Raw genomic sequence first — 72,089 nt, 5'->3', positions numbered from 1 at the left:
GTTTTTGTTCAGTGGTCTTTTAATATAAAATCAATAAGGGGCACTTTAAGAATTGCAACTATTTACAATGGCAAGTTCCTTGGTTGTTCAGTGTCCATAACCTGATAGTCCTTTTAAATGGGTAACAATAAAACTTCAAAGGCACAAAATTTAACTTTTCAAACTGGCAGGGTTGTACCCTTCCAGGTAACTATAGACAGTTTCTTTAAATTAAATAGTTTAACAGGGTTGTTCCCTCCGGGGGAACTCCTGGTTCCTGCAGGCTGACCCAGCAGGGTCTTCAGCCTCGCACTGCAGGGGCATGTCTCTCCTCTTCATCACTCGGTATACCTGGAGGGCATACCACCTGCGCTCACCCTGGTGGCGGGTAAATTTGACATAGTAACCGGGATAAAGGTCTCGGCTGGGGTGCCCCTTTTGGAGGTGGGGTTCAACATCCCGCCGGTTGACGAATACGTCTCAATCGGTGTGCGGCTCCCTCACAAAGCCCCACCCGGCGTCTAGGTCGAATTTGACTACTATCCCCTCCAGACGGGAACTTGGGGTGGCAGCTCTCACCTTGCAGGCCCGGGTTTTAGCCGCCATGTTCCGGGCCTCCATCTGTTCCCAACGCACCTGCCGGTCGAGACGCTCCCTCTCCAACTGCAGGAGCTCCCTCCTGCAGTGCTCTTCCCTTCAGAGGGCCTGGGCCTGCGTCTCCCATGGGAACCCGATGAGGTCCTCTTCCGGTTGTCCCACTGGAACTCCACTCCTCCTGGGCAGGTAACCGGGGGTGCAGGTGCAGGTGTTACAGGGGGTCCTTGCTGGTCCTCATATCTGGCGGACCAGTCGTAGGTGGTGCTTCCGTAGACCCACTCGGGTGCGGGGGCAGGTGGCACTGGTAGGGGGCCCAGGAGCTGGTCAGCGGAGCAAGCACCCGGGATCGGGGTTTCCACCAGGGGGTCTAGGAGCCGGTCAGCGAAGCAGGTGCCGAGGACGGGAGATTCCGCCTGGAGACCGGGGAGTGGATCGGCAGAGCATGCGCCCAGGATCGGAGGTTCCACCAGGGGGCCCAGGAGCAGGTCCGCACTCTTAGTGCCCGGGACAGGGAGTCTCTCCTTACCTGCTCCCGCGGCCGCGCTTGTGCTGCCCTCTGCCTCCTGGCTCCGTTCAGGCTCCTCCGGGGCTGGGACGCTGCTGGTGGAGTGCAGTGCTGGTTGCTGCTGGATCAACAGCTTCTCCAGCAGCTCCTTTTTCCAGCCGGCAATGGCGTCCTGCTGGGCCATCTCCATTCTCCGGCCCAGCTCCTGGATTTCAGCCTGGAGGAATTCGGTATCCTCCAGGGATAGCTCAAACATGGCCTCCTCCAAGGTGAGAGGCCTTGCCGCTTGCTGCACACCACTGATGGGAGCTGGCTCCTGACTCTCCATCTTGCTCGCCGGGTGCGGTCTGTCTGGACTACTGGAGATTCCGCCCTGTCTCCCAGGTTTCTTCTCCCCACTCCCCTTTCGGGGGCGGTTCCATGGCAACTTGCTGTCGGCCACACCCTGGGGCGGCCCCCCCAGCTTGATGGACACATCCACACACATGGTCACTGTTGCTTGGGGCGGGCTTCACTTTTGGCGCCATTCAGGAACCCGGCCAACAATGGGAGGCGGATTCTTGTTGACTTTTGTCTCGCCCATAATGGCGCCCGTTCTTCTGGGGCGGGCGCCACATTCAGTATAGAACACAGTCTCTAGGCACACAATACCCGGTGATAACGGGTGGGTTCATATCCTGTTCATGACGCCAAAGATGTCGCGCCCCCTGGGCCGTGGGGTACTCGGAGCTGAGCCGGTCGTTGCTAGGGGAGATGTCACAGTGGCGGCGACTCGGTCCGTGACCCAGGGCGGTCAATCCAAAGGGGAATATTTACAGGGGAATTAATGAATTTTTATATATATAGTTCGTGATGCCACCTGTGGTATGCGGCTATGTGGAGCCGCCGCTGCTGTGCAGAACCTCTGGTGCTGATGTTAGTGCAGCAGGGTTGGTTCAGCTCTCCACAGGCAGAGCTTAGCTCCATGGCAGTGTAGATGTTGTAGGTGAAGATGATATTGGGCGTTGTAGTGCAGGGGTGATGGCGCAGATAATAATCACAGAGACAGTGGGGTGCAGTCTTCAGGGTCTTTACTCACGGTTGTTGCAGTCCAAGTTAAAGGTACCGGCGTAACTTTCCTCGTCGTGCTGCGCTTACTCAGGGAGGGGTTCAGTCAACCCTCAGAAATCTCCAGAGTACTTAGCGGGACCCCATTCTGTGTGTTCTCTCTCTGGCTGTCTACCTGCACATCATACCTAGTGTCCCAATTCAGTACCCGCGGGCCTTGTCTGGCGACGTCTGTTCCGTCCCCTGGGTCCTCTATAGCTACCTTCTTGGTGAGACTGGTATGGACTTTTGGCTGCAGGACTTGAAATACTGCAGCCTCTGGTTTCTAGTTGAGACATACAGTCTTCCGCTAGTTGAGGGACCGGTCCCCTTTGTGTGGCCTGACCCCTCCACCTCCTGGTAGCTACGGGCGTATGGGTGGCCTCCAGCCCTGCCCGTACCCCTGGGGTCACTTTTCGTTCCTGGAGCCCTTCCTGCTCATCTCTCCTTCAGTCCTGGGCCTCTCCTCATGCCCTCCTCCTGAGCAGAGCTCCTACAGAGCTACTGCTCTCAACTCCTCTCACTGTAGACTGAACTGACTAAATAAGATGGCTTCTCTATATATACCTTCCTTCACAAGTGCTCCCCTAAGCTACTTCCTCCACCCTCACCCACTACATAGTTCCACCCCTCAGCTAGGGACCAGGGACTGTGCTCTCCCTTAGGAGCAATCTCACCCTGCCCCCAGTGGTGTGGAATGTGTTGGATGCAGGTGTTAGGGTCCTGAGCTGTACTCCTTCCTTACCTGAAAGTGAGATACCACACCTCTGGGTGAGATGCAGTACCTCCGTGGCGACCGAACCCTCAGGGGCCCCACAGAAGCGCAAGTATGCAGCCAGCCACCCACCAGCACACAGGCTGCAATACTATACTGCCAAATTTTTGACAGCTGCTTTCACTTGAAATGTGGCCTTTCAGGCCCGTGGAGGAGGAAGCTTTTCAAAACCTCATGCCGGCGGTGGCTGGGTGTCCATACTCGGTCCCCAGCCGCCACTGTTTCTCCTGGGGTCGTCTCCGCCTTCTACAAGCATGGGTCCCACAACATTGCCCGTGCCCTCCCCAGTGCACTTACTGGGAAGGACCGCCTAACCACAAACTAGTGGACAGGTGAATGTGGCCAGGGACGGTACGGAGCCAGTCCATTACTTTTTTTGCTGAGTTGTATTTCACCACAGCCAAATTCTTTAGCTTGGTGAAAGGACTTGGGAAACCATATCTACCCAGCTGTCATTTCTCCCAGGAAGTCCTCTAAAGCTGCTTTCACTTGAAATGTGGCCTTTTAGGCTCGTAGAGGCGGAAGCTTTTCATAGCCTCATGCCGGGGACGGTACGGAGCCAGTCCACAGCTTTTTTTTTGCTGAGAGTCGTATTTCACCACAGCCATATTCTTTAGCTCGGTGAAAGGACTGGCACAGAGGGAAACAGTATCTACTCTGGGTGTCATTTCTCCCAGAAAGTGATCTAAAACAGCTTTTGCAGAAGCAATGGCAGCCCGTCCAACATCAACTCGCACTTCTCGGTGGTGCTTTGACACACAAACATCTTTCTTTGTGCATTTAATTTCATGACTACAGAGTTGGGCAATGGCCTGATCTGCAATCGGGTTTGAAAATAACATGCATGAGCACGTCCGATCCACATTACAAAAACAGCCATAGAGTGTCCAGGAACCTTCCCCCCACACTTTTCTTAGCCAGGGCTGCTTCTCGGCAGGGTTGGACGGACCCACCAGAAAACCGGAGACTCCGCCGGTGGGCCCAGGCTTCTCCTTCAGGAGAGTTCATAGTGCCGAGGTGAGGCCATGATGATGACAGAGGCCACCATCTGCTTAGTTTTCTGTTACTTGGAATGCAAGCGCGAGTATGCAGCCAGCCACCCACCCACAGGCTGCAATACTAAACTGTCAGATTTCTGGGCAGCTGCTTGCACTTAAAATGTTTACTTTTAGGCTCGTGGAGGCGGAAGCTTTTCACAACCTCATTCCTCATTCCTCGTGTCCATACTCGGTCCCCAGCCGTCACTATTTCTCCCAGTGCTGTCTCTGCCTTCTACAAGTGCGGGTCCCTGAACTTTACTGCTGGTACTTTTCTGTGGGAATATGCTTGCTTCCTACCAGCCTGGAATATTTCCAGAAAACTATGGTGCGACGCCATGGTATTAGCACTGCCCCCAGTAACAGTAGCGAAGTCATCCCCAATTTCCTTCTCAGGAATTTTATTTGGTAGACTGAGTGGCTGCCCAATTACATTACTTTCTCACAAAGGAGCTGAAGATAGAGTGGCAGTAGGTGCAAGTTTCTCCAGCCTGTTAGATATTAGAGGGTGAACGGCAGCACATTGGATCAGTGGTTAGCACTGAAGCCTTGCAGTGCTGGGATCCTGGGTTCAAATCCCAGCAAGGACAACATCTGCAAGGACTTTGTATGTTCTCCCCATGTTTGCATGGGCTTCCACCTCAGTAAAAAAGCAGCCATAGAGTGTTCGGGAACCTTCCCACACACTTTTCTTAGCCAGGACTGCTTCTCGGCAGGGTTGGACGGTCCCACCAGAGACTCCTTTGGAGTGCCCTGGCTTCTACATCAGGAGAGTTCATGATAGTGCTAACTTCGCAGCTGCTATGGGGTTCTTGAGCGGGGGAGAAAGGTGAGCCCTCAGAATCAAATCCTCTGGTGAGCACAATGTTTTTCAATCTGAAACAGCCTCTCAGTGGGAGTTGTATTTCACCACAGCCATATTCTTTAGCTCAGTGAAAGGACTGGCATATAGGGAAACCTTATCTACTCCGGCTGTCAGTTCTCCGTCACCAGGTTCTGCCCATTGTCACTTACGACCATGCCTGGCGGTATGTTCAGTGGTGAGAGCCACAGATCAAGCTGCTGTGTTACAGCTTTCAACATCTCTGCAGCGCTGGGCGGTTTGTCACCTAAGCATTAAGCATGTTATATCAGCACTGCTTGTTGCCGCTTGGCCAAGGCAGTGCTGCAGTGCTTTCAGCTTGTGACTGATGTGGTCATTTCGGAGATGTAGGAGGAGGTGCAGGAGCTGAACAATGTGATTACATTGAGGTTACATTGGCGACTCTGTTTTTATACTAAAGAAAGATCCTACTGTTTTGTTTTTATTTTACGTTATTTTTTAAGGCAAATGCATTCACCGGGAAATGTCATTTTAACATTTTACAACCTTATCTGGCAATGTGGTGTGTGAAACATCATCAGACACATCCTGTTTCATTGATGATGGAGGGACTCTGAAAGATACATAGAGCAGGGCCACAGTATCGAATACGACATGTTCCCATTAGAAAGGAGAGAGTCTGCTATACAGTTATAGGGTATGCAGTGAGTCCAACGGCTGACCAAATTTAGGAAAACCCCACTATGAAATTAAAGGCACATAGAGCAGGGCAATAGTAACGACAAATTCCCATTAGAAAGGAGAGAGTCTGCTATACAGTTATAGGGTATGCAGTGAGTCCACCGGCTGACCAAATTTAGGAAAAACCCAACTAAAAAATTAAAGACACATAGAGCACGGCCACAGTAACGACAAATTCCCATTAGAAAGGAGAGAGTCTGCTATACAGTTATAGGGTATGCAGTGAGTCCACCGGCTGACCAAATTTAGGAAAAACCCCACTAAGAAATTAAAGACACATAGAGCAGGGCCACAGTAACGACAAATTCCCATTAGAAAGGAGAGAGTCAGCTATACAGTTATAGGGTATGCAGTGAGTCTAACGGCTGACCAAATTTAGGAAAAACCCCACTAAGAATTTAAAGACACACACAGCAGGGCCACAGTAACAAGTACAACATGTTACCATTAGAAAGGAGAGGGTCTGCTATACAGTTATAGGGTATGCAGTGAGTCCAACGGCTGTCCAAATTTAGGAAAAACCCCACTAACAATTTAAAGATACATAGAGCAGGGCCACAGTAACGGCAAATTCCCATTAAAAAGGAGAGAGTCTCCCATAGTGTTGGCCTATGCAGTGAATGCAAGGGCTGCCAAAAATTTGGAGGCACTTCAATGCCCCTTGGAAGAGACATGGAGGAGGGCCTCATAAAAAAATGTTCCCATTAGAAAGGAGCAGGCCTCCTATATTTGTAATGCCCATGCACTAAGTGTATGGGCTGACAAACATTTACACCTGGGGGGTATATATGAACATACTGTATAATTTTTTTATTTTTTGCGGGCATCATAAGCACCCTTAAAAAAAATTATGTGGGTGTTGCATCACGGACCACGGTCACCCTGGTGATATGGTGGTGGAGGATGAGGAGAAGGAGGAGGACAAGAGCAAATAGCCAAAATTAGGAAGCGTATACCCTTGTCTGGGTATGAAAAGGTGCATGGGAAAGTACTGTACCTCCCAAGAAAAGACACTGGAATTGAGTTTATGTTACGCTGCTATCATTCGAGGGTTGGTCCAATCCAGCCCTTGTTCATTTTAATAAGAGTCAGCCTGTCAGCATTTTCAGTTGACAGGCGGATGTGCTTATCAGTTATAATTCCACCAGCAGCACTAAAAACCAGCTCTGATAAAATGCTGGCGGCAGAACAGGCCAGGACCTCCAAGGCATAGAGAACCAGTTCACTTCATGTATCCAGCTTGGATACCCAATAATTATAAGGCACAGAGGAATAACGGAGGACGTTGGTACGGACGGCAAGGTACTCCCTCAGCATCTTCCCAAACTTTGCACTCCTTGTGAGAGTACCCCGCGCCTCAGGGCCCGTGTGATGGGAGGGGCTGAGAAACCTCTCCCAGAACTTTGATAGTGCTCCCCTGCCTCTGCTGGATTGAAGTTGTGTCTCTCTCGCCTGTACTCCTTGGTTGTCCAATGAAGTGTGCCCTCTGCAGCCAGCATTTTCAGATGGGAATTTTTTTAATAGTTACGCAACAAGGGCCTTCTGGTACAGCCCCATTTTTGTAGACCTGTCCGCCTAAGGAATAAGAGATATAAAGTTCTCCTTGTAGGGTGGGTCTAGAAGTGTCACCAACCAGTAATGACTGTCACCCAAAATTTTGAGAACGCGAGGGTCATGGGAAAGGCAGCGTAACATAAACTCAGCCATGCGTGCAAGACTACTAACAGGCAAGACTTCCGTGTCCTCACCAAGAGGATGACTGACCATACTCTCCTCCTCCTCCTCCTCCTCCTTGTCCTCTGGCCATCCACGCTGAACAGACGGTTTGACAACTGTGCAGGTAGTACCGTCTATAATGCATGAAACTAACTCTTGCCCTTTCTCCTCCTCCTCTTCCTCACTGTCACCCAATCCACATTGGGATGAGATGAGGCTGGGCGGTGTGTAATCACCCTGTATGGTTCCTTGCTCCATCTCATCGTGCTCCGCCTGCAATGCATCCTCTTTGATTGTGAGCAGAGAGCATTTCAGAAGACAGAGAAGCGGGATGGTGATGCTAATTATGGCGTGATCGCCGCTCACCATCTTGGTGGAGTCCTCAAAGTTTTGAAGGATGGTACATATGTCTGACATCCATGTCCACTTCTGAGGTCTTATGTGTGGAGTCCGAACTGAATACTGACGGCCTTGTTGATGCTGGTACTCAAAAACTGCCCTCTTCTGCTAACAAATCCTTCCCAACACCTGCAGTGCAGAGTTCCAACGTGTGGGGACATCACACACCAGTCTGTGAACCGGAAGCTGCAAACACTGCTGAAGCACGGCAAGGGCGGCAGAAGCTGTAGCTGACTTTCTAAAATGGGCACACAGGTGGCGTACTTTAACAAGCAGATCCCGTAGCTCCGGGAAGAATTTGAGAAACCGCTGAACCACGAGGTTAAGCACATGGGCCAGGCATGGTACGTGTGTGAGATTGCCTTGCCTCAGAGACACCACCAGGTTCCGGCCATTGTCACACACGACCATGCTTGGCTGTAGGTTCAGCGGTGTGAGCTACAGATCTGCCTGCTCTTTTAGAGCTGTCCACAACTCTTCAGCATTGTGCGGTTTGTCACCTAAGCATATTAGCTACAGCACAGCCTGTTGCCGCTTGGCCGAGGCAGTGCTGCATTGCTTCCAGCTTGTGACTGATGTGGTCATTTCGGAGATGGAGGCTGAAGAGGAGGAGGAGGCTGATGAGGATGAGGTACAGGAGGTGAAGACCGTGAGGGCAACCCTGATTGACCTAGGGTCCGCAATCCTTGGCGTCGAGGTGATGTGTTCCGTCCCAAGGTCCGACTGGGTCCCGACTTCCACTATGTTAACCCAGTTTGCCGTCAGCGAGATGTACCGTCCCTGCCCACATGCACTTGTCCACGTGTCCGTGGTTAGGTGGACTTTCCCTGTAACTGCGTTGTTGAGCGCACGGCTAATGTTTTGGGACACATGCTTGTGAAATGCGGGGACAGCACACCAGGAGAAAAAGTGGCGGCTGGGGACCGAGTACAGAGGGACGGCCGTCGCCATCAGGTTGTGGAATGCTTCCGTCTCCACGAGCCTAAAAGGCAACATTTCGAGTGCAAGCAGTCGTGAAATGTGAGAATTTAGTAGTGTGGCCTGTGGGGCGTTGGCAACTGATCGCGGCGCTGGGACCAGGATATGGAGTTGCTTCCTGATGCTGCTACTTAAGAGTATGCAATGACAGGAGCAGGGAAGGAGGCATCTTCGCATGCACCCTGAACAGGGATTGGCTTGCATGCACAACAGCGGAAGAAGCAATGGTGCCACCTGCAGACTCTGTTCCTGGACCATGGGGTTCGGCCCACTTAGTCGGGTGCTTTGCTGCCATGTGCCTGATCATGCTGGTGATGGTCAGGCTGGTCGTTTTGCCACCCCTGCTGATGCTGGCCTGGCAGGTGGTGCAAATGGCCTTTAGGGGGTTATCGGCAGAGTCTTTAAAAAACAACCAGACTCGGGAAGACCTAACAGTTGTACTGGCAACTTCCTTTGTGTTGGTGTTACGGGGAACGGTTGCCTGCCTTCTGTCTGTGGCCACCACACTGCTTCTTCCTGCCTGTTGGGGTGCCCTGCCTCCCTCCCTCTGTCTGCTGCTGTCCTCGCTCTGCATGTCCTCCTGCAAGGTTGGGTCAGTTGCTATTTCATCCACCACCTCGTCTTCCACTTCCGCACCCTGGTCCTCCTCCTGACTTTCTGGCAATTTTGTCTCATCATTGTCCACCTCTTGTGACACTTTCCCACTGTCGCCTTCATGTGACCGTGGCTGCTCAAATATTTGGGCATCGCTACATGCGATCTCCTCTTGCCCCGCTTCAAGTGGACCGGGCTAGAGGCCCGAATCTATAAATTGAAAAGTGAAAGGCTCAACAGAGTGTCCAAGTGTGGGATCAGTTGTCTCTGGGCACTTGGCATGGTGGGAGGAAGGAGGATCAGGGTGAGGAAAATGCGGTCCAGACTCACGGCTACTGATACTTAACCGTGTGGAATACAGGGTGGTGGTGGCGGTGATGGCTAAGTGACTGGAAGCATTATCCGCTATCCAGCCAACAACCTTTTGACACTGCTCTGGGTTCAATAGTGGTGTGCTGCGGTCCCCTAGGAATTGGGACAGGAAGGTCGGGCGAGAAGATGTGGGTGTTTGTTGTGGCACAATTTCAGCTTGCGCACTGCATGCACCATTACCATCACGTCCAGTTCCCCGTCGCTTGCCACGTGCCTTGCCCATTTTAAATGGAGGACAGTATCTTCCATGATCACTACAAATGACTGAGTTTGGAGCGAACTTATTTGTGATCCGTGTGATGGTGAAAACAGAGTTTTAAATACCTGGCCTGTAGGTAAGTAGTTTGAACAGCAAACTGCTGTGAATTGCTTCACTGACACACTGAAAGAAATTTTTAATGGAGGCCACAAATGGCAGTATTTTCAGACAACGTATATGTGATCCGTGTGACGGAGAAATCACTGTTTTAAATAGCTGGATTTTTAGCGCTGTAATATGAAAAGCACCAGGCATGCTTGCGCTCTGCAGTGTCTCTGAAGGATGACAAGCTGGATGGCAGCGCTCAGCTGTGATCCAGCCTGTCATCTCAATGCCATCCCAGCTTAGGAGAATTCTCCTGCTCAAGTGCTTAGCGCTGAGAATTTTCCCACGCTGTCAGTGACGTGCATGAGGTGAGCCAAGTTCATTGGACATGAGCTCACCTCATGCACGTCACTGACAGCGTGGGAAAATTCTCCTGCACTCACCGCATGCGCAGGAGAATTTTCCCACGCTGTCAGTGACGTGCATGAGGCGAGCTGAGTTCATTGGACATGATCTCGGCTCATCTGGATGCCGTCACAGCGAGACACTGGGGAGCGTAAGCATGCCTGCGCTTCTCAGTCTCTGCGGCATGGCAAGCTGGATGGCAGCGTTCTACTGCGGTCCAGCCTGTCATGTGAATGTAGCAGAGCTGAAGCTGTCGTGGGAACCATGGAAAGGTAAGGATGATGTTGCTTTATTATTTTACTTTTATTGCAGGAGATCGTTGGCTTCAGCTGGAATGGGCGTGACGGTAAGTAGGGTTTAATTTAGAACAATAAAGAATTGTGTCTTTATTTCAATTAAAGGACTTTATTCTGGGTGTTTGTGTTATTTTGTAACTTTGACTATGAGGTTTGTAATGGGGGTGTCTTATAGACGACTCTCCATTACTAACCTGGGCTTGATGTCAGCTGGCATTATAAGCCGACATCAACCCCAACCCTATTACCCCACTGCCACCGCTACAGGGCAGTGGGAAGAGCGAGGCTTAGTGCCAGAATTGGCGCATCCTATGGATGCACCATTTCTGGGGCGGCTGACGGCTGGTGTTTCTAGCCTGGGAGGGGGCCAATATTCATGGCACCCTTTGTGGGCTTATAATATCTGCCCCCAGCTGTCTGCCTAGCCTTTGCTAGCTATCAAAATAGGGGGGACCCCACGTCATATTTTTGGGGTCCCCCATTTTAATAGCTAGTCAAGGCTAGGTATTCAGCTGGGGGCTGATATTAGTAGCCTGGGAAGCTCCATGGGTATTACCCCCTTCCCAGGCTTCAAACATCTGCCCCAGCCATCTGCTTAACCTCTGCTAGAGACTAAAATTAAGGGGAACCCCACGCCAATTTTTTTTTTAATAAATCCTTTATTTTAACACTAAATGACAAGTACAGTAATCAACACTATCACTGTACTTCTTATATATGTGACTGACATGTTTCTATCTATCTAATCTATGTGTGATGCTCTATTCTTTCTGTTATAAATTGTCGGTTACCGATGCTGAATTGCCGGCCGGCTTTTTTAAAGAGACGGTGCATGAAAACACTAATATTTTTTTTAATAAATCCTTTAACACTAAATGACAAGTACAGTAACCAACACTGTCACTGTACTTCTTATATATGTGACTGACATGTTTCTATCTATCTAATCTATGTGTGATGCTCTATTCCTTCATGTCTAAATTGTGGGTGCCGGTGTAAGCCGCTGCTGAATTGCCGGCCGGCTTTTTTAAGGAGTGTGTCTTCTGAGCAGTTTGTCAGCTTTTGGACACCTTTGAAGGTGTTTTCTATGTGTTTCTATGTGTTTTTGTTTGCCTGCCATTGATTTTAACGGTGTTCGACGGTGTTCTAAGGTGTTCGACGAACAGTTCCATGAACATCCCGGTGTTCGACGAACCGAACCGAACCCGAACACTACGGGGGTGGCTCAACACTAGTAGCGAGCATGCTCGCTCATCATTAGTCGAAAGGCATCACGGTGCTGAGGGGTCCGTGGAGACAATACATTCCATACTGGGTTAAAAAAGTGGTCGCACATCCAAAATTCAAGGGGGCGACAGAGGTCATGTCAAAACCCTCATCGGGGGATGTAATTTGCTGGAGATGTCATGGTCCAGATCATATAGCAGCCTATTGTCCCCTGACCACCGAGCAAATGGATTGTAGCATTGGAAGCGATGTTCCTTCTACGCATATCCAGCTTGCAGTGTGGACAGACCACCCAGCAAGGAGCCCCAAGCTTGTCCTGTAACAGTGAATGGCCTGCAAATGACTGGACCACTGGACTCTGGAAGTTTGGTGACCCTCGTAAGGGACACACTCCCTTTCCAATTGATCCCTGGGAAGAAGGTTGGCGTCCGCTGTATTAATGGGGATGCTAAAAGCTATCCGGTGGCCAGAGTGGTCATTGAGACTGCCCGATATACTGAGTCACATGAGGTCGGCATGGTCCCGGATTTGTTGCACCCAATCATCATAGGTAGGGACTTTGTGTTGTTTTGGGACTTGTGGGGGAGGGGCAGAGACCTGGATTACTCGGGTAAGAAATGGGTTGGCCCTAAAAAAAATCTCACCAACCCCAGAGTATGATGGGTTTCCCTTCTGTGTAGTGGGAAATGAGGAGAAAGTAGTATTCCCTGAGGCAGACATTCCTGAGATAGGGGTGACCAGACAAAAATTGGGACTCACCCAAAATAGAGACCTTTCACTAAAAGAAGCATTCAATAAGGTAACTGTCATAAATGGCATAGCACAGGAGTCAGGGGCTGACACCAGGTTTCCCTATTTATGTTGAGGGGGGACTTATTGTATCGAGTTACTAAGGTGAGGGACAAGATAGTGGAGTAATTATTGGTACCAGCACCCTATAGATAAAGGGTGTTGGACAGATCCCATTCACATGTTTTGGATGGTCATCTGGGGGTGGACAAAGCTCAACAAAGAGTCATGCAGAGGTATTATTGGCCCAGATGTAATCGTGAAATCCTAAAATATTGCAAGTCCTGTCCCACCTGCCAGTTAACCGCAACCACTTCTCTATTCCAAAATCCTCTCATGCCGCTATCCATCAAGGCAGGGCAACAGAGAAACCAATTTGAAACTCCATGTGGGCTGAAAAGACCAGAAGGTGACATTAATGGCATCCCTGTGGCAGAAACACTGTCACCAGCCCAGAAACAACAGCGCCGAGAACTTCTTCAGCGGAACCGGGACCTGCTTTCGGAGCTACCAAGACGTACGCAGGTTAGTGAACAAAGAATGCTGATGGAGCCACATGTGCAGGTGAACCAAGAGTCATATAGAACTCCAGAAGACCGCCGCAAGGTGAGTTAGAAGAAAGGGGCTAAAATTTACGCATATCCGATACCCCGCGACAATGAATTCTGATCGAAGCTAGGTTCAGCCGGATACATCACCTCCCTGGACCTGGTGAAGGGTTGCTGGCAAATGTTCTATCAAAGTGCCAAGAAGAAGATGACCTCCTTTTCACTTGATAGTAGTTTCAAGTATACCAGAAGCCCAGTGGGCCTGAAAATAGACCCAACTACCTTCCGGAGGGCCATAGACCGGATCTTAGTCCCTCACAAAAAGTATGCCGCAGCTTACCTCAATGATATTGTAATATTCAGCCCAGATTGGGGAAGTCATCTGCAGAAGGTCCAGGCCATGCTGGATGCGCTGAGGAAAGTGGGGTTTACCATAAACTCAAAGAAGAGCACCTTAGGGAAAATTTCATCTTTCATGTGAACATAGGCCTGGGAAGCTGCATAGTAACACAGATGCCAGTTTAGACTCCCTTGTTTGGTGACTGAAGGTGCCAAAACCAACGGCTTTGGGAAGAGGGGGGGGAATATGTGACAGAGTCACTGGCGGGTTACTGGGGAGAGAGATATGTAGCACTGATATTGATAGCTGCAGTGATTGTGCATAGTGAAAAGTTTCCAGCACACAAGTATGTTAAACCACCATCTTGGTCCTAGGGTGATTAAAGCACATTTTTAAAGGAAGATAAATAGACACATATAAAATCAATATAGTTTATTTCAATAGTTTTAAAATATTTTTTTTATATAAAAAACAGGTGCCTTCAAATATTACAACAACCAAACCTCCAACATAGCTATATTAGTACATTTGATATGCATTGGCCTGATGCCTTTATACCTTGTACTTATCTGCTGACTTACTTATAGCATATAGGGGCTATATGCTCCAATATTTGAACTTCTGTTTGTAAAATATTCTTGTGTTGTACTGCTACTTTGATGCTAATCTTTCCACATACTTAAAACAACCCCCCCCCCTTTTTTGCACTTGCACTTTACCTTGTTTTAGGGGAGTTCTATATGCATTTTTCATTCACGGATTAATTGGCAACAGCACTTTATAATAGGGTTAGTGCAATATTGGACCTATGAATCAAAATTGCCATGGATGGGCTAATTTTCATGTACTAATATAGCTATGTTGGAGGTTTGGTTGTTGTAATATTTGAAGGCACCTGTTTTTTATATAAAAAAAATATTTTAAAACTATTGAAATAAACTATATTGATTTTATATGTGTCTATTTATCTTCCTTTAAACTTGGCCTATACAGCTTGAGTTTTTTTGTTTGTTTAAAATTACTCTGGGAGTGATAACCTTGACCTTGTTGAGCTATACTGATTAAAGCACATGTAGAAAGGGAGTAACAGGGTGGATAGAAAAACACAGTCTTGCAGAGTTTTGAGTGTGTGGTGGGCTGGAGGTGAGCTCTCTGAGTAGTTTGTGGCACACATGCTGGAAATATGGAGATTTCAGGTCTCCTGGTGTGAATTCCTTTGCTAAAGGATATGGACGCTGAACTCTAAGCAAGGTGGGCTAAACAGCACTATTGTATGGACTTGTTATTTTTTGTTTTACCTTCTGACGGACAAAGGCTGAATTTACTTTTTCTGGTGATGTGATTTATGAAGACTGCAATAAATCAGCCATAGTTTAAACAAAAGCAGTTCCTGTGACTGCCTCTTTAAGAAGCTGAGTGAGTCGATCTACTACACCATATATCTATTAACTATCTATCTATCTATCGATGTATTATTTATATATATATATATGTGTGTATGTATCAATATTGGCCCCCTCCGAGGATAGAAACAGGAGCCCTCAGTTGCCCCAGAAATTGCGCATCCATAGGATGCGCCAGTTCTGGCACTTAGCCTCGCTCTGCCCTCTGCCCTGTAGCGGTGGCAGTGGGGTTATAGGGTTGGGGTTGAAGTCAGCTTATAATGCCAGCTGACATCAAGCCCAGGTTAGTAATGGAGAGGCGTCTATAATACACCCCCATTACTAATCACAGAGTTATTATTATTATTATTTATTATTATAGCGTCATTTATTCCATGGCGCTTTACATGTGAAAAGGGGGGTATACATAGCAAAAACTATTTCTATAATCTAGAACAAAAACGCAACTGCAAACTGGTACATAAGGAGAGGACCCTGCATGCGAGGGCTCACAATCTACAAGGGATGGGTGAGGATACAGTAGGTGAGGGTAGAGCTGGTCATGCAGCGGTGTGGTGGAGCAATGGTTACTGAAGGATTTAGGCTTGTCGGAAGAGGTGGGTCTTCAGGTTCCTTTTGAAGGTTTCCAAGGTAGGAGAGTCTGATGCTTTCGGGTAGAGAGTTCCAGAGTAGAGGAGATGCACAGGAGAACTCTTGTATGCGATTGTGGGAAGAGGAGATAAGATGAGAGTAGAGAAGGAGATCTTGTGAGGATGTACCGGGAGACTAGGTCACAAATGTATGGTGAGACAGGTTGTTGATGGCTTTCTATGCCATGGTTAGGGTTTTGAACTGGAGTCTCTGGGCAATGGGGAGCTAGTGAAGCGTTTGACAGAGAAGAGAGGCTGGAGAATAGCAGGGGGACAGGTTGATTAGTTGGGAAGCAGAGTTTAGGATAGATTGGAGGGGTGCAAGAGTGTTGGAAGGGAGGCCACAGAGGAGGAGGGTGCAGTAGTTGAGGCGGGAGATGATGAGGGCATGCACTAGTGTTTTTGCAGAATCGTGGTTGAGGAATATGCGGATCCGGGAGATGTTTTCGAGTTGGAGTCAGCAGGAAGTGGAAAGGGCTTGGATATGTGGTTTGAAGGAGAGGTTAGAGTCCAGGGTTATGCCAAGGCAGCAAACTTGTGGGACTGGGGAAAGTGGACAGCCATTGATTTTGATGGACAGGTCAGATGGGGGGCTGAGTGAGATGAGGGAAATGTGATGAATTCAGTTTTATCCATATTAAGTTTTAGAAATGTAGCAGAGAAGAAGGATGAGATAGCGGACAGACTGTCATGGCTGTATCAGAGGTGACGGACAGTCGCCCTGCAGTTGGTTGCAGGAGATCTCTAAGTTTGGTATTGCAGACATCTTTTTAGATGAGAGGCTGTCTTTAGGGCCCAGCGGCTACCTCCCTCTGGCTAATCATCTCTCTTGCCTAAGTGTATAAATACCTGGTGTGTCTTAGAGGGAGGTGTCGGCTATATTCATTTCTAATTGTGAGGCTTAGCAAGAGCAGTACTTCTTCCTCTCTGGAGCTTGAGGCTGTGTGCGCAATTGGAGTCGTATATAGCTAAGTAATTTCCCCCTATTTGTCTACCCTTATTGTCTATAGAGTTTAGTGGAGATCGACTAGTGCTCATCTCCTCCCATCCATAGCCTTATGCCAGGGAAAGTCAGGGAGAGGCACTTGTGCGGCGATTGCTGAAGAGGCAATATAGGGGCAATAGTTGACCCAGCGGCTACCTCCCTCCGGCTAATCAGCTCTCTGGCCTTGGTGTATAAATACCTGGTGTGTCTGGGAGACCGACTAGTGCTCATCTCCTCCCATCTCTAGCCTTAACCTTATGTCAAGGAAAGTCAGGGTGAGGCATGCCTGTGGCGATTCCTGAAGAGGCAATATAGGGGCAATAGTTGAGACAGGGTGACACTAGATAAGACTAGGAGGTCTTAACGTCCCCCTTTCCCTAGTGTCTGGGCTCCCTTTCCCTCTTCCCTCTGTGTCGCACTTAGTCTCTCTCACACCTGACATGATATTATAGCCGGCCGAGCACGTTTTGAAAAGGGGGGGTGCACAGCAGAGCAGTTCTGCCGTCTGTCGTATGGAAGTGAATGGAAGTGAATGACCTCCACTGTGAGGGTCAACAGCAGCATCATCGGCTACAGGTCGCCAATAGGGGGGTCTCTGCAGGTAGGCCTGCCAAGCCTGAACCCAAGATTGCCCTCCCAGACAGGTTTTCTGTAGGTAGGGACAAGTTTTTTGTATTTAAGGAGGCATGAAGATTGTATTTGAGACTTCGTCTTTACTCCTCGGGTAATGAGGAAGCAACGGATTGGTATTGTGATCTCTCTATTGCAAGGAGATCCTCAGTCATGGGCGTTTTTGTTACCGCAGGACTCGTCTTGTCTCCAGTCTTTGGAGGGGTTTTTCGGCGCTCTAACCCTCATCTATGATGACTCTGATCGAGTCGCCTTGGCTGAGTCTAGGCTACGTCGCCTTAAGCAGGGGAATCGGTCATTAGAAACTTACAGTTCAGAATTGCGTAGATGGGCAACGGATTCCAAATGGAATGACTCAACCCTTAGAAGTCAATTTTGTGAAGGACTTACTGAAAGGCTGAAAGATGTCTTAGCAGTATATGAAACCCCTCAGTCCTTGGAGGCTGCCATGTCATTGGCCATATGTCTTGATAGACGCCTTCGGGATAGACAGGTAAGACCACCTTCTCCGGGGCCTTCTTATTGGGGTTGTGTACCGTGGGAGCGGTCTGGGGTTGAGCCAGTACTGGGGGAGGTGGAGGAACCCAAGCAGTTAGGGGAGTTTGTACATCATACATCTCCCCAGAGATTTGCAAGAAAAAAGACGTATTTTTTTTGTGGGAAAAAGGGACATTTTGTTGGGACCTGCCCTTCAATTCCTAAACAAAAGGAGACTGGATTAACTCTTGGTAGTCTGGAGTTGGATAAACAAGTGGTGCATTTGTGGCCAAACTGCAGTTACTTGTCTTGTCAGCAGAGGTAGCGCTAGAGAGCAAAACTGAGAAAATCTCTGTTTGTTGACAGAGGAGCCAGAGTCAGCATGGTTGATGCTGAGTTTGTGAAAACTCATGGTCTTGCTTGCTGTGCTTTAGCTGGACCTATTTCCATCTTTGCCATTGACTCGGCGCCACTTGCACAGAAAGAATTTACTCAGATTGTACATATTGTAAAACTGAGGGTGGGGTCAGTTCACTGTGAAATAATCCCTTGCTATGTTGTGGACTATCTTCCCACACCGATTGTCTTGGGTATACCTTGGCTATTGGCAAGCCGGGGAGATTATTGAATGGGGAGATTACTGCCATGAGAACAGTTTAGATATTTCCATTGCTACTGCCTATATGGAAGTATTACCTACTTTTCTGTTTGGTTTTGAGGACGTTTTTTCTGAGAAGGGGTGTCAGGATTTGCCTTCCCATCGTGCCTATTAACCTGACTCCCTGAGCTAAACTACCGAATTCCAGACTGTATAATCTTTCTGGCCCTGAGAGACAAGCCATGAAGGATTTCATTGCGGAAAGCCTGGAGAAGGGACATATCAAACCCTCATCTTCGCCTGTGGTGGCAGGGTTCTTCTTTGTGAAGAAAAAAGATGGCAGTCTACGTCTCTGCTTCGATTTCCGTGAATTAACCATCCGTGATCCATATCCTCTTCCTCTGATTCCTGATTTGTTCAGCCAGGTTGTGGGAGCTAAGGTATTCTCCAAGTTGGATTTAAGGGGAGCCTACAACCTGGTAAGAATCAGAGAAGGGGGCGAATGGAAAACAGCGTTCAATACCCCGGAAGGACATTTCGAGGGTCTGGTTATGCCTTTTGGTTTGACCAATGCACCTGCAGTATTTCAGCATTTCATAAATGATATTTTCCATCATTTGGTGGGGAGGTTTGTGGTGGTCTATCTGGACGATATTTTGGTTTACTTACGTTATTTTGAGACTCATCAGGGGCATGTTAAGCTGGTGCTCCAGATATTAAGGGATAACAAACCTTATGGCAAACTAGAAAAATGTGTTTTCACTGTTCAGGAGGTGCAGTTTTTAGGATACTTGTTGTCATCTTCAGGTTTTGCAATGGATCCGGTTTAGATCCATGCAGTCCTTGACTGGAAATGTCCTGAGAACCTGAAGGTTCTAAAACGTTTTCTGGGCTTTACTAATTTTTACAGGAAATTCATCCAAAATTACTCTATTATAGTGAAACCCTTACTGACATGACTAAGAAGGGGTCTGATTTTTCCAAATGGTCGGATGCTTCACTCCAGTCTTTTTCTTCCTTAAAGAATCATTTTACCACTGCAACTATGGTCAACCCGATGTTTCTTAACTATTTATTGTGGAGGTCGATGCATTGGATGTTGGGTTGGGCCTTTGTTTTCTCTGGGTTTGTCAACTGGTAAATGGCGTCCATGCGCTTTCTTTTCTTAAAAAATTGTCTTCAGCAGAGAGAAATTATGACGTGGGTAATAGGGAACATTGGCGATCAAATTGACTTTCGAGGAATGGCGACATTGGTTGGAGGGGGCTATCCATCCTATTACTATTATTGCTGACCATTAGAACCTGTCATATCTCCAGTCAGCTAAACGTCTCAACCCTAGGCAAGCCAGATGGTCCCTGTTTTTTACTAGGTTCAATTTCGTTGTTACTTTTTGCCCAGGGGTCAAAAATGTCAAGGCTGTTGCTTGTCCCAGAGCTTCCCTGGTGGTGGTGACCATGAGAACCCTGCCCCGATATTATGGAAAGGGGTAGTCATTTTGGCACTTTATCCTGAACTGGATGATGAGGTGTTGGTAGCACAGGGGGACGCCCCAGCCTCCTGCCCTTCAGGAAAGTTATTTGTACCATCTGATCTGCACCACAAAGTAATTAAGGAACATCATAACGCTGTGCTTGCTGGGCATCCAGGTGGTAAAACAACCGCGAACCTCCTCTCTCGTCGTCTTTGGTAGCCGGGATTGCATCGGGATGTAATTGAACACGGAGCTGCTTGTAGTATTTGCGTGCGTTATAAGGTTTTGCATACCCGTCCGTCTAGTACTCTTCTTCCACTACCTATCCCTAGTATGCCATGGACACACTTGTCCATGGATTTTATTACTGACCTTCTGCAGGCAAAACGGTGGTTTTGGTGGTAGTAGATAGGTTCAGTAAAATGGTTCATTTTGTCTCATGGCCTGCACTTCCAAATGCCAAGACACTTGCTCAGGTGTTAATAAATGAGATTGTGAAGCATCACAGGGTTCCCTCCGATGTGGTGTCAGGTTGGGGGACCCAGTTTGTTTCCAAGTTCTGGAAGGCATTCTGTTCTCGACTTGGGGTGCAGCTGTCCTTTTCCTCTGCCTTCCACTCTCAGTTGAATGGGCAGACCGAGCGTGTTAATCAGAATGTGGAGACGTACCCCAGGTGCTTTGTTTCCAAAAATCAAGAGGATTGGACATCCTACCTACCGCTGGCAGAATTTGCCATTAATAATCATCGTCAAGAATCCACTGGCAGGTCACCGTTCTTTGGTGCATATGGTCATCACCCACAGGTTGTTACCTTTAGTGGGGAAGGAGCTTCAGGAGTTCCTGAGGAGAAACGGTTTGCTTTGTTGCTCTCCTCGGTATGGCAGGCTGTACTGAGTAATTTAAAGATCATGGGAGACAGGTATAAATGCCTGGCTGACAGAAAACGCTAGCCAGGTTCAGACCTGAATGTGAATGCATTTGTCTACCAAGAATATAAGATTGAAAGTTGCTTCTTGGAAGCTGGGACCTAGGTTTATATATCCCTATAAAATAACCGCCGTCATTAGTCCAGCAGCGTTTTGTATTGAACTTCCTCATGCCCTTAAGGTCCACAATGTGTTCCACAGGTCCTTACTCAAAAAGTATGTGGAACCTCTTCAGCCCTCACCTCTTCCACCGCCCCCAGTAATGGTTGATGGTAATCTGGAGTTCCAAATTAAGAGGATTGTAGATTCTTGTCTCCAATGTCATTCTCTACAATACTTGGTGCACTGGAAAGGCTATGGTGCAGAGGAGAGGATGTAGGTTTCAGCATCAGAGGTGAAGGCTCCCAGATTGGTTCGCTCATTCCACACCTCTTTTCCTGAGAAACCCTGTCTGAGTGTCCGGAGGCCACGCGTAGAGGGGGGGTACTGTTATGGGTGTGTCAGAGGTGACAGACAGTCGTCCTGCAGTTGGTTGTGGAGATCTCTATGTTTGGCATTGCAGACATCTTCTTAGATGAGAGGCTGTCTTTAGGACCCAGCGGCTACCTCCCTCTGGCTAATCAGCTCTCTGGCCTTGGTGTATAAATACCTGGTGTGTCTGGGAGACCGACTAGTGCTCATCTCCTCCCATCTCTAGCCTTAACCTTATGCCAAGGAAAGTCAGGGTGAGGCACGCATGTGGCGATTCCTGAAGAGGCAATATAGGGGCAATAGTTGAGACAGGGTGACATTAGACCAGACTAGGAGGTCTCCACTCCCCCCCTTTCCCTAGTGTCTGGGCTCCCTTTCCCTGTTCCTTCTGTGTTGCACTTAGTCTTTCCCACACCTGGCATGACACAGACATTGTGGGAATCTGGTTAGTAAGGAGGTGATATCAGGTCCAGAAAGGTAAATCTGTTTGTCGTCAGCATAGAGATGATACTGAAAGCCGTGAGACTCTAAGGGCTGCCCCAGGCCGAGGGTGTAGATTGAGAAGAACAGAGGTCCTAGGACTGAACCTTGGGGGACACCAACAGATAGGGGCCGAGGTGAGGAGGTGGTGTGTGCCAAGAGATGAGAGAGTCTATAGTAAGAGGGATTGGTCCACTGTGTCAAAGACAGATGACAGGCCCAGGAGGAGGAGGACAGTAGTATCGCTTGGATTCGGCAGTTAGTAGGTCGTTGGTGACTTTAGTCAAGGCAGTTTCAGTGGAGTGATGCGGTCGGAAGTCAGATTGTAAGCGGTCAAAGAGGAAGCAGGAGGAGAGGTGGGAGGACAGTTCAGAGTGGATGTGTACGAGTAGTTTTGAGGCATTGGGGAGAAGTGATATGGGCCGATAGCTAGTCAGAGAGGATGGGTCAAGGGAGGGTTTTTGAGGATGGATGTGATCGAGGCATGTTTTAAGCATGAGTAGAAGACATCAGTTGTTAGTGACAGGTTAAAGAGGTGGGTAAGAGTTGGGAAGAAGACTGTAGTAAGGTTAGTGATGAGGTGGGAAGGAATAGGGTCAAGTTCACAGGTGGTGAGGTGTGACTTGGAGAGTAAGGAGGAAAGTTGATCTTTCGCAATGGCTGGTTTTGGAGGAGGAGGATTGAGTAGATATTAGCTATGAGCGAACATGCTTGCCACTGCTCGGTACTCGCCTAAGCATCATGGTGCTCGGTGCTCTTCAAGTATTTCCGGGTTGCTCAGGCAGGAATTCGGTCCCCTCCCTGCATGTTTGGTGCTCTATAGAGCATGGATAGACAGACACACACTGTAATGCCATAGCCATGTTGGTTGTGGGTATTACAGTAATTGGCTGGCCGAACAGCGTCATCAGGTTTATATAAGACCTGGCACCGCTATGTTTGTCAGTCTACCCCGGAAACAGGCAATGAAGGAAGAGGTGCTGCTGCGTCAGGGAGAGATTTGCTTGGTTATAGTTAGTATAGGTATCCACAACATAAATATATATCCATCTGAACTAGCAGTCCTTCTGAGTAGAGATGAGCGGTGTTCGACTAGAACTGTTCGCCAATCTCAAATTCGAGCTGTTTTGGGCGGTGTTCGAGTTGTTCGACGAACCCGAACGATTTGCAAAAAATTCGGCTGTTCGAGGTTATGTTCGATAACTGTTCGTGCACCAAAAGCGTGTCCTGCATGTCTGGTGCTATTTAGAGCACCAATCATGCAGGGATTGTCTGCCACTCACTGTAATGCCACAGCCATGGTGGTTGTGGCATTACAGTGATTGCCCAAATCGATGGGAACAGTGCCAACAGTGAAACATGAAAAGCCGGCAATTCAGCAGCGGCATACACCGGTACCCGACAATTTATAACCGAAAGAATAGAGCTTCACACATAGATTAGATAGATATAAACATGTCAGCCACATATATACGAAGTACAGTGAAAGTGCTGCTTACTGTACTTGTCATTTAGCGTAAAGGATTTATCAAAAAAAATAATAGTGTTTTCATGCACCGTCTCTTTAAGAAAGCCGGCCGGCAATTCAGCAGCGGTACCCGACAATTTAGAATAGAAGGAATAGAGAATCACACATAGATTAGATAGATAGAAACATATCAGTCACATGTATATGAAGTACAGTGACAGTGTTGATTACTGTACTTGTCATTTAGTGTAAAGAATTTATCAAAAAAAATAATAGTGTTTTCATGCACCGTCTCTTTAAAAAAGCCAGCCGGCAATTCAGCATCTGTACCCAACAATTTAGAATAGAAGGAATAGAGAATCACACATAGATTAGATAGATAGAAACATGTCAGTCACATATATATGAAGTACAGTGACAGTGTTGCTTACTGTACTTGTCATTTAGTGTAAAGGATTTATTAAAAAAAATAATAGTGTTTTCATGCACCGTCTCTTTAAGAAAGCCGGCCGGCAATTCAGCATCTGTACCCGACAATTTATAACAGACAGAATAGAGCATCACACATAGATTAGATAGATAGAAACATGTCAGTCACATATATATGAAGTACAGTGACAGTGTTGGTTACTGTACTTGTCATTTAGTATTAAAATAAAGGATTTATTAAAAAAAAAATTGGCGTGGGGTTCCCCTTAATTTTAGGCTCTAGCGGAGGTTAAGCAGACAGCTGGGGCAGATGTTTGAAGCCTGGGAAGGGGGTAATACCCACGGAGCTTCCCAGGCTACTAATATCAGCCCCCAGCTGAATACATAGCCTTTACTAGCTATTAAAATGGGGGACCCCCCAAAAAAAATGATGTGGGGTCCCCCCTAATTTAATAGCTAGCAAAGGCTAGGCAGACAGCTGGGGGCTGATATTAATAGCCCAGGAAGGGAGCCATGAATATTGGCCCCCTCCCAGGCTAGAAACACCAGCCGTCAGCCGCCCCAGAAATGGCGCATTCATAGGATGCGCCAATTCTGGCACTTAGCCTCGCTCTTCCACGCTGCCCTGGTGCGGTGGCAGGGGGTAATAGGGCTGGGGTTGATGTCAGCTTATAATGCCAGCTGACATCAAGCCCAGGTTAGTAATGGAGAGGCGTCTATAAGACACCCCCATTACTAACCCCATAGTTAAAGTTAAAAAAAACACAAACACCCAGAATAAAGTCCTTTAATTGAAATAAAGACACAATTCTTTATTGTTCTAAATTAAACCATACTTACCATCACGCCCATTCCAGCTGAAGCCAACGATCTCCTGTAATAAAAATAAAATAATAAAGCAACCTCATCCTTACCTTTCCATGGTTCCCACGACAGCTTCAGCTCTGCTACATCGAGATGACAGGCTGGACCGCAGCAGAACGCCGCCATCCAGCCTGTCATCCCGCAGACACTGAGAAGCGCAGGCTTGATTGCGCTCTGCAGTGTCTGGCTGTGACGGCATAAAGATGAGACGAGTTCATGTCCAATGAACTCGGCGCACCTCATGCACGTCACTTACAGCGTGGGAGAATTCTCACGCTGAAGCGCTGAGTGCAGGAGAATTTTCCCACGCTGTCAGTGAGGTGCATGAGGTGAGCTGAGTTCATTGGACATGAGCTCACCTCATGCACGTCACTGACAGCGTGGGACAATTCTCCTGCACTCAGCACTTCAGCGTGAGAATTTTCCCACGCTGTCAGTGACGTGCATGAGGTGAGCTGAGTTCATTGGACATGAACTCGGCTCATCTGGATGTCGTCACAGCGAGACACGGAGGAGCGCAAGCATGCCTGCTCTTCTCAGTGTCTGCGGCATGACAGGCTGGATGGCAGCGTTCTGCTGCGGTCCAGCCTGTCATCTCGATGTAGCAGAGCTGAAGCTGTCGTGGGAACCATGGAAAGGTAAGGATGAGGTTGGTTTATTATTTTTCTTTTATTGCAGGAGATCGTTGGCTTCAGCTGGAATGGGCGTGATGGTAAGTATAGTTTAATTTAGAACAATAAAGAATTGTGTGTTTATTTCAATTAAAGGACTTTATTCTGGGTGTTGTGTTTTTTTCAAATACTTTACTAGAAATTCATGGCGGTCATGTCTAATACTGGCGTGACCCCATGAATTTTGGGCTTGGGGCCAGCTGATAATACCAAGCTGGCCCTAACCCCTTTATTACCCAGTGAGCCACCGCACCAGGGCCCTGGATGAGTTGGGTACAGCGCCAGAAGATGGCGCTTCTATGAACGCGCCATTTTCCGGGGTGGCTGCGGACTGCAATTTGCAGCGGGGGGGGGCCAGAAAGCTTGGGCCTCCCTGCGCTGCGGATTCCAGCCCCCAGCTGCCTAGTTGTACCTGGCTGGACACAAAAATAGGGCGAAGCCCCACGTATTTTTTTTTTAATTATTTCATGAAATTCATGAAATAATTAAGAAAAAAAGGCCTTCCCTATATTGTTGTGTCCGGCCAGGTACAAATAGTCAGCTGGTGGTTGGGGGCAGCCCGTTCCTGCCTGCTGTACCTGGCTGGACACAAATATAGTGCGAAGCCCCACTTCAATTTTTTTTAATTATTTCATGAAATTCATGAAATAATTAAGAAAAAAAGGCCTTCCCTATATTGTTGTGTCCGGCCAGGTACAAATAGGCAGCTGGTGGTTGGGGGCAGCCCATTCCTGCCTGCTGTACCTGGCTGGACACAAATATAGTGCGAAGCCCCACTTCAATTTTTTTAAATTATTTCAGGAAATTCATGAAATAATTAAAAATAAATTGACGTGGGGCTTCGCACTATATTTGTGTCCAGTCAGGTGCAGCAGGCAGGAACGGGCTGCCCCCAACCACCAGCTGCCTATTTGTACCTGGCCGGACACAACAATATAGGGAAGCCCTTTTTTTCTTAATTATTTCATGAAATAATTTAAAGAAAATTGACGTGGGGCTTCGCCCTGTTTTTGTGTCCAGCCAGGTACAACTATGCAGCTGGGGGCTGGAATCCGCAGCGCAGGGAGGCCCAAGCTTTCTGGGCCACCCCCGCTGCAAATTGCAGTCCGCAGCCACCCCGGAAAATGACGCGTTTATAGAAGCGCCATCTTCTGGCGCTGTACCCAACTCATCCAGGGCCCTGATGCGGTGGCTTACTGGGTAATAAAGGGGTTAGGGCCAGCTTGGCATTATCAGCTGGCCCTAAGCCCAAAATTCATGGGGTCACGCCAATATTAGACATGACCACCATGAATTTCTAGTAAAGTATTTAAAAAAAACACAACACCCAGAAAAAAGTCCTTTAATTGAAATAAACACACAATTCTTTATTGTTCTAAATTAAACCATACTTACCATCACACCCATTCCAGCTGAAGCCAACGATCTCCTGAAATAAAAGAAAAATAATAAAGCAACATCATCCTTACCTTTCCGTGGTTCCCATGACAGCTTCAGCTCTGCTACATCGAGATGACAGGCAGGACCGCAGCAGAACGCTGCCATCCAGCCTGTCATCCCGCAGACACTGAGAAGCGCAGGCTTGCTTGCGCTCCACAGTGTCTCTCTGTGAGGGCATCCAGATGAGCCGAGTTAATGTCCAATGAACTCGGCTCACCTCATGCACGTCACTGACAGCGTGGGAAAATTCTCCTGCACTCAGCGCTTCAGCGTGGGAGAATTCTCACACTGAAGCGCTGAGTGCAGGAGAATTCTCCCACGCTGTCAGTGACGTGCAGGAGGTGAGCTGAGTTCATTGGACATGAGCTCACCTTATGCACGTCACTGACAGCGTGGGAGAATTCTCCTGCACTCAGCGCTTCAGCGTGAGAATTTTCCCACGCTGTCAGTGACGTGCATGAGGTGCGCCGAGTTCATTGGACATGAACTCGTCTCATCTTTATGCCGTCACAGCCAGACACTGCAGAGCGCAAGCAAGCCTGCGCTTCTCAGTGTCTGCGGGATGACAGGCTGGATGGCGGCGTTCTGCTGCGGTCCAGCCTGTCATCTCGATGTAGCAGAGCTGAAGCTGTCGTGGGAACCATGGAAAGGTAAGGATGATGTTGCTTTATTATTTTTCTTTTATTGCAGGAGATCGTTGGCTTCAGCTGGAATGGGCGTGATGGTAAGTATGGTTTAATTTAGAACAATAAAGAATTGTGTCTTTATTTCAATTAAAGGACTTTATTCTGGGTGTTTGTGTTTTCTTTTAACTTTGACTATGGGGTTAGTAATGGGGGTGTCTTATAGACGCCTCTCCATTACTAACCTGGGCTTGATGTCAGCTGGCATTATAAGCTGACATCAACCCCAGCCCTATTACCCCCTGCCACCGCACCAGGGCAGCGTGGAAGAGCGAGGCTAAGTGCCAGAATTGGCGCATCCTATGAATGCGCCATTTCTGGGGCGGCTGACGGCTGGTGTTTCTAGCCTGGGAGGGGGCCAATATTCATGGCACCCTTCCTGGGCTATTAATATCAGCCCCCAGCTGTCTGCCTAGCCTTTGCTAGCTATTAAATTAGGGGGGACCCCACGTCATTTTTTTGGGGGGGTCCCCCATTTTAATAGCTAGTAAAGGCTATGTATTCAGCTGGGGGCTCATATTAGTAGCCTGGGAAGCTCCGTGGGTATTACCCCCTTCCCAGGCTTCAAACATCTGCCCCAGCTGTCTGCTTAACCTCCGCTAGAGACTAAAATTAAGGGGAACCCCACGCCAATTTTTTTTAATAATAAATCCTTTATTTTAATACTAAATGACAAGTACAGTAACCAACACTATCACTGTACTTCATATATATGTGACTGACATGTTTCTATCTATCTAATCTATGTGTGAAGCTCTATTCTGTCTGTTATAAATTGTCGGGTACAGATGCTGAATTGCCGGCCGGCTTTTTTAAAGAGACGGTGCATGAAAACACTATTACTTTTTTTAATAAATCCTTTACACTAAATGACAAGTACAGTAAGCAACATTGTCACTGTACTTCATATATATGTGACTGACATGTTTCTATCTATCTAATCTATGTGTGAGGCTCTATTCCTTTTTGTCTAAATTGTCGGGTACCGATGTATGCCGCTGCTGAATTGCCGGCCGGCTTTTTTAAAGAAAGCGTCTTCTGAGCAGTTTGTCAGCTTTTGGACACCTTTGAAGGTGTTTTCTATGTGTTTCTATGTGTTTTTGTTTGCCTGCCATTGGTTTTAACGGTGTTCGACGGTGTTCTAAGGTGTTCCACGAACAGTTCGACGAACAGTTCCTCGAACATCCCGGTGTTCGACGAACCGAACCGAACCCGAACACTACGGGGGTGGCTCAACACTACTTCTGAGGACTAATCCAGCTGCATATAATCAGAATTAGGCAGATAGGTAGTGTATGTTGCAGACGGCAGTGCATATAGCTAGTGTTGAGCGAGCATGCTCGACACTGCTTGGTACTCGCCCGAGCATCTCACTACTCGGGATGTTCGGCGAGCACCGAGCATTTCCGGGTTACTCTGGCGGGAGCTCGGGTCTCCACCTTGCATGTTTGGTGCTCTTTACAGAGCCAATGAACATGCAAAGATTGCCAGCCAGTCACTGTAATGCCGCAGCCATGTTTTTTGTGGGCATTACAGTGATTGGCTGGCCGCACAGCGTCACCTCGAGTATTTAAAACCGGGCGCCGCCGTCTTGGACACAGTCGCTCCGGATCAGACAGTGTAGGGTCAGTGCTGCAGAGCTAGGGAGAGATTTATACTGCAAAATAGTTAGTGTAGGGTCTCTAAAGCCTGCCAAATCAAACAAACAGTCCTTCTCAGCACTAATATCCATCCCAGATATCAGGCAGGCATGCAGGCAGGCAGGCTGTATAGGAGACGCAGTGGTTATACCAACAAACACTGCATTACAGTCCTGTTTGCTCCTGCTGGTCAAAGTGCTAGACTTATCCCCAGGTCTCAGGGGCCAGGAAAAATCCTTTTTTTTTTCATCTAAATCCTCTTTTTTTTTTCCCTCAGTCAGACTGTACAAATACCCGTCTTATTAACCTTTTGGTATCCCCCCCCCCAAAAAAAAAATAATTGAGTGTGTCTGTGAGTGTTCAGACACAAATATATCTGTTTAAAAGAGTCTGGTGTAGGCCTAGAACTGTGTTTTTCCTCTTCCATGGTTCAAATCTGGGTGTTATCAACCTACTTGCCTTTTTTCCATAAAAAAAAACAGTTTGAGTGTGTCGCTGACTGTTCAGACACATATATATCTATTTTAACAAGTCTGGTATAAACCCAGAAATTATAACTGTGGTTTTTGCAGTTCCACGGTTCAAATCTCTGTATTATCCACTTTTTTGTCTTTTTTCCATAAAAAAAACATTTTCAGTGTGTCGCTGACTGTTCAGACACCAATATATCTGTTTAAAAGAGTCTGGTGTAGGCCAGAGAACTAGAACTGTGGTTTTCCTCTTCCACGGTTCTAATCTCCATATTATTACCGTTTTTCCATTGATAGTGCGAGTGTAAGCTATTTTACTTCATTTACAATGGGCAAGGTGCATGGCAAGGGACATGGAACTGGACGTTCTGGTGATGGTGCGTGCAGAGGACTGGGCCGTGGCCAAGGTGAATATGTGCCACAGCCAACAGCCACATCTTCTCGCTCCCAGTTCTCGAGCGAATTACTAGGGAAGCACACAACAACAAGACCACTATTGCAAACTGATTAGTGTGAACAGGTTATTAATTGGATAGAAGATAATACTTCCAGTCACCTGGGCACCACCACATCCGTCTGTCTTCCACACGGTCAAGTGTTAGTAGCCACGAGTCTCGACCGCATACTCCTCATCACCCTGATGCTCCTTCCTCCCACCATGCTGAGTGTCGTCAGACAGCAGCTGATTCCACACTCTGAAGAGCTGTTCACTGGTCCATTTCCATATTTGGGCCCCTCGCCTGCTCCGCTTGAAGTGGTGGAAGAGGAGATCCCATGTAGCGAGGACCAAATATTTGAACAGCCATGGCCACAGGAAGGCGACGCTGGCAGTTTGTCACAAGAGGTGGACGATGACGAGACTCAATTGCCACGAAGTGAGGAGGAGGACCGTGTTACGGAAGTGGAAGAGGAGGAGGTGGTGGATGATCTAGTAACTGACCCAACATAGCAGGAGGACATGCAGAGCAAGGCCAGCAGCACACAGGGGGAGGGAGGCAGAGTACCCCAACAAGCAGGAAGAAGCAGTGTGGTGGCCGCAGACAGAAGGCGGGCAACCGTTCCCCGTAACACCAACACGAGGGAACAGGTTATTAATTGGATAGCAGATAATACTTCCAGTCACCTGGGCACCACCACCTCCGTCTGTCTTCCACACGGTCAAGTGTTAGTGGCCACAAGTCTCGACCGCATACTCCTCCGCACCCTGATGCTCCTTCCTCCCACCATGCTGAGTGTAGTCAGACAGCAACTGATCCCACACTTGGACACTCTGAAGAGCTGTTCACTGGTCCATTTCCATATTTGGGCCCCTCGCCTGCTCCGCTTGAAGTGGTGGAAGAGGAGATCCCATGTAGCGATGGTCAAATATTTGAACATCCATGGCCACAGTAAGGTGACGCTGGCAATTTGTCACAAGAGGTGGACGATGACGAGGCACAATTGCCACGAAGTGAGGAGGAGGACCGTGGTGCGGAAGTGGAAGAGGAGGAGGTGGTGGGTGATCTAGTAAATGACCCAACGTGGCAGGAGGACACGCAGAGCGAGGCCAGCAGCACAGAGGGGGAGGGAGGCAGAGTACCCCAACAGGCAGGAAGAAGCACTGTGGTGGCCGCAGACAGAAGGTGGGCAACCGTTCCCTGTAACACCCTGTAACACGAGGGACGTTGCCAGTACAACCGGTAGGTCTTCCAGAGTCTGGAATTTTTTTAAAGACTCAGCTGATAACCCCAAAAAGGCCATTTGTACCACCTGCCAGGCCAGCATCAGCAGGGGTGACAAAACTACCAGCCTGACCAGCACCAGCATGATCAGGCACATGTCAGCAAAGCACCCAACTTTGTGGGGCGAACCCCAGGGTCCACGACCAGTGTCAGCGGGTGTCACCACTGCTCCTTCCACTGTTGTGTGTGTAAGAGAACCCCCTGTTGTGCGTGCAAGGCAATACCCTGTCCATACTGCATGCAAAGATGCCCCCTCCTCTCAGTCTTCACTTGTTATGGCATTTTCTCAAGAAACAGCATCAACGTCCACGTCCACCTCCCACCGCAGCGTTCAATTGTCCATATCCCAGAGCTTTGAACGAAAGCGCAAATTCACAGCCAACGCCCCATAGACCACAGTCCTAAATTTGCACATTTCACGACTGCTTGCGTTGGAAATACTGCCTTTTAGGCTGGTGGAGACGGAATCCTTCCGCAACCTTATGGCGGTGGCGGTCCCTCGATACTCGGTCCCCAGCCGACACTATTTTGCCCGGTGTGCCATCCCCGCACTACACAAGCACGTGTCCCAAAACATCTGCCGTGCCCTCAACAACTTAGTTACTGGGAGGGTCCACCTGACAACGGACACGTGGACAAGTGCTTGTGGCTAGGGATGGTACATCTCCCTGACGGCACACTGGGTAAACATAGTGGAAGCAGGGACCCAGTCGGACCTTGGGACGGAACACATCCTCCCCACACAAAGGATTGTGGGCCCTATGTGAGTCAGAGTTGCCCCCACAGTGTACAGCTCCTGCGCATCATCCTCCTCCTCCTCCTCATGTTCAGCCTCCATCTCAGATATCACCACATCAGTTACAAGCTGGAAGCACTGCAGTACTGCCTCATCCAAGCGGCAACAGGCTGTGCTGAAACTCATAAGCTTAGGTGATAAACCTCACACTGCTTGTGAGTTGTGGACAGCTGTGAAAGAGCAAGGCAGATCTGCGACTGAGACCGCTGAACCTACATCCAGGCATGGTCGTGTGTGACAATGGCTGTAACCTGGTGGCGGCTCTGAGGCGAGGCGAGATCACACACATACAATGCCTGGCTCATGTGCTTAACCTCATTGTTCAGCGGTTTCTTAAATCATACCCCGAGTTGCCAGATCTGCTCGTCAAAGTACGCCGCCTGTCAGCTTATTTTCAGAAGTCCTTGCTGTGTTGCAGCAGCGTTTGCAGCTTCCGGCACACCAACTGGTGTGTGATGTCCCCACACGTTGGAACTTTACCCCCCACAAGTTGCAAAGGATTTGTGTGCAGAAGAGAGCAGTTGTGGAGTACCAGCTGCAACAAGGCCGTCGATATTCAGGTCAGACTCCACACATAAGACCTCAGGATTGGACCTGACGTCTGACATATATACCATCCTGACAAACTTTGAGGAGTCCACCAAGATGGTGAGTGACGATGACGCCATCATTAGTGTCAGCATCCCACTTGTCTGTCTTTTGCAACGCTCTCTGCAGAGAATTAAAGAGGAGGCATTGCAGCCAGAGTATGATGAAATGAATCGAGAAGCCGTAGCGGGCGTTTACACACAGCCCAGCCTCATGTCATTCCAACGTGCATTGGGGACAATGAGGGAGAGGAGGAGGAGGAGGAGGAGGAGGAAGAACAGGAGCTGCTATCATGCATTGTAGATGGTAGTACCTGTACAAGTGTCATACCGTCGGTTCAGCGTGGGTGGCCTGAGGACAGGGGGGAGGAGGAAGAGGAGGAGGAGGAGAGCATGGTCAGTCGTCATCTTGGTGAGGACACGGAAATCTTGCCCGTTACCAGTCTGGCACGCATGGCTGACTTTATGTTACGCTGCCTTAACAGTGACCCTCGCGTTGTCAAAATGTTGGGCGACAGTCATTACTGGTTGGTGACACTTGTAGACCCCCGCGACAAGGAGAACTTTCACTCTCTTATTCCTGAGGTGGAGAGGTCTACAAAAATGGGGCAATACCAGAAGGCCCTTGCTGCAGAACTGTTAAAAAAATTCCCATCTGAACACGCTAGTGGCAGAGGTCACAGTTCGTTGCCCAACCAAGGTGTACAGGCGAGAGAGATGCAACTCCAATCCAGCAGAGGCAGGGGAACACTGTCAACGTTCTGGGACAGTTTTCTGACACCCGCCAAGCTTACAGGCCTTGAGGCACGGGGCACTCTCACAAGGAGTGGAAAGTTTCAAAAGATGGTGAGGGAGTACCTTGCCGATCGTACCAGTGTCCTCCGTGATTCCTCTGTGCCTTTTAATTATTGGGTATCCAAGCTGGACACTTGGAATGAACTCGCTCTGTACGCCTTGGAGGTCCTGGCCTGCCCTGCCGCTAGCGTGTTATCGGAGCGTGTTTTTAGTGCCGCTGGGGGAATTATAACTGATAAGCGCACTCGCCTGTCAACTGACAATGCTGACAAGCTGACCCTTATCAAAATGAACAAGGGCTGGATTGGGCCAGACTTCTCATCACCACCAAATGACAGCAGAGTAACATAAAGTCAAATCCACTGTGTTATTTCGGGTGGTGTATTCACATGCACCGCTTCACACCCACACATGGGTATACGCTTCCTCATTTCGGCTGTTTAATCTTCTTCTCCTTATCCTCAGCCTCCACCACCACTATACCACCAGGGTGCCAGCATTGCAAGTTCCTCCGTCCTAATTTTTGGCAGCTTTTGCTGGGAAAGCATAAGCAAATACCATGGGACACCCACTTCCCAATAATGGGACTTATGTTTGAAATATGCAGTACTGCATGGCTCTTGTAAGGGGCATTGAAAGTTGCTCCGTCCTAATTTTTGGCAGCTTTTGCTGGGAAAGCATAAGCAAATACTATGGGAGACCCACTCCCCAATAATGGGACTTATGTTTGTAATATGCTGTACTGCATGGCTCTTGTTAGGGGCATTGCACGTTGCTCCATCCTAATTTTTGGCAGCTTTTGCTGGGAAAGCATAAGCAAATACTATGGGAGACCCACTCCCCAATAATGGGACTTATGTTTGTAATATGCTGTACTGCATGGCTCTTGTAAGGGGCATTGCAAGTTGCTCCGTCCTAATTTTTGGCAGCTTTTGCTGGGAAAGCATAAGCAAATACTATGGGAGACCCACTCCCCAATAATGGGACTTATGTTTGTAATATGCTGTACTGGATGGCTCTTGTAAGGGGCATTGCAAGTTGCTCCGTCCTAATTTTTGGCAGCTTTTGCTTGCAAGGCATAAGCAAATACTATGGGACACCCACTCCCCAATAATGGGACTTATGTTTGTAATATGCTGTACTGCATGTGACGCGCCCCCTGGGCCGTGTGTACACATGTGTGGGATACCCGGTGCCGGGTCTCTGGGGTCTGTAGTCTCCGTGGCGGTGACCCGGTCCCGTGGCTCAGGCTGGTCAAACCAGTGGCAATCTTTCTTAGGTTTTGAGGTTAATTGTCCGACTGCGCCACCCGTGGATTGCGGTCAGGGAGTACCACCGCTGCGAGGCAGACCGCTGAGGCTGGTGTTGTGTGCGCAGCATAAAATGGGATTACTCCCCTCGGGAGGAGTATAGTCTCAGGGCAGTGAGTGTGGATGATGGGGGTGATGGTGCACGAGCGCAGCAGGAATGACTCAGAGTCTTTGCAGTGCAGTTCAGGGTCTTTACTGATGATTATAAGGTAGACCCTCCCTGGAGTACTGGCTAGCATAAGAGGCCTGGTCAGTCTGTGAGCAAGCAGGAGTTCCCCTGGCCAGGTGGAGTTGTAGGCCTCCCCGTCTGTCTGCACTCTTCCTGGCTACCTTGCTGTAAGCGGGTAGAAGTAGCCCACGTCCCTGAGTGTACCGTGTAGTGCTCACCCGTATGGCTGGTGACTTGGGGCCTTCTGTTAGCCTCCGCTCCACGACGGCGGTGCTGGTCCCTTGCTTGTGACTGAGCCTCCGGGCTTCTATGGCCAGAGGACCTGAAATCCCCTGCCAGCTGGTTTCTGCTGCTGGATATATAAGTCCTCACAGCTTCGGACTCCTGTGTCCGATTCCTATTGTCTTCTGCCAGGGCGAGCTCTGCTCAGCTTCCAGCCCCTGGTCTATAGCTCCTAGCTCCTACAGAGCTCCTTGCTGTTACTTTCCCTTGCTCTCACTCTGACTCTGACTGTTCTCTGACTCACTCAACCCCGCCCCAGATCCAGTTTATAAGGGCAGAATTCTCCCCTCCCAGGATTGGGGCAGGAGGATGTTGCATGTTTAAGGGATCCTGACCGGGAAATCTCCCACTTGCTCTCCGACGTAATATCTCTATTACTGTGGTGACCAGACCCCTGGGGTGCCACACATGGCTCTTGTAAGGGGCATTGCATTTCCTCATAATTTTTGGAAAGCCTTCCATTCACTGCTTAGGCCAACAGTGCACAGGAGACCCAGTTGCTATAAATGGAAAAAAAGGTTTAGTTAACGCCCTCTGACCTCCATGTCATTTCCAAGGGGCATTGGAGTGGCTCGAAATTTTTGGTAGGCATTGCACTCACTGTATGCCCTATAACTGTGTAGCCGAACCGCTCCTTTTGTTACAGAAACATATCCTACAAGACATATCTGTTTGACTGGCCTGATATTGATGTGAATGGTCCCTGTTCCTCCTGCTCTTTCTCCTTTGCCACTACCTCATCCATCATTTATCACCTGAAGCTTTGTTTTAACGGGAGTCATAGAACTTGGATAGTAGCAGGAAAACATCCAGCAATCCTCGGAGGAGGTAGGATATGCGCCAAAACGCTGACCACCTCAGGCCTAGCCGCTACTACATACATGCGCTTGCATTACAACAAAACAAAGCAGATGCTAACTTCTATCATCCTCATCATGCTCCTCACCTTGGCACTCTCAACTCTCCTGATGGAGAAGCCAGGGCCCACCGGAGGAGTCTGATAGTCCGGTGGGCTCGGCCAATGCTGCCCTAAAGCAGGCCAGGCTAAGAAAAGTGTGGGAAAGGTTACCGGGACAAACAGGGGTGGCTGGGGACCGAGTATGGACACCCGGCCACCCCCTGGAGGCTGGGGAGAAAGCGGGGACACCCAGCCACCAGGAGGCTGGGTACTGAGTATGGATACCAGGCCGCCGACACAGCCATGGTGTGGTGGCCAGATTCCACCTCCACATGCCTAAAAGGCCCAATTTAAAATGCAAGCAAGCAGTATGGTATTGCAGCCTGGGGGGTGGGTGGGTGGCAGGCAGCATACTTGAGCTTGTATTGCAAGGAATGGGGGAGGTACAATTGAACACTGCCCTGGGACTAGAACTTGCACGGGGATAGTTGCAAGTCTGCATCTTCTGATGCGGCAAGGATCACTTTTGATGGGCACACTTTTAGACAGTGACCTGGGAGTCAGAGATGCTTCCAGGGGTCTTCCCCATGCTGTTCCCTTGTCTTTTCAGCACTTTATGCATGTGTCACACAGCACATGGCCAGATAAGGTTGTAAAATGTTAAAATGACATTTCACGGTGAATGCATTTGTCATAGTTGAAAGCAATACAAAAGTGCAAAAACGCATAAAAAATGCTACTTGTGAACATAGCCGAAGGTGTGGAGGAGTATTTTTGTTTTTGGTCATTAATTTTAACTTATACACAAGTCTTTTCCCTGGAAAGGATGTTCCTTAACTAGTGTTGAGCATTCCGATACTGAAATATCGGGTATCGACCGATATTCGCAGTATCGGAATTCCGATACTTAATTCCGATACTTTTACAATATCGAATACCGGAATCGGAAGTTCCCATAATGCCTGCGCTCTGCAGTGTCTCTGAAGTATGACAAGCTGGATGGAAGCGCTCAGCTGAGATCCAGCCTGTCATCAGAATGCCATCCCAGCGTGGGAGAATTCTCCTGATCGTTTAAAAGCCGGCGGGCGGTAAAAAGCCGCTGGCTATTAAACAATCACACAGCCCCATACTGCTTCCCCGCAGCCTCCCACCCCGATCCTCCGCTCCCCTCACCACCTCCCATCCCGATCGTAAGTTAGGACCGGGCGGGGAGCGCAGCACCAAGGAGAGGGGAGCGAAGGACCCGGGCGGGGAAGCCGGCAGTGAAAAGACTTCACCGCCGGCTTTCCCGTTCTGTGCTGCGCTTTCCCGCCGGTTATTTCAAATGAACAGCTGAGGTATCAGGTGATGCTGATCAGCTGTTCATTTGAAGTAGCCGCGGTGCCCTCAGAGGGTTCACGTGAGTTCATGCTTGACTGCATTGCATGAACTCACATGAACTTTCCCTCTGCCGCACAGGTCAGCCTCACCTCCCAGACGATCAGCCCGTCATGATTGGTGTGTGTGGGTGTCTGTGCGTGTGTCTGCGAGTGTGTGCGGGGTGTCTGTGCGTGTGTCTGCGAGTGTGTGCGGGGTGTCTGTGCGATGTCTGCGGGTGTGTGCGATGTCTGCGGGTGTGTGCGGGTGTGTGCGGGTGTGCGCTGTGTCTGTGCGATGTCTGCGAGTGTGTGCGGTGTCTGTGCGATGTCTGCGAGTGTGTGCGGTGTCTGTGCGATGTCTGCGAGTGTGTGCGGTGTCTGTGTGATGTCTGCGGGTGTGTGCGTGCAGGCAGACATAGGCCGATGTGACACTACTACTCCCATCGGCCTATGTCTGTCCCCCGTCCACTCGTGCCAGCAGGATCAGCTCGATGGGAGCAGTAGTTCCCATCAGCCTGATCCTGCTATTTAAATTGTCCTACTGTGTCCCCAATAAATTTTAAATACATGTCATTGATGGCCAGTGGTTGCCTACAATAAATTAGCTCATACATTACCTGTCCCCGCCGATCGCCACCTAAAATAAAGTAAAAAATAAAAAACTACACCTATACTCACCTAGACACCTAATTCCCCTAAGCCATCGATCTCCTGTAATAAAATATAAAATAATAAACCACAACCTTATCCTTACCCCTCCGTAGTAGTCCACGAGTGTCCCACGATGATCTCCAGTTTAGAGCAGCCACATAGAATGTGACCGCTCTGAACCGCTGCCGCCGCTAGAATGATAGGGCCGTAAAGCAGCCCCGTCATTGCATAAGCGGGTTCGCCGGAGTTCAGGCAGCGCTGCTCCGGTTAGCTCCTTTACGGCCCTGCTGTATCGTGAGAAATTCCCACGGTACAGCAGTGCCGTAAAGGAGGTCTCCGGAGCTGCGCTGCCTGAAAGCACTCCGGTGACCTCAGTCAGTGGCTCCCGCTGCCGGGAGCGGACGTGTTCCCGGCAGTGTGAGCTTACAGCAGCCATGCACAGCTGTCACCATCTCCAGATGTGACAGCTGTGCATGGGAGATCAGCGCAGGAACGTGGACAGGTAACTATTTTTTTTTAGTAAACTAAGAATTAAATAAAATTGTGTGTTTTATTTCAAATAAATTATTTTTTTCTGGGTGTAGTGTGTTTTTTCTTTTTAACACTTTGTAGGTTAGTAATGGGGGTGTCTTATAGACGCCCATCATTACTAACATGGCGCTGACATGAACCCCAACCCTATTACCCCCTGCCACCGCACCAGGGCAGCGTGGAAGAGCGAGGCTAAGTGCCAGAGTTGGCGCATCCTATGGATGCGCCATTTCTGGGGCGGCTGACGGCTGGTGTTTCTAGCCTGGGAGGGGGCCAATATTCATGGCACCCTTCCTGGGCTATTAATATCAGCCCCCAGCTGTCTGCCTAGCCTTTGCTAGCTATTAAATAGGGGGTACCCCACGTCATTTTTTTGGGAGGGTCCCCCATTTTAATAGCTAGTAAAGGCTAGGTATTCAGCTGGGGGCTGATATTAGTAGTCTGGGAAGCTCTGTGGGTATTACCCAATTCCCAGGCTTCAAACATCTGCCCCAGCCGTCTGCTTAACCTTCGCTAGAGCCTAAAATTATGGGGGATCCCACGCCAATTTTTTTTTAAATAAATCCTTTATTTTAACACTAAATGACATTTGAGGAGTTAATAAAGATGCAGTCCCTAAATTATTATTTATTTTTTAATTAATTTTTCCCAAAAATGTTGACGTGGGCTTTGCCATATTTTTGTATGCCAGCCAGGTACAGCATCCAGCTTCAATGAACGCGCCATTTTCCGGGGTGGCTGCGGACTGCAATTTGCACCGGGGGGGGGGGGGGAGAAAGCTTGGGCCTCCCTGCGCTGCAGATTCCATCCCCCAGCTGCCTAGTTGTACCTGGCTGGGCACACAAATAGGGAGAAGCCCCATGTATTTTTTTTTCTAATTATTTCATGAAATTCATGAAATAATAAAGAAAAAAAGGGCTTCCCTATATTGTTGTGTCCGGCCAGGTACAAATAGGCAGCTGGTGGTTGGGCGCAGCCCGTTCCTGCCTGCTGTACCTGGCTGGACACAAATATAGTGCGAAGCCCCACGTAAATTTTTTTTTAATTATTTCAGGAAATTCATGAAATAATTAAAAAAAAATTTACGTGGGGCTTCGCACTATATTTGTGTCCAGCCAGGTACAGCAGACAGGAACGGGCTGCGCCCAACCACCAGCTGCCTATTTGTACCTGGTTGGACACAACAATATAGGGAAGCCCTTTTTTTCTTAATTATTTCATGAATTTCATGAAATAATTAAAAAAAAAAATACGTGGGGCTTTGCCCTATTTTTGTGTCCAGCCAGGTACAACTAGGCAGCTGGGGGCTGGAATCCGCAGCGCAGGGAGGCCCAAGCTTTCTGGGCCCCACCCGCTGCAAATTGCAGTCCGCAGCCACCCCGGAAAATGGCGCGTTCATAGAAGCGCCATCTTCTGGCGCTGTACCCAACTCATCCAGGGCCCTGGTGCGGTGGCTCACTGGGTAATAAAAGGGTTAAGGCCAGCTTGGTATTATCAGCTGGCCCTAAGCCCGAAATTCATGGGGTCACGCCAATATTAGACATGACCACCATGAATTTCTAGTAAAGTATTTAAAAAAAACACAACACCCAGAAAAAAGTCCTTTAATTGAAATAAACACACAATTCTTTATTGTTCTAAATTAAACTATACTTACCATCACGCCCATTCCAGGTGAAGCCAACGATCTCCTGCAATAAAAGAAAAATAATAAAGCAACATCATCCTTACCTTTCCATGGTTCCCACGACAGCTTTAGCTCTGCTACATCGAGATGTCAGGCTGGACCGCAGCAGAACGCTGCCATCCAGCCTGTCATCCCGCAGACACTGAGAAGCGTAGGCTTGCTTGCGCTCCTCAGTGTCTCTCTGTGATGGCATAAAGATGAGCCGAGGTCATGTCCAATGAACTCGGCTCACCTCATGCACGTCACTGACAGCGTGGGAAAATTCTCCTGCACTCAGCGCTTCAGCGTGAGAATTTTCCCACGCTGTCAGTGACGTGAATGAGGTAAGGTCATGTCCAATGAACTCAGCTCACCTCATGCACGTCACTGACAGCGTGGGAAAATTCTCACGCTGAAGCGCTGAGTGCAGGAGAATTTTCCCACGCTGTCAGTGACGTGCATGAGGTGAGATGAGTTCATTGGACATGAACTCGGCTCATCTGGATGCCGTCACAGAGAGACACTGAGGAGCGCAAGCAAGCCTGCGCTTCTCAGTGTCTGCGGGATGACAGGCTGGATGGCAGCGTTCTGCTGCGGTCCAGACTGTCATCTCGATGTAGCAGAGCTGAAGCTGTCCTGGGAACCATGGAAAGGTAAGGATTAGGTTGCTTTATTATTTTTCTTTTATTGCAGGAGATCGTTGGCTTCAGCTGGAATGGGCATGATGGTAAGTAGAGTTCAATTTAGAACAATAAAGAATTGTGTGTTTATTTCAATTAAAGGACTTTATTCTGGGTGTTTGTGTTTTTTTTTTAACTTTCACTATGGGGTTTGTAATGGGGGTGTCTTATAGACGCCTCTCCATTACTAACCTGGGCTTGATGTCAGCTGGCATTATAAGCTGACATCAACCCCAACCCTATTACCCCACTGCCACCGCTACAGGGCAGTGGGAAGAGCGAGGCTAAGTGCCAGAATCCTATGGATGCGCCATTTCTGGGGCGGCTGACGGCTGGTGTTTCTAGCCTGGGAGGGGGCCAATATTCATGGCACCCTTCCTGGGCTATTAATATCAGCCCCCAGCTGTCTGCCTAGCCTTTGCTAGCTATTAAATTAGGGGGGACCACACGTCATTTTTTTGAGGGGGTCCCCCATTTTAATAGCTAGTAAAGGCTAGGTATTCAGCTGGGGGCTCATATTAGTAGTCTGGGAAGCTCCGTGGGTATTACCCCCTTCCTAGGCTTCAAACATCTGCCCCAGCCATCTGATTAACCTCCGCTACAGACTAAAATTAAGGGGAACCCCACGCCAATTTTTTTTTAAATAAATCCTTTATGTTAACACTAAATGACAAGTACAGTAATCAACACTATCACTGTACTTGTTATATATGTGACTGACATGTTTCTATCTATCTAATCTATGTATGATTCTCTATTCCTTCTATTCTAAATTGTCAGGTACAGATGCTGAATTGCCGGCCGGCTTTTTTAAAGAGACGGTGCATGAAAACACTATTATATTTTTAAATAAATCCTTTACACTAAATGACAAGTACAGTAAGCAACACTATCACTGTACTTCATATATATGTGACTGACATGTTTCTATCTATCTAATCTATGTGTGATGCTCTATTCTTTCTGTTATAAATTGTCGGGTACAGATGCTGAATTGCCGGCCGGCTTTTTTAAAGAGACGGTGCATGAAAACACAATTATTTTTTTAAATAAATTCTTTACACTAAATGACAAGTACAGTAAGCAACACTGTCACTGTACTTCATATATATATGACTGACATGTTTCTATCTATCTAATCTATGTGTGAAGCTCTATTCTTTCTGTTGTAAATTGTCGTGTACCGGTGTATGCCGCTGATGAATTGCCGGCTTTTCGCGTAATACATTCTACATTATTCTTAGTTGTTTTACTTCATATAGAATTAACCTACAAGGAAAGAAAGGGTTTATTTTCATTCCAATATTTGTGTCCCATTGACTTGCATTGGTTTCCGGTATCGGAATCGGCGATATCCGATACTTTTTGGGTATCGGTCCGATCCAATCCGATACGATATTTCCTGATATCGGAAGGTATCGCTCAACACTATCCTTAACATATTTCACAGGAAAAAGTTTCACTTTCGTTTTTGAACGTTTTATTGTGAGCCCGTAAAAGTGGCTTAATACCTCTGACCACGTTGTTAAGAGCAGGGACCTGGGGGTCAGAAATGCTTCCTGGGGCGATCCCCATGCTGTCCCCATGTCATTTGAGCACTATCACTATCGTTTTGGGCACTTGTTAGGCTTTTAAAAGACTGCCGGGGGTGCCACCGCAAAAATGCTCGAGTCTCCCATAGACTAACATTGGGCTCGTTGCTTGGGTCGAGCACCCGAGTATCACGGCGAGCTTGGCCCGACCTTCGAGCACCCGAGCATTTTAGTGCTCGCTCAACACTAGAAATAATGTTTTTAATATGCTGTACTGCATGGCTCTTGTAAGGGGCATTAAAATCATTTTGTTAAGCTACTGTGACCTCCACGTCTCTTCCGCGGGGCATTGATATTGTCTTTTTATTCCACTGCAACCTCCACCACTCTTCCAAGGGGCATTAAAACCGTCTTGTTAAGCTACTGTGACCTCCACATCTCTTCCAAAGGGCATTAACACCATCTTGTTAAGCTACTGTGACCTCCACGTCTCTTCCACAGGGCATTGATATTGTCTTTTAATTCCACTGCGACCTCCACCACTCTTCCAAGGGGCTTTAAAAGTATCTTGTTAAACCACTCCGAACTCCACAGCTCTTCCAAGGGGCATTGAAATGTTGTTTTTAACTACCTCTAACCTCCACGACTCTTTCAACGGGCATTGCATTTCCTCCTAATTTTAGTCAGCTTTTTCTTTTCAATGCATAGGCGAACACTAAGGGAGACCCACTCCCCAATAATGGCTAGAAGGTTTTTAGTACGCTGTAATCCACGTCTGTTTCAAGGGGCATTGCAGTTCCTCATAATTTTTGGAAAGCATTCCATTCACTGCTTAGGCCAACAGTGTACAGGAGACCCAGTTGCTATAAATGGAAAAAACAGTTTAGTTAAGGCCCTCTGACCTCCATGTCACTTCCAAGGGCCATTGGAGTGCTTCGAAATTTTTGGTAGGCATTGCACTCACTGTATGCCCTATAACTGTGTAGCCGAACTTCTCCTTTTGGTACAGAAACATATCCTACAAGACATGTGTGGTTGACTGGCCTGATATTGATGTGAATGGTCCCTGTTCCTCCTGCTCTTTCTCCTTTGCCATCACCTCATCCATCATTCATCACCTGAAGCTTTGTTTTAACGGGAGTCATAGAACTGGGAAAGTAGCAGGAAAGCATCCAGCAATCCTCGGAGGAGGTAGGATATGCGCCAAAACGCTGACCACCTCAGGCCTAGCCGCTACTACATACATGCGCTTGCATTCCAAGGAACAGAAAGCTAAGGAGATGGATGGCCTCATGGTCATGAATAATTTACTCGTTGTGTAGGAGGCCAACCACTGCTGCTGTCTACCTTCTGAACTTTGTTTTGAAGCATGATTGACCCAGGACCCGCAATCCTCTATGTCTGGAGGACGTGTTGCATCCCAGTGTCCAACTGTGTCCTGGCTTCCACAATATTAACCCTTTGTGAAGATGTCAGTGAGATGGACCATCCCTGGTCACATTCACTTGTCCACGTGTTTGTGGTTAGGCTGTACTTCCCACTAAATGCACTGGGGAGGGCACAGGTAATGTTTTGGTATGCACGCTTGTGTATAAGGCGCACCGGGACAAATAGGGAACAGAGTATGGACACCCGGCCTCGCCCTGGCGGCTGGGGACCGAGTGTGGACACCCGGCCGCCGGGCGGCTGGGGACTGAGTATGGATACCAGGCCGCTGACGCAGCCATGACATGGTGGCCGGCGTCTGCCTCCACAAGCCTAAAATGCCTCATTTCAAGTGCAAGCAAACAACGAGTATGGCATTGCAGCCCTGGGGGTGGGTGGGTGGCAGGCTGCACACTTACGCTTGCATTCCAAGAAAACAAAGCAGATGCTAACTTCTATCTTCATCATCATGCTCCTCACCTTGGCACTCTCAACTCCCCTGATGGAGAAGCCAGGGCCCACCGGAGGAGTCTAGTTGTCTGGTGGGCTCGGCCAATGCTGCCCTAAAGCAAGCCAGGCTAAGAAAAGTGTGGGGAAGGTTACCGAGACAAATAGGGGTGGCTGGGGACCGAGTATGGACACCCGGCCGCCCCCAGGCGGCTGGGGTCTGAGCGTGGACAACCGGCCGCCGGGCGGCTGGGGACTTAGTATGGATACCAGGCCGCCGATGCAGCCATGACATGGTGGCCAGATTCCACCTCCACGTGCCTAAAAGGCCCAATTTCAAGTGGAAGCAAGCAGTATGGTATTGCAGCCTGGGGGTGGGTGGATGGCAGGCTGCATACTTGTGCTTGCATTGCAAGAAATGGGGGAGGTACAATTGAACACTGCCCTGGGACAAGGACTTGCACGGGGATAGTTGCAAGTCTGCATCTTCTGATGCGGCAAGGATCACTTTTAGGCAGTGACCTGGGTGTCAGAGATGCTTCCAGGGGTCTTCCCCATGCTATTCCCATGTCTTTTCAGCACTGTATGCATGTGTCACACAGCACATGGCCAGATAAGGTTGTAAAATGTTAAAATGACATTTCCCGGTGAATGCATTTGTCACGGTTGAAAGCAATACAAAAGTGCAAAAACGCATAAAAAATGCTACTTGTGAACATAGCCCAAGGTGTGGAGGAGTATTTTTGTTTTTGGTTATTTATTTTACCTTATACACAAGTCTTTACCCTGGAAAGGATGTTCCTTTACATATTTCACAGGAAAACAGTTTCAGTTTTGTTTTTGAGCGTTTTATTGTGAGCCCGTAAAAGTGGCTTAATACCTCTGACCACGTTGTTGACAGCAGTGACCTGGGAGGTCAGAAATGCTTCCTGGGGCGATCCCCATGCTGTCCCCATGTCATTTGAGCACTGTCACTATCGTTTTGGGCACTTTTTAGTCTTTCTATTGACCTCCGGGGGTGCCGCCGCAAAAATGCTCGGGTCTCCCATAGACTAACATTGGGCTCATTACATAGTTACATAGTTAGTAAAGCCGAATAAAGACTTGCGTCCATCAAGTTCGAACTGTTAGTTCTGTAATTGCTAAAGTTGATCCAGAGGAGGGCAAAAACCCCAAATGATTTAGCCAATCTTCACCTGAGGAAAAATTCCCTCCCGACTCTGAAACCAGCAGTCAGAATAAATCCCTGTATCAACCTACTATTTTATTCTATTTTTAAGTATATGCTGAAATCTGCCTGGTATCTAGAAATGCATCCAGTCCCCGCTTGAACTGGTTTAGTGAATCCGACATTACCGTCTCCTCACTCAGTGAATTCCATATTCTCACTGCTCTTACCGTAAAGAACCCCTTCCTATGCTGGTGCTGAAACCTTTTCTCTTCCAGTCTTAGTGAATGCCCTCTTGTTACCGTAATATCCCTCCTTTTGAACAAATCCCGGGCAAGGTCTCTATACTGTCCCCTAACATATTTGTACACATTTATTATGTCCCCCCTCAACCTTCTCTTTTCCAGGCTGAATAGTCCTAGTTTTGCCAACCTCTCTGGGTATTGCAGTCCCTCCATTCCCCTTATTAATTTTGTTGCCCTCCTTTGTACCTTTTCAAGCTCATTTATATCCTTTCTATATATTGGGGCCCATAACTGAGCACAGTATTCCAAGTGTGGTCTGACCAGAGCTTTGTACAGTGGAAGAACAATGTTCTCATCCTTTGCAGCTATACCTCTTCTGATACATCCCATTACCCTGTTTGCCCTTACAGCAGCGGCCTGACTTTGGGCACTCCAATTTAGTTTGCTATCAATCAAGATGCCCAAGTCCTTCTCCATCTCTGAATTCCCCAATGATTTCCCATTCAGTGAGTACTGGTGACTTCCATTTTTCCTTCCCATATGTATGACCTTACATTTCTCCTCGTTAAACCTCATTTGCCATTTAATGCTCCACCTACCCAGCTTATCCAAATCCCTCTGTAGGTCTTCACTATCCTCTTTTGTATTAATTGTTTTACATAACTTTGTGTCATCTGCAAATATTGATATTTTACTATTTATCCCGTTGACTATGTCGTTAATAAAGATATTAAATAACATTGGGCTTAGTACAGACCCCTGTGGTACCCCACTAGTGACGCTTACCCAATCTGAGTATATTCCATTTGTAACCACCCTCTGCCTTCTATCCTTTAGCCAGTTAGCTACCCACTTGCAAACATTTTCCCCCAGCCCCATCATTCTCATTTTGTATACCAACCTATTATGTGGCACGCTATCGAACGCTTTTGAGAAGTCGAGATACACGACATCCACTGGTTCCCCCTGATCTAGTCGAGAGCTAACCTCCTCGTAGAAGTCAATCAGGTTAGTTTGGCAGGAGCGATTCCTCATGAATCCATGTTGGTTCGGGGTTAATAGATTATTAGCATCAAGATGCTCCATGATTGCCTCATTAATAAAGCCTTCAAAAATTTTGCCCACAACGGACGTCAGACTCACCGGCCGATAGTTTCCGGCGTTACTTTTTGCTCCCTTTTTGAATATTGGCACTACATTCGCTTGTCGCCAATCAAGTGGTACAGACCCAGTCTCAACAGAGTCCTTAAATATAAGATATAACGGTCTGTCTATCACATTACTTAGTTCCCTTAGTACCCGTGGGTGTATGCCATCAGGTCCTGGTGATTTGTTTATTTTAATGTTACTGAGGCGTTTCTGTACCCCAGCTTGGGTTAGATTTGTCTTACTTAGTGGAGGATTAAGCTTGCCACTTCTCATTTCGCCTGTTAGTTCTTTTTCCTTTGTGAAAGTTGACGAAAAAAATTTATTTAATAGATTAGCTTTATCCTCATCTTTCTCTATGATTTTGCCTTCATCACTTTTTATCGGTCCAATATTATTCGATTTAATCCTTTTACTATTTATATACGTAAAGAACAGTTTGGGATTTGATCTACTTTCCCTAGCAATACGTCTCTCTGTTTCCTCCTTTGCTATTTTTATTTGTTTTTTGCAGGTTCTCGTTTTTTCCTTGTAACACATTAGTGCCTCCTTGCTGTTTTCCTGTTTTAATCTCTTGAATGCCTCTTTTTTGCTATTTAACGCCCCTCGGGTGCTCGGGTCGAGCACCCGAGTATCACGGTGAGCTTGGCCCAAGCTTCGAGCACCCGAGCATTTTAGTGCTCGCTCAACACTACATATAGCGCAAGAAGGTCCATTGAACGTTCTGTCTGCTGCTGCTGTAATAATTACAGATATTTGTAGTCATAGCCCCAGATATCAGGGGCCAGGGCAAATTAGTTTTTTATCTTAATCCTGGTTATTGGCTTAAAAATCAATCCAGAGTACATAATTTTTCTGCTTCATTTGCTTATTAGCACTGCAGAATACAGCCAGATCTGTTCCATATTTCAGAGATAAAAATGCAGAAATTTGAAATGAAAGTGGAAAATATAGGTTTACTTTTCCATTCGGTTGCAGTGTGTCGGTCAAGCTATTCACACTAGGAGTCTGTGTAGAATAATATTAGTAAATTACACACCTGATATTTAAAACCGTGATTCTGTCAGACATATCACACATAACTGCGCTCCAAAATCAGCCATTTCTCATGAACATTGAAAATATTATACTCCATTTAAAATGGGCAAGGTGTGTGGCAGTGGATGGGGAACTGGACGTGATGGTGATGGTGCATGCAGAGGCCAAGGACAAGGACGTGGCCGTGAGCAAGCTGAAATTGTGCCACAACAAACACCCACATCTTGTCGCCCTACCTTCCTATCCCAATTACTAGGGGACCGCAGTATACCACTATTGAACCCAGAGCAGTGTCAAAAGGCTGTTGGTTGGATAGCAGGTAATGCTTCCAGTCACTTTGCCACCACCACCCCCACCCTGTCTTCCACATGGTCAAGTCTCAAAAGCCGTGAATGTGGACCGCATATTCCTCACCCTGATCCTTCTTCCTCCCACCATTCAGAGTGCCCAGAGACAACTGATACCACACTTGGACACTCAGAAAAACTGTTCACTTTTCCATTTGTAGATTCGGTCCTCTTTCCCGGCCAGCTTCAAGCGAGTCAAGAGGAGAACGCGTGTAGCGATGCCAAAATATTGGAGTAGTCACAGTCACATGGAGGCAACGGTGGGAAAGTGCAATTACTGTCGCAAAAGGTGTATGATGATGAGCAACAGTTGCCAGAAAGTCAGGAGGAGGTCCAGGGTGTACAATTAGTAGACCAGGTGGTGGATGATATAGTAACTGACCAAATCTGTCAGGGGGACATACAGAGTGAGGACAGCAGCACTCAGGGGGAGGGAGGCATAGCATCACAACAGGTAGGAAGAAGTAGTGTGGTGGCCACAAACACAAGGTGGGAAAGTGTTCCTTGTAACCCTAACACGAAGGAAGTTGCCAGTACAACTGTTAGGTCTTCCTGAGTCTGGTTGCTTTTTTAAGACTCAGCCGATAACCCCAAAAAGGCCATTTTCACCATCTGCCAGGCCAGAATCAGCAGGGGTAGCAAAACTAGCAGCCTGACCATGACCAGCATGATCAGGCACATGGCAGCAAATCACCCGACTATGTGGGCCCAACCCCAGGGTCAAGAAACAGTGTCTGCGGGTAACATCATTGCTTCGTCTGCTGTTGTGCGTGCACGCCAATCCCCTGTCCATGGCACATGCGAAGATACTTCCTGCCCTGCACGTGTCGTTGCACACTCTCAACTAGCACCATCCACAAGCATGTCCACATCCTTGTCCCAGCGCAGCGTTCACTTGTTCCTACAAGTACAAATACGCCGACAACGCCCCACAGGCCACACTACTAAATTCACACATTTTGCGAATACTTGCGCTCGAAATGTTGTCTTTTAGGCTCGTGGAGATGGAAGCTTTGCGCAACCTGATGACAGTGGCCATCCCACTGTACTCGGTCCCCAGCTGCCACTATTTCTCCCGGTGTGTTGTCCCCACATTACACAAGCACGTGTCCACAACATTAGCCGGGCCCTCAACTACACAGTTACTGGAAAATTACACCTAACCACTGACACGTGGACAAGTGTTTGTGGGCAGGGATGGTATATCTCGCTGACGGCACACTGGGTTAATATAGTGGAAGCCGGGACCCAGTCGGACCTTGGGACGGAACACGTCCTCCCAATGCCAAGGATTGCGGGCCTTGGGTCAATCAGGGTTGCCCCCACATTCTTCAGTTCCTGCACCTCCTCCTCTTCAGTCTCCATCTCCGAAATGACCACATCAGTCGCAAGCTGGAAGCACTGCATTGGCCAATGGCAACAGGCTGTGCTGAAGCTAATATGCTTAGGTGACAAACCGCACAACACTGAAGAGTTGTGGACAGCTCTAAAAGAGCAGACAGATCTCTGGATGACACTGCTGACCCTAAAGCCAGGCAATGTCATGTGTGACAATGGCTGAAACCTGGTTGCGGCTCTGAGGCAAGGCGAGCTCACACAACTACCATGCCTTGCCCATGTACTTAACCTCGTGGTTCAGTGGTTTCTCAAAACCTACCCGGATCTGTTTGTCAAAGTACGCTGTCTGTGTGCCCATTTTAGAAAGTCAGCTACAGCTTCTGCCGCCCTTGCCGTACTTCAGCAGCATTTGCAGCTTCCAGCACACCGACTGATATGCAATGTCCCCACGTGTTGGAACTCTACCTTGCAGATTTTGGGAAGGATTTGTGAGAAGAAGAGGGCAGTTGTTGACTACCAGCATCAACAAGGCCATCAGTATCCAGTTCAGTCTCCACACATAAAACTTCAGGAGTGGACATGGATGTCAGACATATGTACCATCCCCCAAAGCTTTGAGGACTCCACCAAGATGGTGAGCGGCAATGATGCCATAATTAGCGTCATCAACCCGCTTCTCTGCTCACAATTAAAGATGATGCATTGCAGGTGGAGCATGATGAGATGGAGCAAGGAACCATACAGAGTGAGTCCACACAGCCCAGCCTCATCTCATCTCAACATGGATTAAGACTACAAGACAATGCGTCAGCTTTCACATTCTTAGACCCCGGTCTGAATGTAATCGAAAAATTAAACATTGAGAAAAACAAGGACCATCTGGCTTGTCTAGGAGTTCACCTTTTAGCTGACTCAATATAGGCTAGATTCTTGTGATCAGTGACCACAGTAACTGGATGAACTGCCCCCTCAAAGAAAATGCCTCCATTCCGCAAAGGCTAATTTTACAGGAAGTAACTCACGATTCCCAACATCATAATTTCTTCCCACCGGCGAAAATTTTTTAGACAATAAAGCACATGGACGCAAGTTAGTCAGAGTTTTTGGGCCCCTGCGATAAAACCGCCCCTACTCTGACCTGTGAACATCCACCTCTACAATGAATGGTTCTTGAAGATCCGGTTGGATCAGAATGGGGGCAGACATGAAACACTCTTTTAATTTTTCAAAAGCCTTGATAGCACTTGGCGACCATATCTTGAGATTTGCCCCCTTACGTGTAAGGTCAGTAAGAGGTTTAGCAATCTGAGAAAACCCCTTGATAAATTTCCTATAATAGTTGGTGAATCCCAGAAAATGCTGTAAAGCCTTAAGATCACAAGGCTGAACCCAGTCAATTATGGTCTGTACCTTCCCAGGGTCCATCTTAAACCCTTCTGCAGACAAGATGAACCCCAAGAATGAAATTTCCTAAACAGAAAAAACACATTTTTCCAATTTTGCAAACAAAGAGTTCTCCCTTAACCTTTGTAACACAACCCGGATATGTTCCTGGTGAGAGTCCAAATCTGGCGAGAAAATTAGAATATCATCTGGATAAATCACAACATATCTTCCAATGCAATCAGAGAAAATATCATTCATAAAATTTTGAAACACAGCAGGTGCATTGGATAACCCAAAAGGCATGACAAGGTTTTCAAAAAGACCCTCAGACGTTAAAAACGTAGTCTTCCACTCATCACCCTACCTGATGCGTATCAAATTGTAAGCCCATCTAAGATCAAGTTTAGAGAATACCCTGGCCCCCAGAAGCTGATTATATACATTACAGATCAAAATTTTGGACATACCTTCTCATTTAAAGATTTTTCTGTATTTTCATGACTATGAAAATTGTACATTCACACTGAAGGCATCAAAACTATGAATTAACACATGTGGAATTATATACGTAACAAAAAAGTATGAAACAACTGAAAATATGTCTTAAATTCTAGGTTCTTCAAAGTAGCCACCTTTTGCTTTGATGACTGCTTTGCACACTCTTGGCATTCTCTTGAGCTTCAAGAGGTCGTCACCGGAAATGGTTTTCACTTCACAGGTGTGCCCTGTCAGGTTTAATAAGTGGGATTTCTTGCCTTATAAGTGAGGTTGGGACCATCAGTTGTGTTGTGCAGAAGTCTGTTAATACACAGCTGATAGTCCTACTGAATAGACTGTTAGAATCTGTATTATGGCAAGAAAAAAGCAGCTAAGTAAAAAAAACGAGTTCCATCATTACTTTAAGAAATGAAGGTCAGTCAGTGCGACAAATTGGGAAAACTTTGAAAGTGTCCCCAAGTGCAGTTGCAAAGACCATCAAGCGCTACAAAGAAACTGGCTCACATGAGGACCGCCCTAGGAAAGGAAGACCAAGAATCACCTCTGCTTCTGAGGATGTTTATCCGAGTCACCAACCTCAGAAATCGCAGGTTAACAGCAGCTCAGATAAGAGACCAGGTCAATGCCACACAGAGTTCTAGCATGAAGGGCTTATTATGGAGATTGCCATTTGGAGTGGGTTGTTTTTAAAGCTTTACCTATTGTATCTGCACTTACCCTTGTTGTGTGCCTAACTATATATAATAAATACATTTTGCTATAATCTTTTCAAATCCAGTGGCCCCTTTATCGTCTTTATTTTTTCCTCTTGTGCTCTTCATATCTGTTTGACGATGGGGTCTATTGAGTCCATTAATGGTAGTGTTTAGTATGTGAATAAATGTAATGGTAATTTAGAATACACACCCGATACAGGGTGTATACACTACCCTTCTTCCATGAATTGTGTGTAGTATATTACAGAGTTCTAGCAGCAGACACATCTCTTCAACAACTGTTAAGAGGAGACTTTGTGCTGCAGGCCTTCATGGTAAAATAGCTGCTAGGAAACCACTGCTAAGGACAGGAAACAAGCAGAAGAGACTTGTTTGGGCTAAAGAATACAAGGAATGGACATTAGACCAGTGGAAATCTGTGCTTTGGTCTGATGAGTCCAAATTTGAGATCTTTGGTCCCAACCACCGTGTCTTTGTGTGTCGCAGAAAAGGTGAATGGATGGACTCTACATGCCTGGTTCCCACCGTGAAGCATGGAGGAGGTGGTGTGATGGTGTGGGGGTGCTTTGCTGGTGACACTGTTGGGAATTTATTCAAAATTGAAGGCATACTGAACCAGCATGGCTACCACAGCATCTTGCAGCGGCATGCAATTCCATCCGGTTTGCGTTTAGTTGGACCATCATTTATTTTTCAACAGGACAATGACCCCAAACACACTTCCAAGCTGTGTAAGGGCTATTTGACCAAGAAGGCAAGTGATGGGGTGCTACGCCAGATGACCTGGCCTTCACAGTCACCAGACCTGAACCCAATCGAGATGGTTTGGGGTGAGCTGGACCGCAGAGTGAAGGCAAAAGGGCCAACAAGTGCTAAGCATCTCTGGGAACTCCTTCAAGATTGTTGGAAGACCATTTCCGGTGACTACCTCTTGAAGCTCATCAAGAGATTGCCAAGAGTGTGCAAAGCAGTCATCAAAGCAAAAGGTGGCTACTTTGAAGAACCTAGAATATAAGACATATTTTCAGTTGTTTCACACTTTTTTGTTAAGTATATAATTCCACATGTGTTAATTCATAGTTTTGATGCCTTCAGTGTGAATGTACAATTTTCATAGTCATGAAAATACAGAAAAATCTTTAAATGAGGTGTGTCCAAACTTTTGGTCTGTACTGTTGGTCGGGGATGAGTGTAAGTGGGTACGTAATTTTAACAGTGATTTTGTTTAGTTCCCGGAAATCGAGGCAAGGACGGAGACCCCCATCTTTCTTTTTTACTACGAAAAAAACGTCAGCTACCGGGGAGGAGGAAGGACGGACCCTTAATTAAACTTCCGTTAACATATTCTTTCATGGTGAACTGTTCGGGCCCAGACAAATTGTAAAGACGAGCTTTAGGCAGTTTGGCACAAGGAATAAGCTCAATAACACAATTATGAAGACGATGGGGAGGGAGTATCTCCGCCTCTTTTTCTGAGAACACATCTCCGAAGTCCTTCAGGTATGCCGGCAGACCCTTCAGACTAGCAAAGCATATTTGTACAGTTTTTAGACATTTCTTGCAACAATTAGGGTCCCAATTAACAATCTCCCTCTGACACCAATCAATGACAGGATTGTGCATCTGCAACCATGGAAGCCCCAGTACTAACCCAGCAGGTAAATTATCAAACACAAAACATGAGAAGGATTAAGAGTGGAGAGCTCCTACTTGAAGCATGAAATCCACCAAAACCTTCTTGACCAAATTCCTGGATAATGGTGTTTTATCAAGGGTGAAGACTTGCAAGGGCCTTTCTTAACTAACTGTCCCTAGCCCTAACTTCAGAACCAGTCCTGAATCAATAAAGTTAGCAGCACACCCATAGTCAATGAACACCAATGTTAATAACACCTGGTTCTCGAAGGATAGCACAGTATTTTTCAGTACCCTGGAGGAGGAAGAAAAAGGTACCTGGGAGTCTGGGTGACCTCCTCAGCCATCATCCAGACTCAGACGTTCTCCTGATGGTTTGGTAGCCTGAGGGCGAGTAGGGCAATCCTTGAGAAAATGTCCAAAGAGACCACAGTACAGACAGAGTGTGAGATCTTGTCTGCGTCTTCTCTCCACAACACCATGACTGGCAACTCTGATCTACAATGGTTCCACCTCCGGTAAATGGTCTTACTCCAGGGAAATGTGACGGGCAGCCTGCTATTCAACATGTCTCTCATGGATTCTACGGTCCATTCATATGGCCTGGGTCATGTCCTCCGCCAGAGAACAACGAGCCTCATGGAGGACCAGTGTGTTCTTATGGGTTTCATAAAGACCTTTGTGGAATAGGCACCTGAGAGCTGCATCGTTCCACAGAACTGCAGTGGACCACTGCTGAAGCTCAGTACAGTACACCTCAGCTGTGCGACCCCCTTGTGCCAGGTTCGTGATCTTAGCCTCAGCGATCTAGATCCTGTCGGGTTCGTCATATACAGTGGTTACGGAAAGTATTCAGACCCCTTTACATATTTCACTCTTTGTTTCATTGCAGCCATTTGGTAAATTCTAAAACATTCATTTATTTTAGGGTTAGGTCAGGGCTCTGGCTGGGCCAGTCAAGAATGGTCACAGAGTTGCTCTGAAACCACTCCTTTGTTATTTTAGCTGTGTGCTTAGGGTTATTGTCTTGTTGGAAGGTGAACCTTCGGCCAAGTCTGAGGTCCAGAGCACCCTGGAAGAGGTTTTCATCCAGGATATCCCTGTACTTGGCCGTATTCGTGTTTCCTTCAATTGCAACCAGTCATCCTGTCCCTGCAGCTGAAAAACACCCCCATAGCATGCTGCTGCCACCACCATATTTCACTGTTGGGATTGTATTGGGCAGGTGATGAGCAGTGCCTGTTTTTTTCCACACATACCGCTTAGAATTATCACCAAAAAGTTCTATCTTCGTCTCATCAGACCTGAGAATCTTATTTCTCATAGTCTGCGAGTCCTTCATGTGTTTTTGAGCAAACTCTATGCATGTTTTCATATGTCTTGCACTGAGGAGAGGCTTCAGTCGGGCTACTCTGCCATAAAGGCTCGGAAGGTGGAAGGCTGCAGTGACAGTTGACTTTGTGGAACTTTCTCCTATCTCCCTACTGCATCTCTGGAGCTCAGCCACAGTGATCTTAGGGTTCTTCTTTACCTCTCTCACCAAGGCTCTTCTCCCATGATTGCTCAGTTTGGCTGGACGGCCAGGTGTAGGAAAACTTCTGGTGGTCCCAAACTTTTTCCATTTAAGAATTATGGAGGCCACTGTGTTCTTAGGAACCTTGAGTAATGCAGAAATTCTTTGGTAACCTTGGTCAGATCTGTACCTTGCCACAATTCTGTCTCTGAGCTCCTTGGGCAGTTCCTTTGAGCTCATGATTCTCATTTGGCCTGACATGCACTGTGAGCTGTGAGGTCTTATATAGACAGGTGTGTGCCTTTCCAAATCAAGTCCAATCCGTTTAATTAAACACAGCTGGATTCCAATGAAGGAGTAGAACCATCTCAAGGAGGATCACAAGGAAATCGACAGCATGTGACTTAAATATGAGTGTCTGAGCAAAGGGTCTGAATACTTATGACCATGTGATATTTCAGTTTTTCTTTTTTAATAAATTTGCAAAAATCTCTACATTTCTGATTTTTTTTCAGTTAAGATGGGGCGCAGAGTGTACTTTAATGAGAATAAAATTAACGTTTCAGAATTGGCTGCAATGAAACAAAGAGTGAAACATTTAAAGGGGTCTAAATACTTTCTGTACCCACTGTAACAGTCCTAAACTGTCAAAGAAGGCGTCAACAGAAAACCGTTCTGGGGCCTGTGGGGACTAGGAAAATGCCCAGGTCTGAGGGCCCCCTCGCCGTAGGGACATGATGATTCCCACCCTCTGGAACTCCTTCCCTGAAAATTGGGGGCACAGGGTAAAGAATAACCTACAGCTCTCCCTGAAGACCCTAAACTGGTCTCTCTCTCCAGAAAATTTATTAGGGAGGTCTATTACAGGTTCTGGAGAGACTAACTGTACATCAGTGGGTACTGACGTCACAGCGACTGCTGGCAGTGAAGGGCTATCTGAGATTTTCATTTATATCAGTTATCTGACCCTGCAGCTGACATTGTGATGACTTCAGACTTCAGCATTTATTAGCCAGATCCTGAGTCATCAGCTTCAAATTTGCCATCTGGTCACAAAGCGTGTTAACAGTCTCCATACAGGCAAAAAAGAAAAACGTATGGGCCAGACGTAATGTGACGCTGAGTCACTTTTCACAGCAAGGCCATGAGACGGGATAGTCAAGGACTCCAAAGGCAAAGCCAGGAAGGGTACGTCATGAACAGAGGGAAGAGGCAAAGGTGTAGTGAGGTAATGTTCCGTAGATCATAATACCAGGAGGAAAGCAGATCAGAGTAGAAGGGGTTAAACAGACGGATGGTCAGAACAAGGTCCAAGGTCAGGCAACGGAAGATCAATAAACAGAACTCAAGGCACAGAGAACAAACCTCACAGTTGCTGAATGTACGTCTGGCAGAGATCTGGGGGAAACAGCTCAGTTAAGTAGCCATGCATTCAACTGGAATAATGATCACTTGAAGATAGCCAGTGCCTCCCAGTCTCAGGTTGGACAGCCGAGCGGTCAATCACCACACTGACAGCTATTGCATGCCCCTGTACCAGATTGGATGATCGAGCTGTCAGTCACAGTACTGACAGCTCCAGCACACCCATGTACAAGATTGGACGGCTGAGTGGTCAGTAACTGCATCCCAGACACAGTGAGGTGTGGAACCGTGACACTTTCTAACACTCTTGCATTCCTCCAATCTATCCTAAATTCTATTGCCCGACTAATCCACCTGCCTCTTCGCTATTCTCTGGCCTCTCCTTTTTGTCAATCCCTTCACTGGCTCCCCATTTCCCAGAGACTCCAGTTCTAAACCCTAACCTTGGCATGCAAAGCCATCCACAACCTGTCCCCTCTATTCCTCTGTGAGCTAGTCTCTCGGTACTTATCTGCACGCATCCTCCGATCCTCACAACATAGTAACATAGTAACATAGTTTGTAAGGCCGAATAAAGACTTGCGTCCATCAAGTTCGACCTGTTAGTTCTGTAATTGCTAAAGTTGATCCAGAGGAGGGCAAAAACCCCAAATGATTTAGCCAATCTTCACCTGAGGAAAAATTCCCTCCCGACTCTGAAACCAGCAGTCAGAATAAATCCCTGTATCAACATACTATTTTATTTTATTTTTAAGTATATGCTGAAATCTGCCTGGTATCTAGAAATGCATCCAGTCCCCGCTTGAACTGGTTTAGTGAATCCGACATTACCGTCTCCTCACTCAGTGAATTCCATATTCTCACTGCTCTTACCGTAAAGAACCCCTTCCTATGCTGGTGCTGAAACCTTTTCTCTTCCAGTCTTAGTGAATGCCCTCTTGTTACCGTAATATCCCTCCTTTTGAACAAATCCCGGGCAAGATCTCTATACTGTCCCTTAACATATTTGTACACATTTATTATGTCCCCCCTCAACCTTCTCTTTTCCAGGCTGAATAGTCCTAGTTTTGCCAACCTCTCTGGGTATTGCAGTCCCTCCATTCCCTTTATTAATTTTGTTGCCCTCCTTTGTACCTTTTCAAGCTCATTTATATCCTTTCTATATATTGGGGCCCATAACTGAGCACAGTATTCCAAGTGTGGTCTGACCAGTGCTTTGTACAGTGGAAGAACAATGTTCTCATCCTTTGCAGCTATACCTCTTCTGATACATGCCATTACCCTGTTTGCCCTTACAGCAGCGGCCTGACTTTGGGCACTCCAATTTAATTTGCTATCAATCAAGATGCCCAAGTCCTTCTCCATCTCTGAATTCCCCAATGATTTCCCATTCAGTGAGTACTGGTGACTTCCATTTTTCCTTCCCATATGTATGACCTTACATTTCTCCTCGTTAAACCTCATTTGCCATTTAATGCTCCACCTACCCAGCTTATCCAAGTCCCTCTGTAGGTCTGCACTGTCCTCTTTTGTATTAATTGTTTTACATAACTTTGTGTCATCTGCAAATATTGATATTTTACTATTTATCCCGTTGACTATGTCGTTAATAAAGATATTAAATAACATTGGGCATAGTACAGACCCCTGTGGTACCCCACTAGTGACGCTTACCCAATCTGAGTATATTCCATTTGTAACCACCCTCTGCCTTCTATCCTTTAGCCAGTTAGCTATCCACTTGCAGACATTTTCCCCCAGCCCCATCATTCTCATTTTGTATACCAACCTATTATGTGGCACGCTATCGAACGCTTTTGAGAAGTCGAGATACACGACATCCACTGGTTCCCCCTGATCTAGTCGAGAGCTAACCTCCTCGTAGAAGTCAATCAGGTTTGTTTGGCAGGAGCGATTACTCATGAATCCATGTTGGTTCGGGATTAAAAGATTATTAGCATCAAGATGCTCCGTAATTGCCTCTTTAATGAAGCTTTCAAAAATTTTGCCCACAACGGACGTCAGACTCACCGGCCGATAGTTTCCGGCGTCACTTTTTGCTCCCTTTTTGCCTCCTTCTCTACTCCCTTCTTATCTCCCCTTCCCACAATTGCATACAAGATTTCTCTCGTGAATCCCCCCTACTCTTGAAGTCTGTACCCCAACATTTCTGACTGTCGCCTACTGTTGAAACATTCAAAAGGCACCTGAAGACCCACCTCTTCCGACAAGCGTACAACTTGCAGTAACCTGGCTCCTCCATACCGCTGTATGACCAGCTCTATCCTCACCTACTATATCCTCACACATCTCTTGTAGTCTGTGAGCCCTTGCAGGAAGGGTCCTCTCATGTACCAATCACTGTCACATTTTTGTTCAAGATTATTGTAATTGTTTTTGCAATGTATTTGTATACCCCTATTTCACATGTAAAGCGCCATGAAATAAATGGAGCTAAAGTAATAATAATAATGTGTGCCTAGTTCCTTGTACCTTCTCTTTGTTTCATACTATATGTATCTCACAGGTCACATGTAGCACCCCTTTCACACCTAGCGGTGCCTCCTGTCTCCTTGTTCTAAGCAACTAGAGGGGTTAACACAGTCACAGGAGAAGGGGAGTGTTTTAGCAGAGACCCAGGGGGATTGTGGGGAAGTTGTTAACTGTCAGGCTGGAGCCAAAGAGAAAGGTGGTGTGTGTGATCTCTATCTTACAGAAGCACCCCTGCAAGTGAAAAGGATTCAAGTCAGGAGTGAAGCTAAGCACAGGTCAGGTAGAGTTCCTGATCTAGCAGTGCAGAGTATTGTCAGGCAGAAAGATAAGGACTGGAAGAAATGGTGTCAAAGGGATCATCTCTCTCAGCAAATCCTCCCCTCTCCTCCATCTCACTCTGCTGTAAGGAATGCTGTGTTCATTAATGCGCCTTTGCATTAGAACTGTGCTGTCCTGTACTACCGAGAAGACTGAACTGCTGTGCTGCTAAGGAAACTTTACTATTTGTCACTGGAGCCTGTTGCTCATAAGACTTAACTTGCACTGGCTGTGCGGCTTCTTTTTAAATGCTACTGTTCTACCATATATGAGGACTCTTGTCAAGTGTGTCTGGTCAGCAAGTGAAACAATCTACGTGTCTCTGCCTGAGGGTCAATACCCCTGTGTGCCTGAGAGAAGCCGCACGACATGGTCTATGGTCACCCTGAGTAACGGTTCCCCCAAGACTCCAAAAAATTCATGTAACCTGTCTCGCCCTTATTTGAACCTAGCGGCGTGTGTGTAACATTGGTGCCCATATGGGGGAATCCTGAGCGGGAAATACGGTGTAGAGGGAGAAGAGGAAAAGAGGAAAAGTGTCTGGAAAAAAAAAGACGCACCACACCTCGACTCAACTCTGCTACACCAGTTAAAGGGGACCAGCCCTAAAGAAACACTCACTAGCAGCAATGGATGTGGAAATACAAATGGGCAGAATTAGTGAGCTGCTTCTTCAAATAACCTGTGAAGAATTGAGAACAGTAGCATAACATATAAAGATGTCAGTAGAACAGATTTCCAAAGCACACAACTGTAGGCAACTGTTAACTGAGAGAAGCTGCAGCACATGGTTTATGGTCGCCCTGAATAAAGTCACTAGCAGCAATGGATGTGGAAATACAAATGGACAGAATTAGTGAGCTGCTTCTTCAGTTAACCTGTGAAGAATGAAAAACAGTAGCAGAACACATAAAGATGTCAGTAGAACAGATTTCCAAAGCACACAACTGAAGGCAACTGTTATCTGCCATTAATGCAAAAATGGATGAGCTGGAGGAGAAAGAAACTGAAGACGTCATGGGGACATTCCTCCAGGAACTAACACAATTTCTAACCAGGTTGAAGTTGGAGGATGGAGGGGCGGCACCAATTACCAAAAGCAGGAATCTCCACCCACAGCCAGAACTACAGGAATTGAAAGAACAATTTAAAGCCCTATCAACAGCCCTGCAGGAATCGACCAAAACCTCTGAACGGGTGATAGACTCAGACAGGACTAGTGATAAGCGAGCATACTCGCAAGTACTCAGTACTTGCCCGAGCATCTCAGGACTCAAGATGCTCAGAGCTCGCCGAGTACTTGCGAGATTCTCAGGAAGATGCATGGGTCCTCTCCCTGCATGTTTAGCGCTCATTGTAATGCCACAGCCATGGTGGTTGTGGCATTACAGTGATTTGCTGGCTGCACAGAGTAATCAGGTCTATATCAGACCTGGCACCGCTGTGCTCGTCACAGTCACTATGGAATCAGGCAGAGTAGGGAGAGGTGCTGCTGCGTCAGGGAGAGATTTACTTGTGTATTAGGTAGTGTAGGGAGAAAAAACCTACATTACACATATACATCTTAACAAACAGTCCTTCTGAGGACTAATCCATCTGCAGAGATATCATGCAGGCAGTGTATATAGGCAGGTAGGCAATGTACATAGCAGACTGCCTTCTGCTGCTGTTAGATATTTCTATGCAAAGGCCCAGGTCTCAGGGGCCAGTAATACTTTTTTTTGGATCTCAATCCTCATTATTTGCTTAAAAAGCATTCCAGAGAACACCGTTTTTCTGCGCCATTTGCTTGTTGGCACTGCAGAAAACAGCCAGATCCTTTCCATATTACAGCGCTAGAAATCCAGCTATTTAAAACCGTGTTTTCTCCGTCACACGGATCACATATACGTTGTCAGAAAATACTGCCATTTCTGGCCTCCATTAAAAAATTCTTTCAGTGTGTCAGTGAAGCAATTCACACCAGTTTGCTGTTCAAACTAGATACCTACAGGCCAGGTATTTAAAACTCTGTTTTCTCCGTGACACGGATCACATATAAGTTCACTCCAAACTCAGTCATTTGTAGTGAGCATGGAAGATACTGTCCTACATTTAAAATGGACAAGGTACGTGGCAAGGGACGGGGAACTGGATGTGATGGTGATGGTGCATGCCGAGGCCAAGGCCGTGGGCAAGCTGAAATTGTGCCACAACAAACACCCACATCTTCTCGCCTTCCTGTCCCAATTCCTAGGGGACTGCAGCACACCACTATTGAACCCAGAGCAGTGTCAAAAGGTTGTTGGCTGGATAGTGGATAATGCTTCCAGTCACTTAGCCACCATCGCCACCACCACCCTGTATTCCACATGGTCAAGTCTCAGTAGCCATGAGCCTGGACCACATATTCCTCACCCTGAACCTCCTTCCTCCCACCGTGCCAAGTGCCCAGAGACAACTGATCCCACACTTGGACACTCTGAAGAGCTGTTCACTTTTTCATTTATAGATTCGGGCCTCTCGCCCGGTCCACTTGAAGCGGGCAAGTGGAGATCACATGTAGCGATGCCCAAATATTTGAGCAGCCACGATCACACGAAGGTGACGGTGGGAAAGTGTCACAAGAGGTGGACAATGATGAGACACAATAGCCAGAAAGTCAGGAGGAGGACCAGGGTGTGGAAGTGGAAGACGAGGTGGTGGATGATATAGCAACTGACCCAACCTGGCAGGGGGACATGCAGAGCGAGGACAGCAGCACACAAGGGGAGGGAGGCAGAGCACATCAACAGGCAGGAAGAAGAAGTGTTGTGACCGCAGACAGAAGTCAGGCAACCATTCCCCATAACACCAACACGAAGGAAGTTGCCAGTACAACTGTTAGGTCTTCCCGAGTCTGGTTGTTTTTTAAAGACTCTGCCGATAACCCCAAAAAGGCAATTTGCACCACCTGCCAAGTTCCTTCTTGGAAGCTGAGACTTAGGTTTATTGGTCCCTATAAAATAACCACCGTCATTAACCCAGCAGCATTTCATCTTGAACTTCCTCAGGCCCTTAAAGGTACACAATGTGTTACACAGGTCCTTATTCAAGAAATATGTGGAACCTCTTGAGCCCTCACGTCTACCACCACCCCCAGTAATGGTTGATGGTAATTTGGAGTTCCAGATTTTGAGGATTGTAGATTCTCATCTCCAACATTGTTCTCTACAATACTTGGTGCACTGGAAGGGCTATGGTCCAGAGGAGAGGATGTCGGTTTCAGGGTCAGAGGTAAAGGCTCTCAGGTTGGTTCGTTCATTCCATTTCATCCTGAGAAACACGGTCCTGAGTGTCCAAAGCCCACTCGTAAAGGGGTGGTGACAGAAGTGACAGACAGTATCCCTGCAGTTGGTTGCCGGAAATCTCTCTGTTTGGCATTACAGACAACTTCCGGGAAGCTGTCTCTCTAGGACCTAGCGGCTACTTTCCTCTGGCTAATTAACACCCTGGCAAGAGCAAATGCATTACTTCCTCTCTGGAGCTGTGAGGACTGGTGTTCATCTCTCTGAAGTCGACTAAAAGCTAAACTATCTTCCCTTGTCTGTTCCCCCATTGATGTCCTTAGCAGTCAGTGGGGATCGACTAGCACTCATCCCCTTCCTTCCCTAGCCAGGGCTTAACACCAGGGAAAGACAGGGTGAGTTTCACGTGCGGCAATTGGTGAAGAACCAATATAGGGATGTTAATGGAGACAGGGTGATATCAGATTAACCTAGGAAGTCTCCACTTCCCCCATTCCCTATTGTCTGTCCTCCCTTTCCCTCCTCCTTTGTGTTGTACTAATCTTTCCCAAACCTTGCTTGACAGTTACGTTGCTTCTTATGGTGCAGACACGGAGTGATGCAAGCACGAGAGGCACTGCATCCTTAGCGACAACTGTTGCTGTGGCCAGCAGCGGTTGGCAAGGGTTACCTAGCCTGGGCCTTTTTACAGACTGCAAAGGATGAGCCAACTCACGTTATATGCACACTTTGCTATAAAAATAGAGGTTTTCTTTCTGCCGTGGTATATAAAGCAGGCTACATCTCAGCTTAACATTCTTTGGGCAGATGTTGTTCTCCACACAGGAAGAAAAAAAAAGATTGGGTCCGAGAAGCTTCCTGACTTTCGACTGTACTTGCTGTCAAGGCAAGAAGAGGAGCAGTGTGACTCTCAGAGCGAGGAATGAGATAACACATTGGATGTTAATGAGGTTGCAGATCCCACTTGGTGTGAACCCAGAGGCATGCAGCTGAGTAGTTCATGTGAGAGGTGGAGGAAGAGGAAGACGAGGAGGTTACGCTGCGTCCTACATGGAGTGATGCAACAGCGAAGAGCACTGCATCCGTAGCCACAACTGTGGCTGTGGCCACCAGCAGTCATGGGTCTGCGACTTACAGGGATGGCAAGGGTTGCCTAGCCTGGGCCTATTTTCCAACTGCAAAGGAGGAGCCAACTCATGTTATCTGTAAACTTTGTGATAAAAAAAACTCAGTAGAGGGGAAAATGTGCAATAATTTGACTACTACATGCATGAACCTTCACATGCGCTATCAACATGCATTACTCTGGCAATCTCACTCCGTTAAAATGCGGACCTCAACAACCATGAGCCGCCCCATCAACCGCATCTGCTTTTTCTTCCTCCTCCTCCTCTGTTACCGTGCCAAATATTGTTACGCAGGTCTCCCACCGCAGAGCCTCCGGTTCTTTGCCCGCTCAAGTCAAGCTGACTGAGAGCCCATCAGCTGTAACGGAAGCAGACCTGCCTGCTGTTTTTGACCAATCTTAGAAAATGAGCACACCACAACTTTATCAATCCATCATAACATCTTGGCTTGTATCTCACTCACGGTCTAGCAGTTTGTCCGGTTCACCGTACTCTGCCGTCTCTCAGCAAAGCAGCCAGCCCTCGGTCTCGTAGTGTCAAGGTAAAATATATATATTATAGAAAATCAATTAGTTTCTTTTAATAGATTACCTAATCAGTGTGAATCAATATAGAGATGATAGAATAATCTATGTGTATGTATGTATGCAAATGTGTATATGCACATGGATTATGTTAACAGTTAATGAATATATAACTAACAGTTTCTATTCTTATTGTAGACACGACCAACTAAATGATTTCCTGAGAATGACGTATGCATGTGCATAGCTGATAGCAGAGAGATTCATGTCGAGTTGGCAAAGATGGCGCTGAGAGACGAACTCACCCCCTCAAATCGGAATTCCTAAGGCGTTACTCAGACCAAGAGATACATGGATGAGCAAATTGCAGTGTGCCGAGTTATCAGAAAGAGCAAGCAATTTTACTAATCCCACATAGAAGGAGAATACTATTTAACTCCATGTCTACATAATAAAGTATTCCATTTTGCGTGGTTCAGTCTCTCAGTGAAGTTTTTCAAACAGATTAGCAGATTTGGTTAATTAGCTTCTCTGCATGCACTCAGACTTCTTTAATTTGGATGAGAGCAGTTACCTGGTGTATCTTAAATTGGAGAAACCTCCACAAATGGTGCCGTGACTCGGATCACACTCAAGGGGACTGTAAGTCTCGTGGTGCCCATCACCGGACCACCTACGGAAGAGCAGGGACTGCTCAAAGCGAGAGCCTGATCAACTCTCATCACTGAATACGTTAAGTCTACAGATTCAATGAATCCATAGTGCTTATTAATATTTTGAGTGGTCTCTGGTGAGTTTATGGTGTCTAGATTGGCCGTAAGGGACCGCCCGTGTGACTGGGCGGGTCCCCGCTGTGTGATTCCAAGAACTCTGGTGTGTAGTCGCTCCTGGTTAACTGCTGCTCTGGGGTTTCTGAGGTGTTCCATCCCATTAGAACGATCTTTGTACGCAGGGGCGTACAAGTATACACTTGAGAATTTAGGAAAATTTCTTTGTTTATAACGCGGGCACGCGGGGAGTGACGTTGTTGCTGATAAGTCGAGTATTAAGACGCCATTAGGACGTGGGCGTGGGGGGCCAACCAATCCTCTATTAAGTCGGGTATTAAGTCGTGGGACTCGCGGGGAGGGAAGTTACTGATAAGTCGTGTATTAAGACGTTATTAGGGCGCGAGCACGCGGGGTTAACTAATCCTCTATTAAGACATGGAATACGCGGGGAGCCGACTGCATCGTTAAGCCATATAATAAGACGCACTAGGATGCGGGTGCGCGGGGTGTTCAGTGCTTCTTTTAAGTCCTAAAGAATCAATTCAGTGCTTGGTAGGGAGCGTAGGGATCTGTTACAATTCTACTTGAGTAGAAAATATGTAGAGAAAACCAAAAAAGTAATGTCATTTTGTGGATTTTACCTGGGGGGTAGATTATAGTACGAGATGTTGAATGCAGCAATTTGTGAAAACAGGGGAAAACTGGAAGATAATGAGTTGCTGCAAAGTGCATACATGTGGAAAAAAGTTGCGCTGAGTTTATCGAAAAAAGGGAAAAAGTCTGTGCAGAAACTTAAACAGTTAACTAAAATATGCGAGCTACCAGATAAGTGCCGGTTACAGCTGCTAGACTGGCAAGAAATTATGAAGAATAAAAAGGGCAAGCTAGAAGATGAAGGATTATTACAGAAAGCTTTGGCTTGGTATAGAACAGCAGAGAATTTGTCAAAATAAAGGTGGGTGGAGGGAGAAAATACAGACAATAAGGGAAAGACGCTATGTTATGTGTATTACAAAGATACTGCTCTCCAGCCACCGCCCGATAATGGTGGACGAGGGGTGGGGTGGACCTGTACAAATTGCAGTCAGCAGAATCCTGATAATAGAGATACTTGTCTTGCATGCGGGGCACCACGTCCCAGACCTCCAGACCTCACACTGTTCCTCCCCTCCCCACCATGCCTCCGCCACCGCCCTATAATGGCGGTGCAATGAATTGTTGGGTGTGTTCTAATTGTGGCCAGCAGAATCCATTGTCAGCAGATTAATGTGTTACATATTACGCGCCCCATCCAGGAGGCCCACCCCTTGCTACTACCCAAGCCACTCCTAGTGCCACATCCTCATCTGTTATACCTATGTCCGCCCAAATTTCTAACCCTTCCTGCAGCAGCAATGTTGCTACACCCATTGCATCACCTCTGACCAGATGTCCCTTTCGGTGGTGGTCATCTTGACGCACCCTTCCTGTAGTGTGCTTCCTTCCAGTGGCGGCCATCTTGGCGCACCCGGAATACAGGCCACAAACAGTCGAGCACACCCTTCCTGTAGTGTGCTTCCTTCCGGTGGTGGACATCTTGGTGCACCCGGATTAAAGGCCACAATACACACTACACCCGGAACATCAACAGAAACATTTACTCCTATACCAGTGTGTCCGGTTGTCACTCCGGATGGTACGTACTACAGCCCAAAAGACTATGTCCCTCTCTATCCTCATTTGCCTAATGCCGAAACTCTATTTAATAGTCTGGATTTCCGGCAGGCCCTTAACCGAAGGAGAAATACTATTGAACCGGAGGAGCCATGGGATGAAGAGGCGGCAGCACCTCCACCACCATCAGCATCCACACCAATAAGCGATCCAGAAGGTAAACCAGCTCATGTGACATTTCGTACACCAGTATCAGAATTCCCTCCGGATCAGGAGGATTCCTGTGCCACCCTTTCAGATGAAGAATACCCAAAGGTGTGGAAACCATAGACAGAAAGAATGATTTTGAAGTATGCAAATGTGTATATGCACGTAGATTATGTTAATAGTTAATGAATATATAACTAACAGTTTCTATTTTTATTGTAGACACAACCAACTAAATTATTTCCTGAGAATGACGTATGCATGTGCATGGCTGATAACAGATAGATTCATGTCGAGTTGGCAAAGATGGCGCTGAGAGATGAACTCACCCCCTCCCATCGGAATTCCTAAGGCGTTACTCAGACCAAGAGATACATGGATGAGCAAATTGCAGTGTGCCGAGTTATCAGAAAGAGCAAGAAATTTTACTAATCCCACCTAGAAGGAGAATACTATTTAACCCAATGTCTACGTAATAAAGTATTCCATTTTGTGTGGTTCAGTCTCTCAGTGAAGTTTTTTAACCAGATTAGCAGATTTGGTTAATTATCTTCTCTGCATGCACTCGGACATCTTTAATTTGGAGGAAAACAGTTACCCGGTGTATCTTAAATTGGTGAAACCTCCACAGTAGTTATGGTCACGTAAAATAATATTTCCACCTGCACATGACAAAGCTAAGAGGTTGAACTCCACCATCACCAATCTGTTGGCCATGGAAATGGTGGTGTCAGACCCTAATTTTTTGAACTGTGAACACTCCTGTATGGCTGCTTTTTTACTGAGGAAGAAATCAGAGAACCTGGGGGAAAACCTACAAACTACTTGCAGATGTTGTCCTTGGTGGAATTATAACCCAGGACTCCAGCGCTGCAAGGCTGCAGGACTAACTACTGGGCCATCGTGCTGCTCTCACTGATCTCCCAGCTATTAAATCTAACATGCTGGAGAAACTTGCACCTACTGCCACTCACTGTCTTCAGCTCCTTTGTGAGAAAATAATGTTTGGGCAGCCACACAGTCTACCAAATAAAATTACTGAGAAGGAAATTGTGCATGGCTTCACTTCTGGTACTGGGTGCACTGCTAATACCATTGTGTTGTGCTATATAATTCACTGGAAATTTTCCAGGCTAGTTGAAGATGAGTTCTTTCCCACAGAAAAGTACCAGCAGCAAGCTAAGGAGATGGTGGCTTCTATCATCATAAAGGAGTTAGCTCATTTTGTCTGAGACCGACCACCGCAGCTGTCTACCTTGTGAACATTGTTTTGAAGCTTGCAAAGTGTCACAGGTTTATGGTGACAGAGAGGAGCCAGAAGACTGCAGTGTCTGATTCTTCCCACTCCTGCAGTCATTAGAAGCCTTTCGCTTTCATATTAAGTAGGGGTTAATCTGCTCAGTTGTGAGCTCCTGGAAGCTTACCATGATTTAGGCTCTCAGCAGATTTGTCTTGTGCATCTCACCTACTGTGTAACTCTGTACCCCAACACATCAGACTGTCACCTACAGTGGAAACCTTAAAAAGGAAGCTGAAGACCCACTTCTTGTGACAAGCGTACAATCTGCGGTAATCCTCGCTTCAGCATAACGCTGCACGACTAGCTGTACCCTGACCTACTGTATCCTCACTCATCCCTTGTAGATTGTTTGTGCGCCCTCGTGGGCAGGTTCCTCTCTCCTTTTTTACCAGTTGGTGAGTCACCGACGGTGAACCTTGTTGACATGTAAAGCGCCACGGAATAAATGTCGCTATGATAATAATAATTAAAGTACTTGTGCTCTGGGTCAATTGATAGCACTTTCCAGCTGTCTACCCCTAATTTGATATGTTTTGGAAGCTTTTGGGCCCATTTGATGGTGTTGTATATGCATCTTTTTTGCCCCCCCCATTGAATCATATGTTGTATGGTAACGTTCGACGAATATTCGACGAATTAGTTGACAAATATTGCAAATTCAGCGATCGTAATTAGACTCGAATATTGAAATATTCGCTCATCTCTTCTTCTGACAAGTGTACAATCTGCAGTAACCCTCGCTCCACCATACTGCTGCTTGACCAGCTGTACCCTCACCTACTGTATCCTCACTAGTGATGAGTGATGAGCGAGCACTAAAATGCTCGGGTACTCTTTTCGCAAGTCAAGCAAATTGGAATGCTCGAGTGCACAGTCTGAGAAACGAGCCCAATGTAAGGTTATGGGAAATGCAAGCATTTTTCTGGTGCCCCCCCCCCCGGCGGTCTGCAGAGGGTCTGTAAATTGCCGAAATCAATGGGAACATTGCTCAAATAACATGGGAACAGCATGGGGAAGATCCCTGGAATCATCTGACTTCCAGGTTACTGCTGTCAACAATGTTGTCAAAGGTATTACGCCACTTTTAAGGACTCACAATAAAACATACAAAAACAAAACCAAAATGGATTTTCCTGGGAAAAATGTTAAGCAACATCCTTTCCAGGGTAATGACTTGAATCTAAGGCAAAATAAATAACCAAAAACAAAAATGCTTCTACACACCTTGGACTATGTTCACACGTAGCATTTTTGATGCGTTGCACTTTTGCATTGCTTTCAACCGTGACAAATGCATTCACCGGGAAATGTCATTTTAAGATTTTACAACCTTATTTAGCCATGTGGTGTATGAGATATGATCAGACACATACTGTTTCATTTATGAAGGAGGGACTCTGAAAGTCACAAAGCCTATTTTTATAGGGCCATCAGGCGGCTTTTACTATTCTTAAAGGGCCAGCAGTTGGCCCTCACTATTGTTAGAGGGCCATCAGCTGACTATGCTTTGCATTTCCCATTATTAAGGAGCAGGTGTCCTATACTGTTATAGCATATGCAGTGACTGTAAATGGCTGTCTAAATTTAGGAATAACCCCAATAAAAATTTAAAGACACATAGAGGTGGGCCACAGTAACGACATGTTCCCATTAGAAAGGAGCGGGTCTGCTATATAGTTACAGGGTATGCAGTGACTTCAATGGCTGCCAAAATTTAGGAGAAACGCCCAATGACAATTTAAAGACACATAGAGGTGGGCCTCAGTAACGAGTATGACATGTTCCCATTAGAAAGGAGCGGGTCTGTTATACAGTTATAGGGTATGAAGTGAGTACAATGGCTGCCAAAATTTAGGAAAAACCCCAAAAACAATTTAAAGACACATGGTGGTGGGCCTCAGTAATGACATGTTCCCATTAAAAATGATCAGGTCTCCCATACTGTAATTGCGTATGCCGTGACTGCAATGGCTGCCAAAAATGTGGAGGCACTCCAATGCCATTTGCAAGAGACATAGAGGTCGGAGGGCCTCCTGAAAAAATGTTCCCATTATTAAGAAGTGGATCTCCCATACTGTTTGCCTATGCAGTGAATGCAAGGGCTGCTAAAAATTTGGAGGAACTCTAATGCCCCTTGCAAGACGTAGAGAAGGTGATATGGTAGATATGGTGGTGAATGATATGGTGATGGAGGATGAGGAGAAGGAGAAGGACAAGAGCAAATAGACAAAATCAGGAAGCGTATACCCATGTCTAGGTGTGAAGAGGTGCATGAGAATAGACCTCTCAAAAAAAAAAAAACCGCTGGATTTGAGTTTGTTATGCTGCTATCATTCAGAGGTGTTGAGAAGTCTCGCCATATTCAGCCCTTGTTCATTTTTATAAGAGTCAGCCAGTCAACATTTTCAGGTTACAGGCAGATGCGCCTAGCAGTTATAATTCCACCAGCGGCACTAAAAGCCTACTCTGACAAAACACTAGCAGCAGGGCAGGCCAGGACCTCCAAGGCATAGAGAGCTAGATCATGACACGTGTTCAACTTAGATACTCAATAGTTATAATGCACAGTGGAATGACGGAGGACGTTCGTATGGTTGGCAAGGTACTCCTTCAGCATCTTCCCAACCTTTTCCATCCTTGTGAGAGTACCCCCACACATCAAAGCTTTTGCAATGGGAGGGTCTGAGAAAATTGTCCCAGAACTTTGACGGTGTTCCCCTGCCTCTGCAGGATTTGATTTGTGTCTCTCTTGCCTGTACTCCTTGGTTGTCCAACGAACTGTGACCTCTGCCACCAGCATTTTCAGGTGGGAATTTTTTTAATAATTCTGCAAAAAAGGCCTTCTGGAACTGCCACATTTTATTAGGCCTGCCCCCTGAGAGAGTAAGAGATAGAAAGTTCTTCTTATAGTGTGGGTCTAGAAGTGTCACCAACGAGTAATGAACAAAAACTCTGCCATGTGTGCCAGACTGCTAACAGGCAAGACTTCAGTGTCATCACCAAGAGGACGACTGACCATGCTCTCCTCCTCCTCTTCCTCCTCCTCTCTGTCCCCGGGCCATCCACACTGAACATACGATATAACAGTTGTGCAGGTAGTACCATCTATAGCAGGAAATTAGCTCCTGTTCTTCCTCCTTCTCCTCGTCCTCATTGTCACCCAATCCACTTTGGGATGAGATTAGGCTGGGCTGTGTGGAATCACCCTGTATGGTTCCTTGCTCTATCACATCATGCTCTGCCTGCAATGCATCCTCTTTAATTGTGAGCAGAGAGCATTTCAGAAGACAGAGAAGCGGGATGGTGATGCTAATTATGACATCATCGCTGCTTACTATCTTGGTGGAGTCCTCAAAGTTTTGGAGGATGGTACAGATGTCTGACATCCATTTCCACTTCTGAGGTCTTATGTCTGACCTGAATACCGATGGCCGTGTTGATGCTGGTTTTCAACAACTGACCTCTTCTGCTCGCAAATACTTCCGAACATCTCCAATGTTGATTTCCAACGCGTGGGGACATCACACACCAGTCAGTGAGCTGGAAGCTGCAAACGCTGAAGCACGGCAAGGGTGGTGGAAGCAATAATTGACTTTATAAAATGGGCACACATGCGGCGTACTTTGACAAGCAGATCCGGCAGATCTGGGTAGGTTTTGAGAATCCACTGAACCACAAGGTTTAGCACATGGGCCTGGCATGGTACGTGTGTGAGCTTGCCTCGTTTCAGAGCCACCACCAGGTTACGGCCATTGTCACACATGACCATGCCTGGCTGTAGGTTCAGAGGTGTCAGCCACAGATCTGCCTGCTCTTTCATAGCTGTTCACAACTTCTCAGCATATTAGGCATATTAGGTTCAGCGCAGCCTGTTGCCGCTTGGTCGAGGCAGTGCTGCAGTGATTCCAGCTTGCGACTGATGTGCTAATTTCAGAGATG

General features: G+C 47.1%; 1 long non-coding RNA gene across 1 annotated transcript; it reads left to right on the top strand.

Moving 5' to 3' along the window:
- Positions 1–14,615: 14,615 nt before the first annotated feature.
- On the top strand, positions 14,616–67,256 carry LOC141264247 (uncharacterized). Its single transcript, XR_012319854.1, has 3 exons — positions 14,616–14,762; positions 66,755–66,860; positions 67,073–67,256. It is a non-coding gene; the product is annotated as an uncharacterized lncRNA (long non-coding RNA).
- The last annotated feature ends 4,833 nt before the right edge of the window (positions 67,257–72,089 follow it).

The sequence above is a fragment of the Phyllobates terribilis genome, unplaced genomic scaffold (genome assembly GCF_046119375.1).
Source record: "Phyllobates terribilis strain yellow unplaced genomic scaffold, ASM4611937v1 Scaffold_4__5_contigs__length_816908805, whole genome shotgun sequence".
Taxonomy (NCBI): domain Eukaryota; kingdom Metazoa; phylum Chordata; class Amphibia; order Anura; family Dendrobatidae; genus Phyllobates; species Phyllobates terribilis.
This window is presented reverse-complemented; position numbering and strand designations above follow the sequence as displayed.